This window comes from Pteronotus mesoamericanus, unplaced genomic scaffold (genome assembly GCF_021234165.1).
Source record: "Pteronotus mesoamericanus isolate MK-2021 breed Mesoamerican mustached bat unplaced genomic scaffold, CSHL_Meso_final scaffold_83, whole genome shotgun sequence".
In the NCBI taxonomy this organism is placed as follows: domain Eukaryota; kingdom Metazoa; phylum Chordata; class Mammalia; order Chiroptera; family Mormoopidae; genus Pteronotus; species Pteronotus mesoamericanus.
In genome coordinates this window covers 146,586-214,428 of record NW_026555328.1, presented here as the reverse complement: position 1 = coordinate 214,428, position 67,843 = coordinate 146,586, and the positions used below count along the sequence as shown (strand labels likewise).

At 55.8% G+C, this 67,843-nt stretch overlaps 2 protein-coding genes across 4 annotated transcripts; both read right to left on the bottom strand.

Annotated features, from left to right (window-relative positions):
- Nucleotides 1-10,866: 10,866 nt before the first annotated feature.
- On the bottom strand, nucleotides 10,867-26,451 carry FADS3 (fatty acid desaturase 3). 2 transcript variants are annotated; one of them, XM_054563785.1, is made up of 12 exons: nucleotides 26,154-26,451; nucleotides 16,514-16,624; nucleotides 15,905-16,018; nucleotides 15,276-15,377; nucleotides 15,022-15,144; nucleotides 14,663-14,723; nucleotides 13,916-13,992; nucleotides 13,405-13,502; nucleotides 12,981-13,077; nucleotides 12,762-12,841; nucleotides 12,480-12,605; nucleotides 10,867-11,203 (listed from the first exon to the last, which is right to left on the bottom strand). In XM_054563785.1, the coding sequence occupies exons 1-12, from the start codon at nucleotides 26,376-26,378 to the stop codon at nucleotides 11,152-11,154; spliced, it is 1,266 nt and encodes a 421-aa protein (XP_054419760.1). In that variant the 5' UTR covers nucleotides 26,379-26,451; the 3' UTR covers nucleotides 10,867-11,151. The 2 variants fall into 2 exon arrangements, with proteins under 2 accessions (XP_054419760.1, XP_054419759.1); XM_054563784.1 differs by having other exon boundaries at nucleotides 15,821-16,018; nucleotides 26,154-26,450.
- A 7,252-nt stretch (nucleotides 26,452-33,703) lies between these two features.
- Nucleotides 33,704-51,755, bottom strand: RAB3IL1 (RAB3A interacting protein like 1). 2 transcript variants are annotated; one of them, XM_054563789.1, is made up of 11 exons: nucleotides 51,699-51,755; nucleotides 43,313-43,565; nucleotides 42,865-42,960; nucleotides 42,704-42,781; nucleotides 41,893-42,111; nucleotides 40,839-40,985; nucleotides 40,231-40,359; nucleotides 40,028-40,140; nucleotides 38,354-38,453; nucleotides 35,718-35,784; nucleotides 33,704-34,732 (listed from the first exon to the last, which is right to left on the bottom strand). In XM_054563789.1, exons 1-11 carry the CDS (start codon nucleotides 51,707-51,709, stop codon nucleotides 34,650-34,652), a joined length of 1,296 nt encoding a protein of 431 aa, XP_054419764.1. In that variant the 5' UTR covers nucleotides 51,710-51,755; the 3' UTR covers nucleotides 33,704-34,649. The 2 variants fall into 2 exon arrangements, with proteins under 2 accessions (XP_054419764.1, XP_054419766.1); XM_054563791.1 differs by lacking the exon at nucleotides 40,839-40,985.
- Between the last annotated feature and the right edge of the window lie 16,088 nt (nucleotides 51,756-67,843).

The following is a 67,843-nucleotide window of genomic DNA, read 5'->3' as shown; positions in this document are numbered from 1 at the left end:
TCCTTTCCCCTACACAATCCTTCCTTAATGGCCACAGCAAGTTAAGTGGCTTCCAGTGCCTACATTCTGGCAAACTTTAATAAATTGACTTGATGTTAAATGGTCGTTAGCTTGATAAAATTGAGAACAGCTTTATAAATATTATTTGCGTTCTCGTAGGCTAACTAATAAAAGAGTTTCAATTGCTTTATATATTTAGTCACTTATTTAGATTCACAAAAAAATCAAAACAAAACAAAACAAAAAACACCAAACCTTGAAAAACCAATACTTTTTATTCAGGACTAAAAGCAGTTGATTTCTGGCAAGTCCCCTGCTGCAGATGCTTTAATATGCAAAGGAGCCAAAGTAGTTGTTATCAAGCTCCAAGTAAGAAGATTCTGATGGTCAAAATTTCTGAAGCCAATTTAATTTCTTTTTTTACCTTTTACCATTGCTTCATGACTAGTGAGTCCTTGTCAGGGAACCACGGACAGTATTCCTTTCCTGTCTGCTGACAGCCCGCAGCCGTAAGACGCTGTCGGAGCAGCCGGAGACAGACCTGCTGCACCTGAGAGAACTGCAAGCCCGTTTTCGCAGCTGGGAAGTGTTGTATTCCCATTTTCTAGCTCCGCTTTCTTTCCGCCCCACTGTCCTTTATGAAGTGGTTCACCATCCTTGCCATAACGAGATTCCCATTGGTGGGCCCAGTGTCTGCCTGGACGGCAACGTGGGCAAACTTTATCGGGGGGGTCTCCCTGAAATAACTTGCGGAGGGGCTCTGCAGTCCCTGCGCCCAGGGCCTGGCTCGCCACAGTCAAAGCACTTAATTTCTCCTTTAATGGCAGCAGCCAAGAGCGAGGCACGATGCTGCTCCGAGCCTACCCTTTGGCAGGGCTTAATGAATTGACTGATTTGGTAGCAGTTGATCTTATCGGGGTGAGAGCAGCTTTACAATCATCATTTGCATTCTCATAGGCTAACCACAATAGAAGGGTCTCAGCTGCCACCAGATTCTCAACTTGCTTCTGTTTTGCTTCCTGTAATCTGTCAACGAAGTCTAGATAGGCTTCCCTGACCCCTTGTCGAATGTTAGCAAAGGAGCCAGGTCCCTGGACTTTAGCTTCCGGGACCATTTTTAGGGAGCATTGAATTGAAACCTGGGGATCCATTCTAGCCTGCTCATCAGGAGCTTCATACTGACCCAAGTAGCTTATTAAGCCGCACTGGGCGGCCGTTCCTGGAGTTCTCTGTGGCCTGTCAGCGACAGCGGTCAGTATACTCTGATCGCCATACAGAGAACTGAGCTGGGGTCAGAACAGTCCTAGCCAGAGCAATCCAGTCACAGGGGGTCATTCGAGAGCCATCAGTGATGGCAGAGATAAGCCCCAAAGTGCAGGGTGACTGAAGCCCATTGTCTCTGATGCTCTTCTTTAAAGCTTTATACATTGCAAAAGGCAATGGTTCCTGGATGGGCTGTCCGCGTGCCTTAATGACAATTGGATAATCTGATAAAGCATCCCAGTCTCCTCCTAGTGCAGCCTCTTTAAGGCAAGGCTGCATAGCAGTGGTGGTCTCTTTAAATGCTGGAGGGGGGTCGGCGGGAGGAGGAGGCAGAGGTGGTAAATTTTCCCGCAAGTCCTCCTAAGACACAGCAGTAGGAGAGCTAAAAGGGGAATCTCCTTTCTCTGTGGCAGAGGCTCTCTGTAATTAGATTCATTACTCCTGCCTGCATTTGCTTTATGGTCTCTTTCCATTGAGTCTGAGCTTTCCTGCTCACTAAGATTCCCAGTACGAATAGGGACTAAACTGTTCTAATTAGGCTCCAAGTTAATAAATTCTGACGTCCTATAAGGACCCCATTTCCTTGAAGCCATTTCAATTTCTCTCCGACCTTTTCCCATACTTCCAAATCCAAACAACCTTCTGAAAACCATAGGCAGTATTTCTTTACTGTCTGCAACAAATTAACTATATTTTTCTCTTTAACCTTGCATGCTGCAGCCTTAAGAAGATGCTGAAGCAGTTGAGAGTACATCTTCTGTTCCCTAGAAAGTTTTGAGCCCATTTTCGCAGCTAGGATGCTGTTGTTTTTGTTCTCCAGCTCCGGTTTCTCTCAACTCCACTCCACCTTTTATGAAAAGCCTGTTCTGACTAAAAGCTAGGGACTGAGAAAATGTGCTGCTTGTGTGAAAGGGCTTCCAAGGGTGTCCCTCCTTCGTTACCACCAACTTTACCGTGAGTGGAATTCCCTGTGAGACCCCTGCACATCTTAGGAAATAACCCCAGACACTCCCGTGACAGCCTCCACTCACAGGGAGACACCCGACCACGGAGCCTCGAGCCGGAGGAGGGAGGTGGAGGAGGTGGGCCTCTTATTCGGAGCTGTCAAGCTCTCATTCACTGTCCTGACTGCTTAATTACTTAATGGCTGGAGATTCCCTATTTGAAAAGCGGAGAGGGAGGAGAGAAAGGGCCTGGAAAAACTGCACTTTTCACTCCAAACTAGAGTCTTGCTTTCTCGTCTTGAGAGTTAAAACCTAGATGGGAGTGTGCCTCAGGGTTGGGACTGTGCACGCTTTCACAGTGTGCCTCTTGTTGCATGGACTTTGTCTTCCGGCTGGCAGGAGACCTAGTGTCCTGTCCCGGTCCACGTCCAGCTTATCCTTCCATGGGAGTCTTTATATGGGCGAGCGCCCTATCGGCTTTTAAGTGCTTGACCCGTGCCCAAAATGCAGCCGACTCAAGGGAGAGAAAGCAAGTCTGCAAGGAGGGTTTCTCTCTTTCTTTTTTCTTCTTTTTCTTTTGAGTTCAGATTGAAACTTTCAGATGCTAGCAGGGGGAGGGGAAAACACAGGACAGAAATTCTAAATGAACTAAATCTACTCTACCGAATAGGCACCAGCCCTAAGCTCTCCCTGAAACTTACCTGCACACGCTCGTGACTCCACCCATACAGGGATGGTGCCTCTGATTCCCTTACCCAGGGACGAGGCCTCTTCCAGTCCAGTCGGTGTGTGGTCCATGACAGTCGCTTCAACAGCCGCCGGCCGAGGAATTTTGATGGTTGTTTTTCGACCCTGTCTGTGCTGGGCTCCAAAGGGGCACGACGTAGCAGGGGACGTCCATGTTCTGGGCGCCAAATGTCGCACTGTGCAGCGGCAATAGGGGGCCCACCACCGTGGGGGAGCGCCGCAGAGAGCGCCGTGCTCCCTGAAACCTGGGGGAAACCGGCTGGGGCCAGCGGAGGTGGGAGCAGGGCTCTGAAACCCGCAGACCCTGTCCCGGGGTTTTCAGGGATGAGGGGGAATAAACACAAAACGTCTCAAACACTTCTCTGTTTGCTGGGAGAGCCGACGGGGGCACTTCCCTCTTACCAGAGAAGGCCGCGGCACATCCCTCTAGTGAGGAAGGCCCCGTTGTCCTTTGTTCCAAGGCTTTTGTTGAAAATCTTATCAGTGGGATATGTAACAGGAAGGCATACGTTATGTCATTACATCAGTATGGTAAGTTTCACAGTGAATATATGATGCTTTTAAGAAGACAAGGGACAGGAATACACTGATTTACGTGGGTCCGAGAGGAGACCAGAATCAACAATAGAGGCTATAGATAAGGGGAGAGTAGACTTAAAGGTGCCTTAAAGACATAGGGTAAAATGTGTAAATAAAGCAAATGTCTTAACAAGGTAAGGGGTGTAAATAAAGCAAATGTCTTAACAAGGTAAGGGGTGTAAATAAAGGTCCTTCGCAGCACGAGCTGACCAGAGATCTGAGGGAGGAACAGAGCACGCTCTAAAGACTTTACCTCTAGGCCTGATGACCCCGGGCCCCACCAGATCTGATTTAGGGCTGTTTTTCCTGCACTGTTTCAAGCCTGAGCCAGGCACGGGGAGGGAGCCACCAAGGGTGAAGGAGACTGCTTCTCGGCTGCAATGAGGACTCCGGCCGTGTCCAAGCCAAGCCGGGGGGCGCAGGGGCCTTTTTGCGCCTTCTCCGTGTCCCCCAATTTCTGGTCTGCTGCCAAAATCGGCCAATACCTGTCTTAGGTTGCCCCTCCCCCGAGGGGGTCTTACCCGTCATGGGCTAATTGACCACCCATGGCAAAGCAGAGAGGCAGGGGCTGTGCCCCTGCCAGGGCGGGACAGGCCAAGTCTCAGGAGCCTGCTTTCCCAAGGCCTCCTGAATGTTCCCAGCCTTGGGGCCCTCCAGCCTGTCGGCAGGGTTACAGCTCCTGAAACCAGGCCGGTGTTTCCCAACAGGTGCCCAGAGGGAAGGGAGAGCAGACGGGGATGATGGCCAAAGGGAGGGTGGGTTTTTGTCCTGAGAGGTGTCCATGAGGCTGGGGTACCTGCCAGCTCACTGACCCCGTTTCTGGTCTTTCTCCTGGTTCCCTTCCATTTTCCTTTCACTTCGACTTCCAACACTCCTCGTGGGGCCTGCCTTCTGTCAGTCCCTCCCCCTGGGAGCAGGGAGAGAGGGGGCTCTGCACCACCTCAACCCTCTGCCCCTAAACATCTGCTAGATGAGAGGTCCAGAGATGCGTTTGGACCCCCTGCAGCCTGGCCTTCAGGCCTCACACTCTCCTGTTCTCCCTCAGCCCCCAGTCTAAGGGGCTGGGTTGTAGTCGGCAAGATGGCCCCCTGACCCTGCAGGCCTGGCTCCACCCTCCGACAGCACCTGCCCGTGGGGTCTGCCCTATTGGAGGGAGGTGCTTTGTGATTCCAGGCTGCAGCCGGCTCAGACCTCGAGCTCAGGAAGATGTCCTCCTCGCCCCACTACAGCCTTCTGACCGGGGCTTGGGCACTTCCGTCCCTCCATCTTCCACTCTCTCCCCACCTCCAGAGCCTGTGACCTTGGGTCCAAGGGGGCAGTCCCACAGGTGGAATCTGCAGAGGTCGGGGCCCAGGTCAGGGTCTGTAGGCTCAGCCTCATCCCCCGCCCCCATTCAGATGTTTGTCCTAGTTGGGAGGCCTTAGATTCTGGAGCATTCAAACCTTTCTCCAAAGTGCTCTGTTACCTGCCAGACAGCCACGTCTCCTGCTCGCTCATGTCTTTTACTGGTTTTTTAACCTTTTGCTACAGGATACATTCCCACAGGTGAGCCTTGGGGCTGGGTCTTGTGACAATCTGCCTTTGCCCACCTGCCCCTTGAGGCCTCCGCAGGCCGTGCAGTGAGCTGAGCTGGGTTCACTCACTGAGGCCACGGTGGCCAGCTTGTCACTGCCAGGGCTGCCACTGTTGGGAGGGCACTGGGGGCAGAGAGGGAGTCCCAGAAGTGACTGAGGAGCTGGGGGATTGGGGAGGACCTGGACGAGGGCCACGTGGGAAGTGCAACCAAGAGTTTGGGGCTGGAGGCCAGGAACTGGGGGGATAGGAAAGTGGGGGGTGGGAGGGGAGTCTGCCACCCTGGCAGGGACCCAGAGCTACTGCATTTGGAAACCTAACCCACTAACCAACATTTAGCTTTGAGGCAGCGGGAGGCAGGAACAGGCTCAGGGTGGGGGCCTTTGGGGAGGGTATCTTGTCCCCCAGCTCTGGCCAGCCAGGAGGGACCAGTATCTATGGTGGCAGACCTTCGCATTTCTGTGGCAACATGGGCCCGCTTGAGTTCCTGCTGCTGAAACCGCACAGGCCCAAGGAGCTCTGTCCTTCCCGAGGCCGATGGATCCTTACGGAACTGATCTTAATTTTTATCTTCTGGTTCCCCCGACCCTACTTATTTTGGAAATAAAAGAAGTAGTTTTATTTTCACTTCCTCGATGAGCAGACTGCCTTGTCCTCCTGCCTGCCAAGGCTAGGGGAGTGCTGGGATCAAGGAAGGGCCACAGAAGGAGCCAGGGCTGGGCTCGGGGAAGAGATGAGCTGGCATTGGCAGCCCCCTCCTCCGCCCCTCCTCCCTAGTGGCCACCCTATACCCCTCCTGCCTCTGCTCTTGAACTTCCGCTCCCCCTCCTTGGAGTGTGCTCCAGGCCAGGAACTTGACCCAAATAAACTGGCCCACCTTCCTCCTGGGGACGCAGCGACTCAGGCAAACCCAACTCCAATCCCCGCCTCTGCTCCCCTTCCCTGCCCCCGGCTACGTTAGGCCTCCCGGAAGGTGTTGGGAGGGCAGCAGGGAGGGGCTGGCACAGGCCACGTTTCTGACATCATCCCCATCTCTGTCTTCGTCTTGGGACCAGCTGTGTACCCACAGCCTCACATTAGCTGGCTCCTGCCGCCTCCCTGTTGTCTGCTTCTTGGTCAACAGACAACCCTGGGAGCAAAGAGAATCTCAGAATTCCTGAGATTCCCCCAAGAAGCCCCAGGGACTGGCACTTCCATCTGTGACCCTGGGCCCCTGTGCTGGCTCACTTGGTCCCCACACTGCGAGGAAGCCCGCGCCATCCCAGCCTAACATGACTTGCCGGTTCATAAGTAATGTCACGGTTCATAAAGAGATGGTTCAAGGGGGCAGTCCTGTGGGCGGGCTCTCGATCCCCAAGCCTGGGAAAGGTCCAAGGAAAGGTACCAGGGGCACTTGGCCCCCCACTGGCCCCCGTGTTTCTCCATGACCACCTGCCTCTGGCATGGCTCAGTGGGCAGGTCAAGCTGGGCAAGCTATGGGAGGGCCAAGAGGATCAGCGTAGTCTGTACCTCAAGGGCCCCCCACCTGGCCTTGCATGTTGCCTCAGCTCCAGAGTAGACCCTTGTCGTCTCCCACCCCTTGTTTGGCCTGTGACCTTATATAGCTGGCAGGGACAGCCAGGTGCCTCGGGTAGAATATGTGAGATTTCCCAGTGGGCGCAGGGACTCTAAGTAGGACCAAGGAGCAGAAGCAGCCTGAGCCTGGCCAGAGACCCAACCCTCAGCTCACTGAGTGGTCTTGGGCAAGTCCTTTGCCCTTCCTGGCCCTCTGGGTCACAGTGTCCCCATCTGTACAGTGAAGAGACTGGGCTACCACCCCTAAGGATGCTGCCCTGTCCACACCCGTGAACCCTTGGCCTTGCCCTCCTGTAGGCCTATGAGAGGCCGCCAAGCCCAGGGTCCCGGGGAGAACTGCCAGGCTAGGCGGATGTGGTAGCCATGAGGGCACCGGGTAAATCTTGGCGCAGGTTGATGGGCATTTGGATCGTCTCTGTGGCTTCTTTTCCTCAACCTTGCCCTGAAGTATTACCCTTGCATCTGAAAGCTGGGGACACCTATACCTATTCTCTAACTGTCCCTCCTGCCCCCATACTTGACTGACACTCTTGTTTAACCCACAGAATGGTGGGGTCCTGATCCTCAGCCTTGTCAAAAGTTGTGACACCCTAACACGTAAGACCCTGAGTGATCACAAGACCTGAAGCTTCCATTTACAGGACGCTGAGACTAGAGGGGAAAGGACTGGCCCGAGGTCACTGAGGGACAGCACCTGGATCAGGACAAGCACATGGGATCCTGACTCCTCAGCCGGCACTTCGCTTGACCATCTCCTTCACTTTCAACAAGGGAAGGGCTGTTTCCCAGACCAAAGCTTATCCCCCCACACTCCATCTTGTCAAATGTCAGACCCCCCAGGAGGCCCAGACGCTGGCCAGAGGGGGTGGAGACTGGAGGAGATCAGAACTTGCTCAGTGAGTTGAGGTGGCTACTTGGATAAAAGGGTCTCAGTGCTGGGGGGGGGCGTGGCCATGTGCAGGGTGCCAGGCCCGAGTGGGGCTCGCAGAGCAGCTAGGGCTGAGTGTGGGTCTGGCGCCCCAGAGGCGGCCAGCAGCCTGGCAGTTTCCTCAGGCGTCAGCTGGACACTCAGAACCCATTGGCAGGGCCCACTGGCAGGGAAGGAGGCCTTTGGTGGGAAAGGGCAGGGCAGAGGTGGCAGCCACCCGAGCTCGGCTCCATCTGCCATTGCTCAGGTGACAGAGCCTTGGACCAATCATTCCTCAGCTGTCCCAGGTGCACCTTCCCCAGAGAGGTCTGCCCCTCTAGACAGGACGCAGTTTCTCAAAGAGCCTCTGGTCTGATGCCTGCGGTGAAATGACAAGCTGTGGGTCCCAGGGGCGCCTACAACCATTGTGAAGAACTGGAGGCCCCGAGGGGGAAGGCAGCCCCTCCCCCCATCAGGAACGCTGCGGCTCCTTCGCCCGTGTTTTATGTTCCTAACCCAACTGGCCGCGCGGAAGCAGAACGAGCGGCCACCTAGCATGCGTGATTTAAAGTTCATGTCTCTACTGCCCTCCACCATTATGAATGTTTCTTTTAATTTTGAAGGTGTTTAGATCTTTCTTCCGAATCATCTGGTTCGGGAGCAAGTGTCCTAGGGGATTAGTCACAGGCACCGGGAGCTTGGGAAGGGCCAAGCTGACCAAGGCAGCCAAGTGCTCCAGGACATGTGTGGGGAGGGCTGTGTGGGGAAAACCGGGGAACGAGCCACAACCTGTCCTGCCACAAAGTTTATTTGTCACCCCTACCAGCCCTTCCAGACTGGTTCTTGTGACTCTGCTTTGCTGCCACCAGCTTGGGTCAGCCCACAGGAGACTCTTAGTAGAGTCATGGCTTCGCCCCATAGTTTTGCATTTCTTCAGGTCCCAAGACTGTGCAGACCATAAAGCAGGGACACATTGGGGTTTCTCAGAGGCCCCACCCAGAACCCTTCCCTCTTCCCTTTACAAACCCAGCACATGCTTGCTAAGTTCTTGCTCCCTGACTGCCTAGGAAACCTAGATTTTTAAAAAATGGCGGGGTGGGGGGAGAATGGGGACAACAGTAATTGAACAATATTTTTAAAAAAAGAAACTTACAGATAGATAAGGGAGAGCTCAGCTCAGGAGCAGAGGGGTGACCTATCCCCAGGGGCCCTGGCATGGGGGACTGAGATAACCAGTGGAGAATTTCATGCAATAAGGAGATACCTGGGGGTGGCTACTTGAGCCCAGAGGGCCTCTCCTAAGGTCCCTTAAGCAAGTTAACTGGGCAGCTACCCATTTGCAGAAGGGGCCATGGTCCATGGCCACCACCAGGGGCAGCATGCAGCATGGCCTGCCCCACAGTGGTGCAGATACTCCCAGAGCCCTCCAGGTGGCGCTGCAGGCTCAGCGTTCGCGTTGGGTGGAGACGTGCTGCCCTAGAGTCCAGAGTGTTAGTATGTCCCCGATAAAGGCATCAAAGCCATTGCAGGAAATGTACTGGCAGACTGCCCGGGCAGGGGACGGGGGGAATGCCATCCAAGGGCCCACGTGGCACCAGGAGTCAGCAGGGTTTCCACTGGTGGACACAGGAAGGGGAACCCCTGTAAGAGGGAACAGCCTCTGCAGGGGCCCTGAATGTGGTCCTGCCCTGGACTTAAGGAATTTGCTTTCAAGGCAGAAATACCTTTCAAGGAGAAAACAAGCTCAGAAACAACAAGGACTTGTCCCAAGTCAGGGCAGGTGATGTCCTAGGGCGTGGAACGGTGTGCATAAAATATGTAAATAAATTTCTGAGTTCTGTTGCTGGGCCCTATGCCAAGAGCCTTCCACGGAATCCGTTTTCTCTTCCATCACCATCGGAGGCCACGCTCCCCTCAGAGAGGTCAAATAACTTCCCCAAGGTCACACAGCCTTGAGTCCTGACAGAAGCAAGACTTGCCGCATGGTCTGCCAGACTCTAGAGAAGAGGAAAGCCAGGCGGAAGGGATCATGGTGGGACTGAGCGATCCCAGGAAGGACTGAGCAAGAACTGCAGTAATTGCGCCCCTTCTGCTTCCTGAAGGGAACCCAGTCCAGGGCAATGGGGGCCCTGACAAAGAGTGGGGGGTAATCCTGTGGCTGGTGGGGAGACTCTGGCCTCCACCGCAGAAAAGCCCTCTGGTATGCTAGCTCAGCATTTCAATATTTTCTTTAAATTGCTCACACTTCTTCACATGGGAACTTTGCCTCAGCTCAGCACTGTTGGTGCCTGGGCACTAGGGTCTCAGGGGTCCAGCAGCCCAGCCCTCCCTTCCTCCCTCTTTCAGGAAGCCCCCAGGGGCAACTGAAAGCCCTCCACAGAAGTGTCCGAGGCTAACCGCACCCATTTTCCTGATGAGGAGCCTGAGGCTTAGGGAAGGCAGTGTCTGCCTCAGGATGTGGGCAAGCCGGGGGCAAGGCCCCCTGACGCCACTCTCAGACTCTAGGGACCAAAATGGCCCAGCTCAGTCACTGCAGCGACCGCAGGCAAGCGCCTAGCTCCAGGCAAGCAAGGGGGGCGGGGGGGGGAGACCCTGGGGGCGACAGTTCAGTAAGGCTGCGCTCCCACTGGGGCAGAAAGTGTGATACTGAGACGGGCAGGTGGTCCACTGCCCATGGCCCTTGGAGGCCGCTTATTGCAGGGGCTGTGGGAGGAGCCCCGGGCAGGTCCAGGACAGACTGGCTCCCCATCCTGTGCCCTGGGGGGGCCTGCAGGCGTGGCTCTCAGCCCTGGGCCCTCATCTGCTACACCAGCCCCTGTCCCACTGAGCCCAGGAGTAAAGTGAGGTGAGCCCCTGGAAGCACCCAAGGCTGCTGGTGAGTGGGTACAAAACAGGAAGGGACGAGGCAGGCCCTCGGGCGGATGTGACCCAGAGCAGAGGGGAACTGCGAAAGCCGCCATCCCCCCATCCCCCATCCCCAACACTCTGAGGGCGCAAGGGCCTGAACTCTTGAGGATCTTGGCAGACTCTAGCTCCAAAATTTATGCAAGCTCAGCCCTAACCAGCGTGGCTCAGTTGGTTGGGCGTCATCCCACAAAGTGAAAGGTTACAGGTTCGATTTACGGTCAGGGCACATGCCTAGGTTGCAGGTTCAGTCCCTGATCGCTGCCAACTGATCGATGTTTCTCTCCCTCTCTTTCTCTCTCCTTTACCCTCTCTCTAAAAATAAATAAATAAAACCTTTAAAAAAATTCATGCAAGTTCAATACTTTATTTCATAATATATCTGGGTTTGTTTTTTATATAAAAATAACAGTTTTCCCTAAGTTTTTGCTCCAAGGAAACATGCCATGCTCACCATGTGGCTTTATGTACCATCGCCATAGCCCCTGTCCTGTTGGGCTGAGAACCGTGGCCTTGGGGCTGTCGAACAGACAGACAAGAGGGCCGAGGAGAAGACAACAGGAACAGGAGGGGAGTGGGGCCCCCCAGGCCCTGGTAGGGGTAGGGGCTGTCAAGCCTGCCTGAGCCGGCTTGGTGTTGCTGGGGCCCTGGGTACTGCCTTCACTGTTGGAGGTAGGCTTCCAGCCAGACGTTGCCAGACTTCTTTAGGGACCTGGGTGGGGGGGAGGTTGAGGATGCCACTGTAAGATACCAACCCCCTCTCTGCAAGATGGTGAGTGGCTGGCATCCCCATTCCCCTGCGAGTCCTCTTCCCCTGAGGCAAGCAGCTGGGTGGGGCTGAAGGGATGGACTAGGAAGTGAGGCTACTGTCTTGTGGAACTGGAGTGGAATCTAGACTTGGAATGGAATCTAGAACTGGAGTGGAATCTAGACGGGGGAGGGGCAGAGCCAAGGCCAAGTCCAGGCAGGAGCCAGGCGGGGCCTGTCCCTCCTTCCCTGAGCTCTGTCTGCTGCCTCCTTCTGCTGTGCCCTGCGACCCAGAGATTTGTAACGCCTCTCCCCTGTCCACCAGTAAGTAGTCAGGCAGAGGAGCCAGAAATATCAACGACTTGGTAGAAAACCCCGGGCCAGGCAGAAAAGGGGCAGGGGCTCAGAGGATGGAGCTGGGAAGGGTCATGAAGGTGAAGCAGGAGTTCAAACACCAGGATAGAAGGTAGGGCATCCACGTAAAGGGAACAGCAGAGTCAAGGTGGAAGACCTCTGGCTGGGTAACCTGAGCCCTGTTCCCACCGCAAGGCTGGGCAGCGGCAGGTCCCGCCGCTCTGCTCTCTGCTCCCGCCCCACCACAGCAGGCAGAACACCTTCCCAGAACCCAGCTGCTGCACGTCCCTCCTCCGCACAGCGGCTCTCCCACATACCAGCACCTGCCTCAGGGCTTTTGCACTGCCGTTCCCTTGCCCAGAATATTCTTCTCCTTCCCCACCCCCACGTCTCCCTGGCCATCCTGCTCTCCTGCCCCCCTCCTCCTGGCCCTGCTTATGTCTCCCCTCAATACCAGCCACCGGCTACCCTGTTGAAAACTGCAACCCCTGTCTGGCACTCCACAGCCACTCTCCTGCTTCCAACCCTTAGGTCTGATGGCTTTGTTTCTTGCCAAGGCGCTTCTCCCTTTCTCATGTTTTCTCTAATTCACTTATTTTAACTGCTTGTTTTCTCGTTCCCATGCTAGGCCGTCAGTGCCGAGAAGGCACGGAGGCGTCTCAGCCTGCTCTCCTCACTGGTGTATTTGCAGCACCCGGGCCTGGTCCAGGGGCAGGTGGTGGGTGACTGAAGGGCTGGGAAGGGAGGGAGGTCACAGGCTCAGGGCAGACGGGCTGATGGGAAAGGCTGTGTGTCGGCTCTTCGAGAGGGACCACTGTGGGCTCAGAGAGGGGGCTGAAGGGGACCAGGGCGGACGGGGCCCCCAGGGAGCCACCCTGAGCCCTTACCCGACGATGTCCACTAGGGCGGTGAGGAAGGGCTTCACTTCGTAGATGAGCCCATGCTTGGCACACAGCGCCTTGACCAGCGGTGCGACCCTGTGGTAGTTGTGCCGAGGCATCGTGGGGAAGAGGCTGGGGTGTGGGGGGAGAGCATGTGCTGACACTGGAGCTGGGGGGTGCCGGACGGACCACCACCCATCACCACCCAGGGAGTCCAGGGCTCACGTCTCGACCTCCCCAGGGAAAGACTCACTTCCACCCCTGTTGGACCCCAGGGCCTGCACTCACTGGTGCTCGATCTGGAAGTTGAGGTGCCCGCTGAGCCAGTCGATGAACAGGGAGGACTCCACATTGCAGGTGGCTGCCAGCTGCCAGGAGCAGGTGAGGGAGCACAGGGAGCACAGATAAGGGAGGCTGGCATGAAGCCCTGAGCCTGCCTGCCCCTCAGGGTCCCTTCCCTTTCCACTGGGACCCGCCCCCGCCCCAGGAGGTAACCCTCCAGCCCACCTGCGAGCTGGCCCAGTCCCGGTGCTTCTCATGGCCAATCTCCTTGGGGATGTGGTTCATCTGCGTGATCCACACGAACCAGTGGCTCTCCAGGACCCTGTTGGGGGAGGCTCAGGCACTGCCATGTCCAGCTCACCACTTAAATGAGACCTGGGCCTCAGCCTCCTCATCTGCACAGTGGGACTGCGATAAACCCTGCCCCACTGGCGTCTAAAGCAGCTGAGAGGCAGGCTCCATGCCGGGCTGAGCCCAGGGCAGCCCTGGGGGTCGCCCCCTGCAGACCCACTGTTCCGGGGAGCCTGCCACGCTCATGTCATTCGCTTCTTCTACAACCCGGAGCAGCTCTGGAGGTGGAGGGCTGTGGTCAGGGTCCCCGGCTGCCTGTGTGTGACCTCCCCACCTCTGCCATTCCAAACCACCATACCTGACGGCCACGAAGAGGAGCAGCGCCCCAGAAACGCTGTAGAAGGGGAGGTAGGACAAGAAGAAGCGGGAGTAGAAGCTGGCGGCCCAGAGGAAGTCCTGCAAGGAGTGGAGGACAGAGGTCTTGAAGCAGCCGCGAAGGGTGGCCAGGGTCGCCCACGCCTTCTGCTTGATGTGCCTCGGAGCCCTGGACAGGTCACTGTCTCTCTCTGGGCCTTGGTTTTCTCAGCCAGGGAAAGGGGCATGGAAGTGAAGGTGCCATGGAGGGCTGAGATCAGGACACCCCTGTCTGGGGAACAAGTGCCTGGTGGAGTCAGTCCAGGGGTCCCCACCCCCAGGGAGGACACCACGCTGTGCCCTGGGCACACATTTGCTCTCCCCCTGCACGCATGTACCTCATTGTTGTATGCACACATGCCTGTTGGCATTCGTGGACGGGGGCTGCTCCCTGACGCCCCCGCCTCCTGCCACCACAGCTGTATGCCTGGGGGACTGGAGCAGGGCCCACTCACCCTCCACTGCATGCACACCAACATGTAGGCCAGATTCTCCACCTCAAAGTTCACCAGGGTGAGCAGCGGTGGGCCGACTGCAAGGAGGCACGAGAAGGCTCAGGCACCGGGCCGGGCGAGCAGGCTGGGCAGACGGGGCGGGAGCGGGGCTCTGCCACTCTGGGAGCACCAGGGGACTTGGTCCCGGGCTGGCCAGCTGGGGTGAACCCACATCACCCTCCAGGCCTGGTCCACATTCTTCTCTCAGCATTGGAACCTCCCCAGACTGACCTTTGCCTGACCGCCTCCCGTGTCCCTTCTGCAGGTCAGGGCTAGCCTTGCACGTCCCCGTCCTGGCCCCTTTGGCCACGCCCTTTGAGTCCTCACCCAGTCCACCCCGACAATTGCTAGAGCTCTGGGCTGCTCGGATGTGAGGGCAGGAAGGAACCTTAAAAGCTCCTGGCAGGGCTGTGACTACCTCTGGCTGCAAGGCACCCCAGGCAGAGGGACTGGCTGGGGCAAAGGCCTGGCAACGGGACAGTCAGCACAGGCTGCAGGCTGAGGCGGCAGGACAGGGCCTGGGAGAGGCCTGGAGGTGCCAATGTTGAGGGAATGCTAAGAAGTACCCACCCCCCCGCCCCCTGCCCAGAGATTGCTAGAAGCTGCCTGGTGTTGGCAGACATGGGGCAGACAGTGCAGGCTCCGGCATGGTCCCCACCCCAGCCATGTCCCTACCACGGGGGGCAGGAGGGACAAAGGGACACTCACTCAGGAAGAAGTACAGGTGCTGGTGATTGTAGGGTAAGTATCTTCGTTTCTTCCTGCCGTACTGCAGAGATAGGTGGTGGCTGGGGAGGACAGCTCTCCGGGACCCCTCCTCCCGGGCAGGGGCAGGGGGCTTGCTGGGACCACGGGGCAAAGGCGACTCCAGATTCTAGCAACTGGGCCCATCGTCACCAGCAGGCTGGGCAGTGGGTAGGGGGTCCCACTGGGGTAGGGGCTCAGCCTGGAACTAGAGTGGTGGGCTTGGTTGGGGGCTAGGGCTGAGCCGCAGTGGCAGCCCCAGGAGCTACGAGTCCCCTCAGCCGCAAGCCCAGTCTGTGTGTGTCCACATGCTCCCCACGAACCTCAACAGATGACTCGCCCAAGAGGAAGACGGGTGCCAAGGTCACATCTGGGTCTTTGTAGAAGATGTTGGGCTTGGCATGGTGCTGGAAATGGCGGAAGTTCCACCAGTGGGCAGAGAAGCCCTGTGGGGCAGCGGAGGGCTCTCAGGGGCGGGGCCGGGCCGCATCCACCACTCCCCGCCTGCACGCAGGGGCAGTTCCAGCGTGGCACCCCAACTCAGCCCCCTAGTGCCCGCCGAGCACCCCACCCTCACCTTCAGCTGTCCCATCACAAATTGCTGGGCCAGGTGGTTCCACCGGGACTTCCTGAAAACAGAGGTGTGGCCCAGGTCGTGCTGCAGATACCAGCTCTGAGCCTGGGGAGAGAGGCAGGCTCAGGAACCCTGGCACCTGGCTCTGGCCATGCGGGACGGGGCTGCTGGTTGCCTGGGGGCCCAGGGATCCCCATCCCCCGCAGCTTGAGGGGCACACCCACAGCTAATGTTCCATTTAAGGGCCCTGTACACCAGCTTCCTCTTTTACAGAACACTGAGTTTCTGGAGGCCTAGAACAGTTTCTGTACATCGTGGAGCTGTGGGGCTCTGCGTCCTGTGCTCATTCAGGGTCAAGTAAGGAGCTTCCTCAGCTCATTCAAAATACGGCGTGACCCTCAGGTGCAGGCCTTACGGGGTTTCTGGCTGGTTGTTCGTTCGTTCGTTTGTTCATTCATTCATTCATTCATTCACTCAGCAAATACATCCAGAATGTTCACAGGTGTCTGTTGGACAGTTTAGGGACTGCAAGACAGTGCTGGGGTCACCTGGGAAATGGCCAGGATGAGGGCGGCGAGGGTGCTGGGCACCCAGCCAGAGCCAAGGAGGTAAATGATGAGCCAGGCGAGCACCTCCATGGCCAGGATGTGGCCCAGCAGCAGGGCAAAGAAGGTGGGCTTGGCCTCGAACAGCTTCATGTCCTTGGCTGCCTGGCGCAGGGCTCGGAAGTCCTCGGCCAGCTGGGCCTGCCATGGACAGCGGCCAGTCAGGTGAGGAAGCGAGGTCCCAGCTGCCCCAGAAACGCCCCGCAGCCTCTCCTCCCACACCAGGCCCAAGGGGTGTGGCCAGGGGGGTCAGAGGGACAAAAGCACCTGGCTTGGGAAGTGACCTGGATTGCTGCCTGGTGCCAAAGGCTCCCCTGCAAAAGGTGTGGGGGTACGTGAGAAGCAGAAAAAGGCAGAGCAGGCAAAACCCATAAAGTGCAACTCATCGAAATTCTCACTGTGGATGGGGACGCTGGGCCCAGGGCAGGGAGGGGCCCGCCCGGGGACAGGTGCTGGCCCAGCCCGAACGGCAGGCATCGCTGCAGCCCTTCCTACAGCTGCCTGCGGAGGACGGGATGGCAAGCCAGCCTCGCTCCGCTCTGGGGCCCCTTGGGCTAGTGCAGACGGAGCTGCTACTGGCCACGCCCCCCCAGGGCCCTCCAGGGATGGCTCAGCCTCCACCAGGGCCCCGCTCACATTCCGGGGTCCATCCTGGCTGGGCTCCTCTGGGGCCAGCTCTCCAATCAGCAGGGGCTGCAGGAACTTGCGTACAAAATTGAGGTCCTGATGGAAGGCATGGAAGGCATCCTGAGGGAGAGCAGACAGTCAGGTGGGCAGACAGACAGACAGCCAGCGCAGCACCCAGAGGCAGCAGGCAAGGTGGAAGGACTGCTGATGGAAGGGCAGAGCAGACAAGACAGATGGGCGGAGAGTGAGCCGGTTGGTCAGCGGTCATGGAAATAGTACCACGTGGGTCAGCCTTGTCCATGAGAGCCCACCCTGGTCCCCCCCCAGGCCCTGGGTGCCCTGCCGGCCAGGCCCCAGCTGCTTTGCCCAGCACAGGGGGCCTTTCCCCAAACCTGGCTGGGTGTATAAACATCTGGATTGGCAGAAAGGTCTCCCTGGAAGACTCTTGATTCCTTTCATGACTGGGTTCAACTTTTCCCAAAAATAGCTACCTAGAAAGCTTTCTGGAAATCGCATACTTTTCTACTGCATATAAAATAAGGTCTGGGTCAAATGTCCCATTTTCCCAGCTTCACAAACAAAAGCACAGGGTAGAGTGAGTGTGGATGGGACACTTGTACTCAAGGGCCACGGGGCCACCTGGAGAAAAAGGTCAGTTGAGGGCTACACACACTGGGATCTTGGGGGTCTGTAAGGAAGAGAGTTGAACAGTTCCTTTTAAAAGCAGGAGCAGAAGATATGTGTTTAAAAAGTAAATTACATAAAAAATCTAGCATTCTCTGTAATAGCAGGGGTGGGGGTGGGATGCTATGCCAGTGAAGGGGTTAGAGGAAGAGAGAAACAAGAAAGATAAAGGGCTGGAAAAAGATACTAGTCAGGAAGTGGCCCAGGCCTTTCTGAAGTGCTGGTAAACTTGAACTCCACGTCTGGGGTCTGCTTACTCTTCCTGATCTAGGCTCAGTGTAACTGGCTCATTACCGTTTATCCTTGGGCTTTCGGAGGCTCTGAAGGAGCTGGCCACAGCCACCCAGCAGCCTGTGCTGAATCAGGGGCAGGGGGCAGCTGGCTGCTAAAGGAAATACCTTTGAAGAAGGTTGCCTGAGAACAGGAGTCTCCCATTGTCTTCTCACTAATGAGCGATGGCTCCTGGTCAGTGTTAAAACAGAAGCGACAGCTGGGCCCCTGGACTTACTGCCAGACATCCCACACAGTCCCGGGGGAGAGACGCAGCTTGGGCCCCCCGGCCCCATCCCACGCCTCCCTTGGAGGCCACACCTGCAGGATGCCTGCCCTCTTACTGGCCAGGGCAGCATGGGATGGGGTGGGGGTGAGGGAGGTTGGGAGGGTGAGGTTTCTGGAATAACCTAGGCCCTGGGAAGGCTGACTCGGGGCGCCTCCCTGGAGTTCCTGACAGAAGAGGGAGCTGTGTACGCTGCTCAGTACAGATCTCCTCTCCTGGGAGAACCTGGACGGAGGGCAATATGCGTGGGAGGCAGGGGGCTGGGGGGGCGGCTGGCCCTACCAGGGGCTCCCGGGGCCCTGTCCGGTACTGGCAGGGGGCTAGGAGGGAACCCTGCACTTGGGACTCAGCCAGCCCCACTCGCCGTGACCCTGAGGGAGTCTGTTTTCCCCGAGACTAGGCAAATCCAGGGACAAATCTAGGGGGCGGGGCTCCAGGGCCACTCTGACTCTGGACTGCTAAGTTGGTTTTTTCTTCCTTCATTTTTTTCTTTCTGGGGCTGAAAGGGTGGGACCGGGCCGGAATGGGTTGGCCTCAGGCCAGCCTGTAGTGCATGGGTTCTTGACTTCGTGCAGGAAAGATTTTATAACACAAGTGCAGGTGATCTTGAGAGGACGTTTATTAAAGCAGGGGACAGTGACACAAAGGAAGGATGTAGGATAGAAGCAACACCAGGAGAGCCCAGGTGGAGCTCTGCTGCATTTTTTCAGAAATGTTAGAGGAAAGGAGTGAGTGAGCCACGCTGGCTGCATGAACTCAGTGAGAAGTAAAAGTCACAGGGACAGCAGTGAACCGAGGCGGCTGCTGTCAGCTCACTGGGAGTCGAAGAAGAGGGCGCCTCATCAGGGGGCGAGCCCGGGACGAGCTGCCACTGCCCGCTGCTGCCCTGGTGGCAAGCTTCCTAAACCCCTGGAGTTCAGGAAGGACAGCGCAAACAGACACATGCCTACGGCAGAAAGGCATGGCCATTCTCTAGAGAGAGCCTTTTCCTTAATTTTTTAATTGTAGTAAAACATGCATCACGTTTACCATTTTAGCCGCTTTTTAAGTGTACAGTTCCATGGCATCAAGTGTATACACACTGTTGGGCACTCATCACCGCCATCCAGCTCTAGAACTTCTTCATCTTCCCAAACTAAACTCCACCCCCCTTAAACACTAACTCCCCACCCCCCTCCCCCAGCCCACGGCACCCACAGTTCTGCTTTCTCTATAAACATGACTCCTCTAGGGACCTCACAGAAGTGAAAGCACACAATATTTGTCCTTTGGTGACTGACTTGTCACTTAGCGTGTCTTCTGGGTTCATCTCTGCTGTAGCCTGTGGCAGAATTTCTTTCCTTTTTAAGGCCAAATGAGTGTTGACTCTGATTCCCTCTCATTTCCCCTGAAACTGCCCTGGCAGCATGCAGAGCCCAGGCACGTGCAAAGGCACACGGGCACACTCACTAGGACGCAGAGGGGCACACCCGTCAAAAAAATGCAGTCAGCGTCTGAGGCATGTGCCTCCACACGTGGACACACCCACCACCAAGCACCAAGCACACTTCACCTCAGCACCAAGATTTGAGCACACAGACACGCACTCAGAAACACGCGCTGTCAGAGGTCACGAGAACACTCAGACAGACACAGCCTGGCGCACACGGCATGTGCACAGCCTCATGTACACAGCACACACACAAACTCACAGAGCAGAGCGATGGCTACCACCCCAGGGTTTCCCGCCTCGCAGTCCTTTCCCTCTCCTACCCTGTGTCTGTTCTGGGGCCACCCCGGTGCCCAGACGACTCCCGGGAGCCCCAGGACCATGCCCTGGAGCTGAGGCGCTGCAGGAGCAGGTCAGCTTCCCTGCTCCCTTGGCCCTGATTCACCCGGGCCAGGCCTGGGGATTCACTGAGGCAGAGGACGGAGCCAGCCCCACCCAAGGGACCTCTGGCCAGTTCTATCCCTCGGAGTGACAGGGTGAGATGTGACCGTCCAGGGCCCCAGACCAGGGCTCCGGCTGGGGCGAGGGGCTGGGCCGGTCCGTGGAGAGCAGGGCCGTTCCTGGGGCTGTGCGGGCGCCGCTGAGCCTGTGCTTCTGTGCTCTCAGAAGCCAGCAAGGTGGGTCCCTGGCCTCAGACCAAATCCTGATGCACCAGCAAACAGCTTTTTCTGGAACAGTGGCTGGGGCCATGTGACCTAGCCCTCTCTGGGCCTCCACTTAAGGGCCTAGGGGCCCGGCAGAAGGCTCAAAGTGGTTAAGCGACTCACCCAGCTCCATTTTAATGGAGGCTGGATCAGAACTCAGTCTGCCTATACAACTGTGCTTGTGGCCGCTCGGCAGTAGCCCCAGGGTGGCTGCTCCTAGGCTGGAGCGGGGGCAGTGGGCCTCCTAGGTTGGCGGGGGCGGGTCCTCACCATGAGGCTGGTCACCACGCCAAGCAGCCAAGAACCTGGCTGCTCTGAGACTGGGCTGTGGGGGACAGGACGGTGGTCCTGGCATTTCTTGGCCACACTGACCGAGTTGCCGCGCACTGTGGGAGGCCCCCCATCACCCACTGCTGGTGAACTCAAACGTGTCCTTCCAGGGGCGTGCGTGCAAACCCTGTGACGCTCCCCCACCTGACACGCTGAAGGCGGCGCTCAGGTCTCTTACTTGGTCGTGGAACAAAGTTGGGAGTAAGAGCCGGAGTAAAAGTTGTGCCCCTAAACAGAAGCCGTCACAGTGGTGTCCTCGGAGCAGGGCCTGGAGAGCAGGTGTGAGTATGCGGACAAGAGCCAGCGCCCCGCAGCCCATGAGGCGGGGGTATGAGTCATCTTACTGGGAGGGAACAGGGGCTCAGTGTGGCGGGAACACCCGCCTGGGGAGAGTTCGCAGTGGCAGACCTGGGATTAAAACCCAGGTCCCAATAGAATAAAATAATAACAATAAAAACAGAAACCGGGGCCCATCTCCTGTGACATCCACGCCCTCCCAGGATACAGCTACCACCCCGCCTGGCCTTGGTCCCTGGAAACCTGCCCCCCCCCCCGGCCCCGCGCCCTGCGCTACATGTAGCAGCTGGTTAAGGGGAAGGAGTGGGGGGGTGGGTGCTGGAGCCAGCCTGTCGGGGATGGAACCTGAGCTCCCATTTATGAGCTGGGCCACAGAGCCACAAAGGTCACCCCCCCTCTTCCGTTTTGTGTTTTCTCATCAGTAAACCAGGAACCATAAAGGTCCCTCTCGTGGGCCTGTGGGGAGGACCCAGTCAGTACGGGCGGAGCATGTGGAAGGGGCCCCGGTGTCCAGTGAGCGCTCCATAGCCGAGCTCTGACCTGAGCCCCTCCCCCTGCCGGAGCCTGACGCGCGCCTCCCGAGTCCACGTAGATTCAGGGCCCTAGAAAGGTGGGTCTGCAGGGGCAACAGGCTGTAGGACAGTGTATCTTGCAGGTCAAGTCCTGGCCAATCTATGGCTGAGGAATGAGACACAGTGGGGGTGGGGTAGCATTCCTAGCCACTCTCCAAAGATTCTAGAATGTTCCAGATCAGAAAGAGGATGGAGCAGGGCTGCTGGGGTGGTCTTGGTCTGCTCTGAAAGCCTTTGCTGAGGAGGTGGCAGTAGGCTGTGGAGAGGGAGTGAGGGGACATGCCTCCGAGGGCAGCCCAGGAATTCCTCCCTCCCTCCCCCAGGTGGGAAGGCAGAGCAGGACCTCAGGCCCAGCCTTATGACGCTCCTTCCCATCCTCTCCCCAGCACTCCTCACAGGAGACCAACAGGCAAGCACTGTCAGTATCCCCATTTTACGAATGGGGACACCAAGGCGCAGAGGCCAAAGGGCACAGAGCTCTGGACGTGGCCCATCCAACTCCTGCCCACGCGGCAGAGCCCAGCTCCAGGACAGGTGCCCCTAGGAGGCTGCCGCATCTCCCCAGCACACCCGCCAGGGTCTCCTCCACCCAGCGCCCTGGCTTCGCGAGTGTCACTGACCTGGCCGTGGCCCCAAAGCGGCCAGGCCCTCTGGCTCTTGGTCCTCTCTCCACCACTGGGTTCCAGCCGTTCTCAGCTGTTCCATGAGAAGCCCGTGGCAGCTCGGGGCCCTCAGGAAGACACAGGCGGGCTGCCAGCACTCCCACCTCTGCGCGGTGCCTGGCAGCCCCCGCTCCTCCCCCAGGGAGGGGCAGGCCACTGTAGCAGTGCTGGGAAGGGACTTGGGGGTGGGATATTGTAGGAAACGCCTACAGAGCCCAGACAGGTCACCCATCATTAAGCAGCAGGGCTACCATAGCAGCCAGTGTGGTGGATGGAAGCAGACAGCGTGTGGGCTCTGGAGCCAGGTCTTCCAAGTTCATGGCCAGCACCCTCTGGGCCCTGCCCTCACACCAGAGCCTCAGGATCTGCCCTGCCTCTCCCCAACTCCCACCCAGACACAACCCCACCCTCCAAGCCCAAAAAGGAAGACCCTGTCACTCAAGGGCTCCAAGAAAGTCCCTTTATATCACCCATATTCAGCCTCAGTTTCCTCATCTGCAAAATAGGTTAACGCTACTACCTGCCTCATAGGGTTGCTGTCTGATGGCCACACTGAGCTATATCCCAATGGCTGCCCTGGCACACCTGCGCCCACAGCATCTCTTGCCCTCTGCCCTGGCCATGCCCACCCTTTGGGACCCATCAGCTCATCCCTTAGCACCCCCACGCCCTCCTCCTGGGAGGCTTGGCCTTCCCCTTCCCCGTTAGGGATCATAGTGAAGCTACACCAGATTCCCCTGGCTTCCCTGCTGTGCCCTGCAAGGCCCCCTTAGAATAAAACCCAAGTGCTGCTTCCAGGGGCACCGAAGCCCAGTGGAAGCAGCCCTGGTACCCCATGGCCTAACCGCCTGCCCCCGCCCCACTGCTCGACTCCAACCACGCAGAAACTTGCTGTTCCTTGACTCTGCAGAGCAGGGTCCCACCTCAGAGCCTGTGCTCCAGCTGGTCCACCTGCCAAGGAACACCCTCCTTGTAGAGGTGTGGCTCACAGCTGTATCTCCAGACGTGAAGACAGAGTTTGGCACTTAGGACATGCTCACTGCGTATCTACTGATGGGTTTAATAATTCAATAATTGAAGAATGATTGAATGGGCCCTGGCTGGTGTGGCTCAGTGGATTAACTGCCAGTCTGTGAACCAAAGGGTCACTGGTTCAATTCCCAGTTAGGGCACACACCTGGGTTGCTGGCCAGGTCCCCAGTGGGGGTGCCAGAGAGGCAACCACACATTGATGTTTCTTTCCCTATCTTTCTCTTTCCCTTCCCCCTCTCTAAAAATAAATAAAATCTTAAAAAAAAAAAAAAAAGAATGAATGAATGGAATAAACAGCTAAGACACCCAAGTCACAGTGTGGCATGTGGTGAGGAGCATAGACTGTGGGTTAAAATCCCATATCTAACTTTTAATTTCAACTCACGTTGCTTCTCTCAGCCCCTGTTTCCTCATCTGGTGGGAGTAATGACAGTGGCACCTGCCTATAAGGGTATCCTGAGGACTAAAGAGAGTGTATCTGTAAATCTGGCTTCGGAGCCATCATGGGTGCTTGGCGCCTGGCCCTGGTATACTTCTGACCATGGAGTATTGTGACCCCTTGGGACAGAACACAATCTTTTGCAGCAGCCAGGCCTAACCCCTCCCTGGCTGGCTCAGACTCTCTATGACTCTTGGACAAACCTGGCCCAGGGCCCGGAGCATTCTCCCCAGGGTACCCGCTTTGTATCCCAGGATGGCCATAGGCTGACCTAATGGCACAGGAACTCTGGGAATTTCCTGGCAGGAAGGCTTCTGTTGCCTGGACATGAAAACAGCTGATGGGCGGCCAGGGCTGGTGGAGGTGGCTTTAGGAACACCGCTCTGGCAAGACGGCCGCCCCACCCCCAACCTGTGCTCCAGGACCTGGGACAGGAGCCCCGGGGTCTGGGCTCCACGACACAGGGCCAATGGGCCCATTATGGACAAAGACTGGGGTCCCCCAACCCCAGCCACCTCATAAGTCCTTTGGCCTAAACAGACCAGGTATTTCTAGCAACTTCAGCCTGATGTTTGGGGCCTTGAGGAAGCTAAGAGATGGCTTAATGCAACTCTTTCTTGCTACAGACATAGGTAGAACCAGACAAAGTCACTCAGCAAAGTGCTTGGCTGTCCCAATGCACTATATAGTTTGCAGGGCCCACCCATACTTGTCAGCCAGCAACATATACTGACCAGGAACAATGACATGATAACCCTGGGGCCACTCAGTTGAGAAGGCCCAGTCCTGTGCTCAGCCAGCTCGCTGTCTGGCCCGGCTCTCCCCATTTTACAAAGAAGGAAACTGAGGCTCAGAGGAATGACATGCCTGGTTGAAAGTCACTCAGGGCCTCTGATGGCTGAGCCATGACCCAGACCCAAGTAACAGACAGACTGTTTTTAAGAAACAAGAAACAGAACTTCATTGGTGAGGAATCGGTAAGAAAACTCTCAGATGGAGTTCTCAGGGTCAAGAGCTAACTGTAGGATGGGGTTCCCATCGGGGAGGCTCCCCAGCACAGGTCTGGGGAACAAGGAGGAAAACGCAGTTAATAAATGCTCTCCAGCCCTGGCTGGTGTGGCTCAGTGGGCTGAGCACCCGCCCCACTTGCAAACCAAAAATGTCTCTGCTTCGATTCCCGGTCAGGGCATGTGCTTGGGTTGCGGGCCAGGTCCTCAGCTGGGGGTTTGTGAGAGGCAACTGATCGATGTATCTCTCATACACTGATGTTCATCTCCCCCTCTTTCTCCCTCCCTTCCCCTCTCTCTAAAAGTAAACAAATAAAATATTTAAAAAAATAAATACATAAATGCTCTGTTGCCTGCTTCTCAGCAGCCTCTATCCTGCCTTATGGATCAGAGGTTGAAAAAGGCCAGAGCAGACAGCCATAGGATCCTCGAGGGGCGGCCAGGGCTCAGCCAGGCTGAGGAGGGAGGGGCTGCGGCACCTTATACCCACATGCCCTGACAGAAGTGCACACATGTGCAATGTGCACAGACACATGCGGTGTTCGCACACATACAGGCCTGTGCATGGTCACACACTCACTGGCCCATAGTAAGCTTCAGATCTGTGGCCACCACCCAGGCCTCCGCACTTAAGGACAAGGCTTTCTGTCAGTTTCTAGACTTTTAGGAGTCTTCTGACCCTAACCCCTCAGTGTCCTAGGGTGGAAGTGGGGAAAAAAAACCTCTTTCCTCTAAAACAGGGATTTTCAACCCATGTGCCGCAAGAATCTTTAAAACACACAATACCTGGCTATTGAGTCAGGAGCACTGACCTCTTTTCCCTTAGATTGTCAAATAAAAATATAACAGCAGCCAACACAACAATAGCTGTCTGGTGTGAATGAATCAAAATTATACCTACGTTTTGTCAGATCAGCAAAAAAATCTATTTTTCTGGTGCGCCGCTGAGTATTAGTAGCTCACGTGGGCCAGGAGACGAAAAGGGCTGAAAACCATTGTTCTCAAAGAGTCCTACGGAGAGCACGCAACCCGTGGGAGAAGCCCGTGGGCAGAGGGCAGGTGGCCTGGCAACAGGGACACTGATCCTCTTGGGACAGGACAATCTCTTCTGCTGCCTCAAGTTCTGAATCTTGAAGACCTTCCTGGCACTCAGTGCCCCAACTCCTATACCCCCTCTGGGGCATTTCAGGAAAGGGGTTGATGAGGAGTCCCGGTTGGCCGCACCGCCACTGGACTCATGCCAGACGGTCTCACTTGGACCAGGCCCCACGCCTCCCTGGCCAAGACATGTCTAGACATGGGCCAGGAAGGGGAAGTCAGGGTCTCCAGGGGCCAGCCTGTTCCTGGGGTGATTGTGCTTCCCAAGGAGGCCCACCCAGCCTGGCTGGCAAAGTTCTCCCACAGGCAACTGGCAGCCCAGGAGAGGTGAGTCACTGACCCTCACTGACTGACATTTACAGCAGCTCTTGGGCAAGCCGCATACCTCTGGGCCCGGCTCAACCTTTGCTGCCCAGCCCCCAGCCTCTGACGGCACATCCTTGCCCAGCGCCTAGGGTCCCTGTCACCAGCATGCGGGGCCTTGTCTCGGGGAGCCCAGAACTGAGAGGAGGAACCTCCGAGCACCACGGAGGACCCTCTTCCAGGGCATGCTCTTTCCGCCATGACACACCCACCTCTGAGAGCCCCTTCCTCCAGCACAGCCCGGCTCCAGCCCAGCCCTGGTCCATGGCCCGATGTGCGGGTCTCCATGCAGGGACGTGGCCCCCTTACTCCTCATGTGGCCCCAGCCAGTCCATCCCAACTCCGAGTCACCGGCCAGGAGGTCAAAGGTCAGCTAGGGAGGGTGCTAAGGCCCCGCCGGCGAAGGGGGGCACAATGCCTACCGTCAGGCCCCAGCGAGCCTCAGGCTCCGCCCCGCCGGCGGCGGGTTTCCTTACCGTGGCGTCCTCAGCGCCGTGGTGGCCGATGAGGCGGCTGCCCCCCGGGTGCCGCTGTGCCCAGCGGCTGATGTCGTAGACGCGGCGCTCGATGACCAGCCACATGTCGCCCGGCAGGTTGTGCGGGCGGATCTGCTCCCAGTGAAAGGTGGGCAGCGGCGCCCCAAGCCGCGCGGGCCCCTCGCGCGGCCCCGGCCCCCCGCCGGGCTCCCCGACGCCGCCCATGGCTGCGTGCACAAGTCCTCGGGCACCGGGGACCTTTCCGAGGTCCCCGCGACACACGGAGGGGAGCGCGGTGGTGTTCCCCCGGGCTCCCTCCGCCGCCACCCGCTCCTCCGCGGCCCCGCCTCGCTGCTGCAACCGCCGTACGAGCGTGCGCCGCTCGGCTCTCCCTTCCGCGCAGAACTTTCCTCCCTTATAACCGCGCCGGCGGCTCGCCGGCCGTCCGCCCCCGTCCCGGCCCCGCCGCCCGCCCCGCGCTCCAATCCCGGCGCAGCGCCCGGGCCCCCATTGGCTGCGGGGCGCTCGGGCCGCCCGGGGAGGACAGTGTCGAGGCGGGCCCGCCCCGCCCCCAAGCCCGTGGCCACCGCGCCCGGCCGCTTAACCCGGGACTCCGGCGCTGCCCCGGGCTCTGTCGGCTCGCGGGCTCCCGGCTCAGCGGGACGGGAACGGGAGGGACAGGGACAAACAGCCACACCCAGTGTCCGCTGCTACCTCGGGGGCCCGCGTCTGCGCCTGGCAGGCCTGGAACAACAATGAGGATAACGGGCTTCCTTCCACGCATCCTTGAACATTAAACCTTAAGCGCACTGAGTTGGAGACGCAACCTCGGGGTGACGGGGTGACCCTAACCAGCACTCAAGCAATGGACTGCCAACGTCTGCCCTACGAGGCCGCCTTCAGGGCTGAGGGCCTGGCCCCATCTGTGGCCGGTGGTCTTCCTGTTGTTGAGGCTGTAGGGCTGAGGAATGTTGAGGGGTGGCCACCGGGGCAAAAGGGTGGAGGGGCACTAGAGTTCGGAATCGGGCACTGCCACTCAGTGCTGGACTGGCTTGGCTGGTTGGCTTGCTTATTATCGTTCCTGACTCTTATTTTTTACTCAAATAAACTCCAGTTCTTTTGACGGTGTGAGTTTTCTACAAATGACTTCATATTTCTTTGAGATAAAGACTATTGTTCCTAAAAGTTCACACCCTGAGGCAGATGAAGTCAGGCTGGGGTTATGCTTCAGGGCAGTGGCATCAGATTTGATTGCACGTCAGAATTACCAGGGGGCTTGTTAAGGTAGGACTGCAGGGCTCCCAGACTGGGATTCAGCAAGTCGGAGAAACGCATTTCTAACAAGTTTCCAGCTAAAGCTGATGTGCTGGTTCAGAAATGCACTTTGAGAAACTTAAGTACAGCTGGCCCTTGAACAACAAGGGTTTTGAACTTTGTGGGAGGATTATTCCCCCACCCCCGCAGTGAACGTACGGTCAGCTCTCCACATTTCTGGGTTTCTTCTCTGAGGATTCAACCCACTGCAGATGGAAGGAACAGAGTATTTTCCCTCCCGGGTTGGGAATTCTAGGATACAGAGGGCCAACTGTATCCATAGTTCTACACTGTTTTACATAAAGGAATTGAGCATCCGTGGATTTTGGTATCCATGGGAGTCTTGGAACCAATCCCCTGAGGATACCGCAGATGACTGAAATTTTGGGGGACTCAAAAGTTGTACGCAGATTTTTGACTGCGAGGGCATAGGTGCACCCTAGTCCCTGTGTTGTGCAAGGGTCTGATATGCTACCGTTTTATCTCGGTCTAACTATTGGTAGGTAGGATATCATTGTAGCTAATATTTGTGGGGTAGACACACAGGGCCCAGAAGAAGGGCTGAGGAGTCCTCTGGGTTCTCACGGGTACCAGAAATACATGCTTTGGTTGCCAGGACAACTGATGCCGTGAGGTCATCACCAGCGGGGCTGCCTGAGCCCTTTCCACTGTGGTGTCCCCAAACCTGCTCCAGAGCCTGTGTGTGTGCGTGCGTGTGTGTGTAGCGGGGGCAGAGCAGAGGAGTGTGACTGGCAGCTGAGGCTGGAGGCCACTGAAGGTCCCCCTGCTCCCGCCGTGTTCACACAGGGGCACGAGGGCAGAGGAGGCAGCCTCTTGGAGGAAATAAACCTCCTGTACCAAAATATAGCGATATAAGCTGATGATTGCCAAAGGGGGAGGGATGGGTGAAAAAAAATAAACCAAAACACCCTGGGGTGGAGGAGTCCATGTTGGCACCCCCTCCTTCCGGCAGATGTGGGTCAGCAAGCGGCAGGGGGAGGAGTCACCCCCTTTCCACTGCAAATGCCTCTAAATGATGCAACTGCCTAGTGTTTGTTGCAGAGTTCATTCACAAGTATAACTTTGCCCTGGAAAAATATATACACTTATGCCAAAAAAATGGATTAAAGTACTAAACATAAGACCTGAAACCATAAAGCTCCTTAAAGGAAACATGGGGGAGCCCTGGCTGGTGTGGCTCAGTGGAGTGAGCACCGGCCTGTGAACTGAAAAGTCGTTGGTTTGATTTCCAGTCAGAGCCCAGGCCTGAGCTGTGGGCTGGGTCCCAGGTTTGGGCCTAGAGAGAGGCAACTGGTGCATTCTCTCACACATCAATGTGTCTCTCCCTCTCTTTCTTACTCCCCCCCTCTCTCTAAAAACAAATAAAATATTAAAAAAAAAACACAGTAGAGAAGTTCCTTGACACTGGTGTTGGAGACAATTTTGTGGGTATGACACCAAAAGCACAGGCAACAAAAGCAAAAATTAACGAGTGGGACAACAGCAAACTAAAAAGCTTCTGATCAGCGAAAGAATCAACAAAATGAAAAGGTAACCTACAGAATGGCAGAAAATATTTGCAAATAAAATATCTGATAAGAGGTGAATATCCAGAAACCACAAAGAACTCATGCAGCTCAAGAGCAAAAAAAAAAAAAAAAGAAAGAAAAAAAAGCGAACAATCTGATTTAAAAATGGGCAAAGGAACTGAATAGATTTTTCCAAAGAAGACATAAAAATGGCCAACAGGTACATGAAAATGTGCTCAACAGCAGAGAAATGCAAATCAAAACCACAGTGAGCTATCGCCTCATGCTTGTTAGAATGGCTCTCCCCAAAAAGACAAGCGGTAACAAGTGCTGGCGAGGATGTGGGGAAGGGAACCCTTGCACGCTGTTGATGGGAATGTAAATTGGCGCAGCCACTGTAGAAAACAGTATAGAGACTCCTCAGAAATTAAAAATGGAACTACCATATTGTCTGGTAGTTCCACTTCTGGGTCTATACTCAAAGGAAATGGAAACATGATCTTGAAGAGATATCTGCACCCCCCATGTTCACTGCAGCATTATGCGCTGTAGCCAAGACATGGAAACAACTCTAGTGTCCATCAGCAGATGAAAGGACACAGAGGATGTGCGCTAATACGGGATATTACTCAGCCATGAAAAAGAAAGAAATCCTGCAATTGTGACAACATGGTGAACCTGGAGGGCATTATGCTAAGTAAGTCAGAGAAAGACAAATACTGTAGGATCTCACTTGTATGTGGAATTTAAAGAAGCCCAACTTACAGAAACAGGGTAAAATGGTGGTTAACAGGCAGAGGAACATAGGAAATGGGGAGATGTTGGTAAAAGGGTAAAATCTTTCAGTTATGAGATGGGTAAGTCACGAGGATCTAATATACAGTGTGGCGATTATAGGTAATGCTATATTATATACTTAAAAGCTGCTAAGAGAGTAAATCTCAAATGTTCTCATCCAGCCGCTCCATGGCAGCATGGCTCCCACGCCGTCTTCAGCAGCCCGCAGGCGTCAGATGCCGACCCCTGACGCCTGACCTGGGCCCTGGCCTGCTCTCAGCTCATGTGTGAGGCGGCTGGGGGCAGTCCGATCCTCTCCCTACCCCAGCTGCACCTGGAGAGATGAGGCAGACAGAGGCCTGGCAGGGTCCCTTGGAGGTTAAGCAAGGACAGGGCTCCATGCTGCGCCTCCCTCCAGGCTGCTCATCCTAGCAAAGAGAGAGAAGTGGCCAGGCCCTCCTGCCACCAGAGTGTGTTCCCATAAAGGCTGAATTGTGTCTCCTCCCTGCAGCGTCCCCCATGATTTCTCTGCAGCCGTCGATAGGTCGCTTTACCTCTCTGGGCTGCAACCCGGTGGGTCTTGCAAGTCTCCTGGAGTTGGTGTGGGGGGGGCGCGGAACTTGGGCCTTCATTGTCCCCAAACCCCTGTCAGGGCAACCAAGCCCTTTCTGACCACTTGGAAAGGGAGAGGCATCACTTGACATTCCTGAGCTGCCACTGAGCCACTGCCAGAATGTTTGGCTTAGGTGGGGAGGGGACTAGCTAGCCAAAGCTAGGCAAGGGCGGGGGGTCCTGCCCAGCTGGAGCATTTTGGTGGGGGTCTCAAATACAGCCGTTGTGTCAGCCCCTGCCTGGCTTCTCCCTACCACGAGCTACCACACAGGGGTCTTGTTGGACACACTGGAATCTTCGCCCCTGTGGAGCTGCGAGCCACTGTCCTGGAGCCAAGTGATGCTTGAGCAGGCTGGGGGGGGGGGGGGGGGGGGGACACGGGGCATGGCTGGAGCAAGCCCTATGGGCGCAGCAGTGGCCCAGGCAGGCAAACATATGATGAGAAAGCACTGGGCCTCCCAAAAGGAGCAGTCACAAAGCCCAGACATCTGCTCTGTAGCCGATACAAAAAATGGACAAGTCAGAGCTCTAGGATTTACCTTTGAGTTCAAGCTCACCACACTGCAAGCTTGATTATTAGTCCCTGGACACAGCTCTTCCCTGACACGGGGATGTCCAGGGTGGCAGGGCCCACAGAATCCTTCAAGAGCTGTGGCCCTACCAGCCACCAAAGTCTTTCCCTGGAGGTATTGCTATGATGGCGCAGCACAGCTCCTTAGCATGGATGCTCCTTAGTAAAAAGAGGCCGTGTACAGATGGCCAAGAAGCACGTGAAAAGATGCTTAACATCATTAATCATCACAGAAATGCAAATCAAAGCCACAATGAGATATTACCTCATAGTATGACCATTATCAAAAGACACCAACGTAGTAAGTGTTGGGGAGGAAGTGGAGAGATTGGAACCCTTTGCACGCTGTTGGTGGGAATGTACATTGGCGCAGCCCCTATGGAAGAAGTATGAGGTTCCTCAAAAACTTAAAAATAGAACTACCATATGATCCAGCAGCTTTACCTCTAGGTAAATACCCAAAGGAATTGAGAGCAGGGTCTCAAAGAGATATCTTACACTCCATGTTCATAGCAGCATTATTTACAACAGCCAAGAGATGGAAACAACCCAAGTGTCCATCGATGAGCCCACTGCACTCACTAGCATCCTAGCTTCTTACTAAACCCCTGCTGCACACCTGCTGCTGAATCAGGCCCTTCCCTGTTTTTCAGAGATGTATACACACAATGGAATATTATACAGCCTTAGAAAGAAATATTGTCCCGTGCTGCCACATGAATGACACTTGCCAGTCACAAAAAGACAAATGCTGCATGATTCCACTTAAAGCATCTAAAGTAATCAACTTCATAGGAACAAAAAGCAGAATGGTGGTTGCCCGCGGTGAGCAGAGGGGAGCCGCTTAGTGAGTGCAGTTTCAGTTGGGCCAGGTGAGAAAGCTCCGTATCATAACAGTGTGAATATAATTAACACAACTGATCTGCCCACTTAAAAATGGTTAGGGTGGTAAACTTTACGGGGTTTTTTTTTTTAAACACAATAAAAGAAAGAAAGAAGGGGGGGGGCAAAGAAGAGAGACAAAGGTCACTTAGTTTGATCTTCCCAACTCACAGAGGAGAAAACTGAGGCCCAGAGAGGAGTGACTTGCCCGGGTACACGGCCCTGGCAGGATCAAATCATGACAAGCTTGGCAGGTTGGGAAATGTGGCAGCACAGTGATGCGTAGGCCACTGTGTGGCTGGGCTCAGGCTCACCGGTTGTGGTCGGTACTAACTTTCAAGAGGTGGCTACAGCCCTGGCTGGCGTGGCTTAGTGGATTGAGCTCTGGCCGATGAGCCAAAAGGTTGCTGGTTCAATTCCCAGTCAGGGCACAGGGCTGGGTTGGGGGCGTGCCGGAGGCAACCAATTGTTTCTCTCGCACATTGATATTTCTCTCCCTCTTTCTCCCTCCCTTCCTCTCTTTCTAAAAATAGGTAAATAAAATCTAAAGAAAAAAAAAAGAAGGTGGCTCTATGTGCCAGGGTCAAATGGATTATCTAGAAAATCCACTTAGGGGGAACAACTTTCATGTGGCTGATGTCAGCTCACTGTCCTCTCCTAACTCCAAGAGTCAGATCCCCTGAGCTTCTTCGGAAGCCGCTCACCCTACCCCAAGCCAGGATAACAAGGGTAGGGGGAGCTGTCATGGGGTAAAAATATGGGGTACAAACCGATTCAACCCTGCCACTGCCTGCGCCTCAGTGTTTCCATCTCCGAAAAACAGGGAAGGGCCTGATTCAGCAGCAGGTGCGCGGCAGGTGTTTAGTAAGTGTCTAGGATGCTGGTGAGGACTGTGGGCTCCAGAGCTGGGCTCATTCATTCCTATCGTGGGGCGACCGTTTTCTCTGTGGGACCTCTCAGTGCCTCAGTCAATTCACCTGCAAAGAGGGAGAAGCAGTACCTCCGCAGGTTGCTGTGAGGATTCAATGAGCTCGTTCATTTAAAGGGCTTAGAGCCAGGTGTGGGACAGGACGGATGCCCAGACACAATTATTGACGGGAGAACATGGGGCCAGAGTGTGTGAGTCCCCGTTCCCCGCACACACCCCTGGGTATCCCAGCCATTGTTTGCTGCTGACGCTCCCACGTGGGCCTGACAACAGAAGTGTCCTCTCTCAGCCGCGTCATGTGTCTCAGGAGTAGACAGAGCACGTGTGGATTGTGGGACCTTCTGCCAGGCCTTGGATATGTTGCCTGGTGTTTCCTTGGCCCTGATGTTCCTGGGCCAGAGGCACGGGCGCTGGGGGCAGGGAGGGGCTGTAGAGGGCCCAGACCTTCATCCTCCTTTGTCCTTTTTTGCTACCACAGTCCCTGCCTGTGCTGCTCTCAGGCATCACCAGTCCACCCTGCCACTGGCCCACGAGCGCAGGGCAGCCTCTATGCTTTGGGCTCCGGGCTTCCATTAGACTGAGGCAGCAGGGAGACTGGCGGGCGATCTGCCTCAGGCCCTCGGGAGGCAGCTAGCGGCCAGAACCAGCCGTTTTCCCTGACAGCAGCCGCTCCCCAGGGGAGAGGGAGCCGGGCTCATCCCCCAATGACCCACAGCCTCATGGAATCCCGGGGAGGACTCACGTAGTCCTCCCTACAGCAATCCCTTCAGGATTTGGGTTTAATCTCAAGCACGAGGGCAGGTGGGCAAGGAAAGGATTTGGTTTCATTCCTTTAGATGCCCAAGCCTTGGCCTGAGCCCCAGGGCGCAGGAGTAAAGGCGCGTGGCCGGCCGGCCTCTATCAACAAAGGCTTCCTTTATTAAATAGAGATGGCGCTACATTCCATTCAGAGGAGGAAATCGGATGTGCTGAGGGATGTGCCCAGGTTGTACCCCGGCCCCGAGTGGGCTGTGAGGGGTGAGGAGGGGCCGGGGGCCTGCCCGTCCCACCCCAGTCCTGCGTGCAGTCCTGCTTGGCAACCTCAGCCCCTGCTGTCTGAATGGCCACCCACAGATGAAAACATGCCTGGTGTCCTGAGGTCCTGTCTGTGTTTCACTTTGGGAGAAAAGTGCCCCAGCCCTTCCAGCAGGGGTGGGGGCATGGAGTGCTGGAGCACAGGGCTCAGATAGGGAAGGTGGAAGGTCAAGTGCGCGTGTGGGCGGGCCTTGATCCATCTTAGGAACTTTGGGGCAGTTCTCAGGCAGATGCCAGTTGGCATGGAAGCCCCTGCCAGCCTCTCCTAGCACCGCTGCCCCGTGGGCACTTAGGATAGCAGGCTCACTGGGCAGTCCAAAGGGGAGGCCACCTGGGAATAAGGTGAGGGATGGCCACAAGGGGGTGCTGGTGGCTCAGGGCTTGGGAACTCAGGAAATCAGGCCACCACCCAGCAAAAGTTTCTTTCTGAGGAAATGGCAGCAATAACATCCCTGCAGGCAGCCGCTCCCGGGGCTGGGGGTGAGGGGTGCTGGCTGCCCTGGGTGTCCCCTCCAAAAAGCTGAGCCCCTGAGTATGGGTCCAGGCTCCTTGGTCTTTGGTGCTTTCTAGAGCCTCCTGGTAGCTGTAGTACCACTGAGGAAGAGAGAAGGGTCAGCTCATGAGGTCCTTTCTGTCCTGGGATGGACGTTTGGTTCCAGCGCAGTGCTGCCTCCATGGCCTGGCCATTTGTCCCTCTGTTCAGCTTCTGGCTCAGGGCTGGCTGCAGGACCCTGTATTCCTGTCCATCTGTCAGTCTTGGGGCAAGTACTGGCTCCAGCTCTGAGCCCCGCTCCGGCCTGAGCCAGGCCCTAGGCCTCCTGGGGGAAGAAACCCAGCTTGGCCAGCGACATTTCCTTCCGCAGCCTTGTGATTTCCCAGAACATCGGCTCTGCTGTGGGCAGACAGAGAGTGAACAGCTTGGTGACAGCTCAGGGTCCTCTTAGGCAGGTGGCTTGGCCCCCTCCCCTCGCTATGGGCAGGGCAGCTGGCAGGCACTCTAGGGCTCCCCTGTTGCCCAGAACAGAGGACCTTGGCACGCGGCTGAGCCTCTCTCTGAGGCGCCCACCTGAGGTCTTGCACACTGCTGGACACACTCAAAGGATCTCTACTGTACTGGAGGAGGAGGTAACGGTCACTCCCACAGCCTGACACGGATACGCATGTGCACACTGCCACACATGCACACATGCTTTCCAACCTCACCTCTCTGGGGTCTCACAGCGACCTTGAGCAGGGAGCAGGGCCACCGTGTCAGTCCAGGTACCTGGAAGGAGGTGGCCCCTCAGGGCTTTTCACCTTCCAGAGAGACCTGACGCCCATGCTGGGGAGGAGAGGCTCAGACTCCACGGTGGCTCGGGACAAGACTTCATCATGGAACAAAGTTTGGAGGAGTGGGAAGGTAGGCTTTGCAGAACGGGGGGAGGGGGACAACGGGTGGATGGGGGACCTGCCGGGCAAGGGCACAGTGGGAGGCTCTCGTCCAGGGGACTGTAAGGAGGCTGCACTTGGAGGGGAGAGGATTCCCAGGGGAGGCCCTTCATGCGCATCCTGAAATGCCAGGCCAGTAACAGGGAGCTGTCTCTGAAGACCCCAGGGCGAGGAGAGGTTTCTGGGCAGAGGCAGCAGTCAGACCCAGGAACAGGGGTGGCAGTGGCCTAGCTTTCCTGGTAAGGCAGGGCCCAGGAGGCTCCTTCTGCAGCTCATCTCAGCACCAGGAGGCCTACCAGCGCTTTACTAACCCACAGTCTCCCGCCTCACAGAGTCTTGGCCTGAGATAGAGGCCGCAAAACCCTCTCTGGGTGATCGGGCAGCGTCCTGCGGGCCAACCCCATCCCCCTGGGGCGCCATTCCCCCATCAGCCACCAGGGGGTGCTCACCGTCCTGCCGCACCAGGCCTTGCTGGATGTAGCGGATGTAGGTGAAGAAGTTGCACACGGCAGTGATCTGTGGGAAGAAGGTGGAAGCGTGTGACCTGTCAGTCTTCAGAGATGGGGTCCCTCAAAAGCCAAGGCAGACTGGAGACCAGAGTGGGAAGCCCTATGTCCTGTCCCATCAGAGCCCGATAATGCTCCCTGAAATGAACAGGCCTGGGCTGTTCAATTCACAATAGCAGTGCTATTACCACTTCTAATAAAAGCAATAGCAGCAACTAACATTTAATCAAGTACACACGTCCACTGAGGCAGGCATGCTTATCATTCCCATTTTACATGTGGGGAAAATGGAGGCTCCGAAAATGAAGCCACCCAGCAAGGGCGGTGCAGAGAGCCAATAGCAGCAGGGAGGAAACATGAAACCAGGCAGCCTGTCTGGAACCCACGCTCACCCCTGGGGCCTGCTTGCTCTGGATGCTGCAGTGCCGGGGGCTCTTTGTAACGCCAGGAAAGACAGGGGATCAGAAGCTGCTCACCTGGCTGCCCCGGGTCCCCAGGCCCAAAGTCCCCACACCGGCCTGAGGCCTGTTCTGTGCCAGGCCCTGTGTTCAGACCTGAGCCCTGCTGTGCTGACTCGCACACCATGGAGAGGGCACAGCTAACGCCCTCTGGGGCCCCATTTCCTCGCTGCTAAGAGCATTGGCCACTAACGGCCCATAGGTGCCCCTATGCCAATGACTGACTGACTGGCAGTCGGGGTTGAGGGGCAATGATAAAAGGCTGGCTCCCCTGCCTCAGGGTGGAACCACCCTGGCCGCAGCCAGACTCCAGCTGAGGCTATACCCTGCTTTGCTCCACCACTTCCCCCCGCCCTCCAGCCCATCTGCCCTCACTAGCTCCTGAGACTTGCACAGAATTTTTCCTAGGCTCTGCTTCTAGGGAAACGCACCCTGAGAGAGGGTGGAAGGCAGCTGGCAGTTGCGCACACACCAGCCCCTACAGAATGTCCAGCGCTCTGGGGAAGGGATGTCCAGTGTGTGGGAGCCTCAGTCTGGGGAGGGGAGGAAGTTGCAGGGAGGGGGCAATGCTCTTGCTGGGCCCTCAACCCACACAAGAGCCCTTGCCAGGGGGACAAAGTGGGTGCAGGAGGGTTGGTGGCCTGGGCAAAGGCAGGGAAGTATGAAGAAGGTCCAGAGTAGCTGGGGGAGTTGGAGGGAGCGGGGCGGGGTGCTGCCCGGTGGCCAGAGGGCCCCAACGGGAGGCTTGTGAGCAGGGACTGGCAGGGAGCCGCGGGGTTCTTTCCCCAGGGCTGTGCTTTGGGGACAGAATTCTTCTCCCTGAGGACTCCACACTCCTTGGTCTCTTCAGGGTAGGGAGCACATCCTAAAACTTCACATCCCTCTCATCTCCCCTAACCAGGTCTGCCCAGCACAGCAGACGAGGGAGCAGGCCTGGAAGGAGCAAAGTTCCAAACATAAGTTTGCTAGGCACGGAATGTCTGGTGTGGATCCTTCTGCAGAGCCCTAGCTGGGATCGGAAAGGGGTGGAACAAGGCTCGGGGCACAGATGCACGAGGTGGGGGCTGCAGCGAAAAAGAGACCGGATTCAGAATGGGGAGGCCCCAGGTGGGCTGAGGGGCCCCCTCCGAGCACGCCCCTTTCCTTTCTAAGGCTCAGCCTCCCTTTGGGTAAATGGGAGCCCAGCTCACTCCCGGGGGGATGCACCAGGGTGACATGCTCAGCTGCCCTGCAGAAACTGTCACGGCCAGGCAAGCTGCCCTCACTGACCAGTCTGCTGCCCAATGACAGGGCCATCTGCCCATTTAGTCCCCTAGTAAGTCAAGGGAAGGGGGCTTTTCCTCAGAGAGGGCCCATCCACACTGTTGCCTTTGCTCCAAGCTTGGAGTTTTCCAAACACGACCTCTTTTGTTCCTCAGGAATCCTCTTCACTGTCTACTAAGGGACAGAGGAATGGGGACCACTCCATCCTTATCCACCAGCTTGGCGAGGCCTCCTGATCCCGAAGGGCAAGAGAGGGCAGAAGCTGGGAGTCCTAGAGGGCCCTTGACACCCAGGCTGCCTGGCAGGCTTTGCGACAGACATGCCTCGGAACCCTCACCAAAGCCTGGGGCCGGAGCCCAAGCTGAGGTCAGGGGCCTGGAGCTGTAACCTGAACTCTGGTGGAAGCCCCTTGATTAAGTTGAAGAACAGAGGTGAGGGGTGTCGCTCCCGTATTACGTTCTGGCTTGCAAGAAAACGGGTACCTCAGTCCTTCAGCCACAAAGGAACAGAATTCTGCCAACAGCCACGTGCATTTGGAAGAGGACCCCAATCTCCAGAAAAGAAGCAGCAACTGACACCCTGACTGCAGTCCAGGAGACCCTGAGTGGGGGACCCTGCTAAGCTGAGCCCAGACTCCTGAACCAGGGGGATGAGAATAAACGAGTGTTGTTTTAAGCCATGAGGTTTATGGTAATTTGTTACACAGCCATAGCAAACAGATACACCTGGCTTGGCTGTGTGGCCTGAGTCTGTCTCTGCACATCTCTGAACCTGCTCTGTAGATCAAGGCCTGAGGCCCAGAGTCCCAGCCCAGGGGGCTCCCAAGGAGCCAAGTGACACTCCAGATGGATGACTCACCCTGGCCCGGGAGGATGGCGAGATGTAGTAGTGGCTCTCAGAGTCCCCGAGCCGGATTCGGTGGCGACAGACACGGGCCAATCCGCTGAGGGCACATGTGCTGGGGGAAAGCAGAGGGGACCATGGGAACCAGCTGGGGCTCACCAGCCCGGCTCATGCAGGGAGGGCGCAGCAGCCAGGGGGAGGCGCAGGGGGAGGGGCAGGAGAGCTTGGTCAACCTGGTGCCAGGTATGGATACCAAAGCCCCGCCCCCTAAAGTGCCTCCCCTACTTTACGGGTCCTCAGACCCAGCCACCGCTCCCCCGCAGCTGGGCAGGAGTCCACTCTCTCCTCCACTTCGTCCCCAGGTCTCCAGGCTAGGTTACGCCAGCAGGGCCTTTTGCGTGGCTCCCCTCAGTGTCTTCCAACCAGCCCTGTGCCTTCGCCTCCATGTTACCGTGGGTGTCGCGGGTCCGGGGTTCCTCCAAACACCCGCATCAAGCCCACCATCTTTCCCTGCAGCTTACCCACTGCCCAGGAAATAGTTATGGAGAATCCTGAGGCAAGGAAGGTTCAACAGGCTCCTTGGCTACAGGGCGTATGAGAGCCTTTGCCGCCCCTCGGTCCACTACGACTCTGTGCCTGGACCAGGGAACCCTCTTTTCAGGGACATCTTTTGATCATTTGTGAAATGCTGGCCTAGCAGCTTAAAGCCCAAGCCTCATTTGAGGACCTTTGTACTCCGGCCCCCAACACGCTCACAGGGGTGTCCAACCTTTTGGCATCTCTGGGCCACACTGGAAGAAGAAGAGTTGTCTTGGGCCATACGTTAAATACACAAACACTAAAGAAAACTGATGAGCAAAAACAAGTTTTAAGTAAATTTATGATTTTGTGTTGGACCACATTCATAGCCATCCTGGGCCGCGTGTGGGCTGCGGGCTGGACGCCGCTGTGAGTCTACAGCCTCAGCCCCATCTCCCTGCCCATCCCACGGCTCCCCCACGGACCCGGCGGTGTTGCCATTAATGCCTCAGCTTCTCATACTCATTCTGTTCCCGCATCCTGAAAGGCCCTTCCCTACTTGGCAAACTGCTCTTCACCCTTCAGTCCAGGCTCAAATGCTTCCCTCTATAACAAAGCTCCCACCAGGAGGCCTCCCTGCAGGCTGCCCCCTGCAAGGGAAGTGCTCCCCAATCCCCCCCCCCACCTTTCTCCACCCTGGCAATTGTGTTCTGCTCCAGCCCTGCCCAGTGCGGGCGCAGTGGCAGGACGGGTCTGACACCAGGGCCGTTTGGTTTATTTGCAGAAGGCAGAGCTGGCACCTGACATCACTTACGAGTCAATCAGACCCAGAGCCCACTGCGGGAGGGAGGGGGAGTGAAAGAAGGCCGTGCAGCAGGCCAGCCAGGAAGAGGGAGACCCCCACTCCAGGACACCCTGGAGAGCCTTGGGGTCCATGGCCAGAAGCAAAGATGCCTCCTCGCCCTATGTGACAGCAGCCACTGTCCCTCTTCTGTCAGGGGCCCCATACCCTCCCTGGTATATACCACACCCTGCCCACCCCCGAGAACCACACCAGAACCCCCGCAGGCAGGCCCGAGCCTCAACCCTCCTTGGCCACCCCCTCGCAGAGTCAAGGGTGTCGGGGGCTTTCCCAAGTGGGTGGAAAGGAGCGACCAGAGCGAAGCTTACTTGGTGCTGCCATAATCGACTGCAGCCACCTTCACCGAGGGTGGTGTCTGCGAAGCCACGGGCTCAATGGTGAGCGTGTTGTCCTCCACGGCAGCCCGCACCAGCGCGGAGAGCTGCGGCAGACCAGGCGGTGGGTGAGGGCGAGGAACGCGCCTCGGCTGAGGGGCTGGCCCGCCAGGGGGCTGCCCTCTGACCTGACTCACCTCCTGCACGGTGAAGTCCAGGCAGGGCCCCACGTCCTCCCGGTACACCCTCTCTAGGAAGGGGCTGCTCTTGTCCAAGGTGGGCGACTCTCTCCAGGCCTGAAACTCTGCAAACAGGGTGGTGTCCACCTGTGGCGGAGGGCAAGCGGGGAGGGGTCGTCAGGGCGCTGGGGACCAGCCCGGCAGAGACAGGCAGCGCTGAGGGAGGTGGGAGCCGGGGAGGACACAGGGCGGCGGCAGCATGCTGGCGGGCCTGTCCCCAGTGGTGGGGTGGGAGGGCTAAGTCTCGAGGAAGAACTCCCTTCTTCCCTCTGCACCAGAGACTTCAAAATGCAAGTTCCCCTTCCAGGCATGTTTTCACTTTACTGGCACTGCAGGATTACAGACCGAGGTCCAGGGCCCCATCCTGAAGACCCGCACTGCCCCCTTGAGGAGGAAAAGGTGAAGAGTGACCCCGCAGGTGCTCGCAGGCACCCCCAGGCACATGCACATGGGGGAAGCATACAGCGTCTCTGAGAGGCCCCTCCCTGGCCTCCGGGGACGAGGCAGGCATGCAGAGTGAGTGAGGCAGAGGGGACAGAGGGGCAGCCCCTCTGCGGAGCCATTACCTGTCGGGAAAAGGAGAGAGAGGTAGCGGAGGTGGGGGCTGCGGGCTGGTCCCCAGGCGGGAGCTGCCAGGCTGGCTCGTAGGTGAGGTGAACCGCCTTGCTGGGGACCACACAGAGGAGCAGGGAGAGGAGCGGGGGCAGCCCGGGCTGGGCGGGTGGGGCCGGAGAGGCAGACAGACAGACAGACAGACAGGTGGACAGAGGACAGGAGGAAGCAGATGTCAATGTCCAGTCAGAAGCTCAGAACTCAGAAGGGGGACCAGACACCTGGCCCATGCCTCCTCCCCAGATGGTCCAGAGAAGCAGGACAGGAAGGAGTTGGGGGCCCCTGGCGTGTCAGAGACCCCGGGAAGCTGAGTCCCATGAGGGGTACAGCCCGGAGCTGAGCTCCAGACATCCTCGTCTCTTCAGCTGCTCTAGGCACCCAGTAGTCCCCAATTACCACGCGAGGACATGGAGGCACTGACAGGTGTCCTCACTTGCTCAAGGACCCACGGCCAAGGATAGCATAGCCCATTGTCCCACCTGAACCAAGGATCCCGCGTACCCAGCCGAGGACAGGGAGACAGCCCCTCAAAGGCCATGCTTGTCTGGGCACCACAGCCAGAGGGTGTCAAGAACCCTCAAGTCCAGGGACGTCAACAAGGCAGTTCTGGGCCTCATGGCCGTGGCCACACAGGGCCTAGGTAGCCTCTCCCAGAACAGCCTCCTGAGGCCCAGGGAGTGTGTCTCTCCGCAGACCCCTGGAGGGCAGGCCCTCAGGCCCTAGGCCAGCATCGCATGCGGGGACACCACCTACAGCTTGGATGGGCAAAGAGGGGGTATCAGGCCCTCAGAGTGTACACCTGGAGGCTGAGGGCCAAATGTCTCATATGCCAAGGAGCCCGTCCAGCTCTCATGGCCAGAGATTACAGAAGCCCAGAGAGCACAGGACAGGCTCCAGGTCACACAGTGGGGGCGGGGGGCAGGCCTGGTCCCCACTGGGCCGCCATGGCTGGCTGACAGCGGGACTCTCTCCCTTTCCTGTGCCCACTGCCCGCCCGCCGCCCCTCACCTCTTTGCCCTCCTTGTCCGGGGTGAGAATGTGGCCGGCCACAGGGCACACGGCAGGGCAGAGGGTGCTGCTGGTGCTCTTATGACGTAAGTGGCCCTTGCGGGGCCCGGCCTTCGTGGGGCTCAGCAGCTGTGGGTGGAGCTCGCGGTTGGGAGAGGCCGGTGTGGAGGTGATGACCAGCGTCTTCAAGGCTGTCACCTCCGCCTGCAGCATGTCGATCTGGCCAGAATGAGACGGCTGCCAACCTCGGCCCAGGGTGGATGCCGCCCTGGCTGCCACTGCCTGCCACCCCAGCTCAGGCCAGCAGCAACTAGCCCCTGGAGCAGCCTCCAAGCTGGGGACTGACACACCCATTTTAGACAGGGGAGCCGAGGCTCAGGGAGGAGACCTGGCCTGCCTGAGGTCACACTGGAAGCCAGGACTCTGTTAGACGCCCGTGTCGGGGAGCTGGCTGGGCCTCCCCCTGAGGGACACCCAGCCTCCATTTTACAGACGGACAGATGGGCACCCCTAAAGTAGCTGGAAGTTACCTGCCAGGCAGAGGTTTCTGCTTTGCAGGGGGGGTGTGGGGTAGGGGGCAGAAATGACAGTGACCACGCACGAGATCCTCCCAGCCCCTGGAAAGCCCCAGAAAGGCCTCTGGGGCACAGTGGAATTTCAGTGGTGTGATCTCTGCCCCACCCTCCTGGGCCTCCGTTAGTGGTTAGCCCGTCATCCCTGGCGGCCATACTGGGCCATGCATGGGTCTAACTGAACAGGAAGCGGGGCAGGAGCTCTGGACGGGCCTGGGCAGGTGGGGGCGGGGCCTCACCTTGCCCCGAGCCTCTTTTAGCTGCTTTTCTGACGCTGCCTGCTTCATGTTGGCTTCTCGAACCATCTTGTGGGCTTCCTGGGAAGAGGCTGCGGTAAGAAGCCAACGCACACCCAGCAGACCCAGTCCCCAGCTGACCCCCGGCTGGCCGGCCGTTGTACCTCAAAGAGGCTGGCTGTCAGCTCCTCCAGCTCCTGTTCCAGCTGCTCCCGGACCTTGGACAGCCGCTCACACTCCTCATCCTTCAGTTTTAGCTCCTGGGGGTTACGTGGTGGGGAGGGGTGTCAGCCCCTCAGGGGCCCCCAGGCCTGACGCTGGGAAGACCAGTCCCCCCAGGCTCCATGCCCTGAGTCATCTTATAGGGACCTGAGCTCGCCTCCTCTGTTGCTCCACTTTATGAGGCAGGAGGTGAAACCCTACTGTCTGTCCATCAGAACTTGGAACAAGGTTTCAGAGAAGTCCAGACTGCTACAGGTCATTTTGGGAGAGCTGGTCTGTCCTTTGTTTGGATTCCCCTCACGCCCCACACAAGCCACGATAGGTGCATGAGATCTCTGGATAGTCGTAGAGCCCACAGCTCTCCCCAGGGACCCCTCCCAGGAACCCCACCTTCTGCGCTTTGTGCAGCTCTTCCTTCAGGAACTCCGAGCCCTTCTCACGGATCTCCATGGACGAGCTGCGCAGGCGTGAGACGTCCAGCGGGGCAGCTGCAGGGCCCTCCTCACTGGGGGCCTCCTTCCCCGCAGAGGTCTCTGCCAGCCCCCCCGGGGACTCCCTAAGGCCTCTGCAGGAGCCCACGCTCTTCCAGGAGACAGGGACAGCTTCAAGGGGCAGAGGGTGGCCCTCGTCCGGGTGGGGCTGCCTGTGAGGCAAACAGCAAACACAGGATGGTGTCTGGAGACCTAGAGAGCCGAGCCCAGGGACCAACCCTGGGCAACGCACCTGCTGCTCTGGGCCTCAGTTTTCACACCTGTAAAGTAGGAAAGCTACCAGTGAGCAAGGCCATGGCCAGGGGTGTCACAAGGGCAGAACGACCAAAAATGAAATGTCTTGGGGGCAAGAGACTTCACTCATTCATCTTTGTTCACCACCCCCTTGCCACAGCAGGTCCTCAGTTCAGGTTGTCCAGCAGGTGACCATCAAACACACCAGTGTTAAGAATCTTCAAGAAGTTTCCACTTCCATAAAGTATGGGCAATCCCAATGGTCCTACCTCAAGTGTCGCTGGCTGCACAGAGAGGTACCTAACACCCTGGCACATAGCGGGCACTTAAGTGGGAATTGCCTTTGTTGTTACTGTTGATGCAAATGTTATGCAAATTAGGGGCAGGCCAGAGAGGAAGGACCAGCCAGGACAGACAGGAAGATTCTGCAAAAAGCAAGGCAAGGCAGACCCATTTCCTGTCCCCCTGGACCTGTGGGGGCCCATCCCAGCTCTCCCTGATCTGCCTTGTGACCTCAGATAAACACCCCTGCCCTGGGCCCCAGGACCCCCTGCCCTGGAGGCAGTGTGGGGTGGGGGCCACCAGCCTCTGCCCTCCCCCCACTTCAGCCAATCCACACTCCCGCCTTGAAAGCAGGCCCTGGCGTTGGGGGAAGGAGGAAGGGAGGGGGCGGGCTTGGCCAGCGGTGGTTTGTGCCAAGACAGCACCTCTGGACTCGCTCACTCAGCAAAAGTTGGCGGCTCCTGAGCCAGCAGCTTCTGAGCGGCAGTGGCTGGGCTGAGCGGGGTTGGGGGGGGGGGCGGCCAGGCCAGCCCATTGATAACAATGCGGAAGTGGCTGGGAGGGGGCTCAGAGAGGCCCCACAGGAGGGAGGAAAGACACCACCAAGAAGTCCTGGATTCAGGATTGCTGAGGGGAAAGTGTGAAAGGCAAGGCTGGGGGCTGGTGCTGCGGACTTGTCCTTTGGACTCTGGGACTGTCACCAAGCAGCACTTCAGTCTCAGTTTCTCCCTGGGGGAACACAGAGGGACTGGATACTAAGGGACCCCCAACAATAAGCTCATTCCGGACCCTTCACATGGGCCCGTTCAGCCGGCAGCGCAGCCTGCCCTCCGTTTTGCAACTGGCCCAGAGTGTGGCCTCGAGGTTTCCCGGGCTGGGTCCCGCCTGGCAGGGATGCAGGGCTTTGACGAATACAGTGGGAACGCACATCCATCATTTCATCAGTGGTATGTGTGCCGGACAGGGACCTTCCCAATACCCTTGTTTGTCCCGGTGGGTCAGCCCCACCCTTGACCTGTGGTTATTGCTCATTCTATCAAAATGGGCAACGCCGAGGACAGGGGGTCCCTGAGGCTTGAGGGACAGAGGAAGGGGTCCCTGAGGCTTGAGAGGCTGTGGCAGTGCGGTGGTGGCCCTGGGCCGGGGTCTGCATCCAGGGCTCACACTGTGCCAGGATCCACATGGGGTGCTCTGCCCATGTTACCTTGTTTAAAACTCTCAACAGCAACCATGGTATTGTCCCCGTTCTACGGATGAGGGAGAGGTCACAAAGCTAGCTGGTCGGCTGCAGTGCTGGGACAGGCGCCCAGGCCTCCAGCCACGGCTGCCAGCGGGTGGAGGTGTGAGTGGTGGAATCCACGCTTCTGCTGGGGACCCAGGGCTGCTGGGCCCAGGGGGACTCCGGAGGCTCCTCCTGGGCTATGGCAGGGAAACCTGACCTAGTTCCTGCCCCACCTGGCTTCCCAGCCTCTGCTCAGTTCCAGAAACTGTCTCCTAGGAGGGACGGCCAGGGCTGGGGAGCTGTAGCTGAGAGCAGAGGCAGCGTCGGGCAAGCCCAAGGCCACGCGGGCGCTGACCTCGGGTACCTGTGAGCCCATAGGAATGTCATCGGAATCCTCTGCAGCTGCTTCCTGCCTGCGGATGGGGGTTAAAGCCTGCTGCGGGCGCACTAGGGATCAAATGAGAAGGCCCTGGACACAGTACTGGGTAAAAGGTGTGCAGCCCACAGCCACGTTTGGCTGACACCCCTCACCCCCACCCCATGCCTGCCCAGGCTCTGGGTCCCGCAGCTGAAGCTGAAGGCCCTGGAGATTGTTCCCACTGGCAGACTGGAGGTCAGGGGCTCGGCCCTCAGTCGGGCGGGGGCAGCAGACCCTGCCTCGGCGTTGCCCATTTTGATGGAATGAGCGATAACCACAGGTCAAGGGTGGGGCTGACCCACCGGGACAGCACAGGACACGTACAGGACCCCAGGTCTCAGACACCCAGACTCTGAGCCTCTCCCTCTGCAAGGACCACCCCGCCACGTTGCATGCTGCCTGTCCCGGAGAAGAAGACCGCCAGCCCCTCCCGTGACGGCCGAACTTTGTCCACCAGTGTGGTCTGGGCCTCCGGCCACACAGTGAAAAATTTTAACTCTCCTGCTGGTCCCAAGGGCACAGGCTGGGGGTGTGGCCAGACAGTGTCCTGTCATTTTCCCAACAGGCGCCCACCTCAGCTCACTGCCAGGGGGAATGGGACCCCATTCTGCAGCCAGAGGAAACAGATCCTGGGAGGCCTGAGACAGCCTCTGTGATACCCTTCCTACCCCTGGTGGGAAATTCCAATGTGCAAATCCTAATGGCAGAATGTGTGGGAACAGCAGGACCACCCTGTAGTCACCAAGCTTCCGCTGCCTGGGTCAAGGGTACAGGAGCAGGAGGGGAAGAATGGTCCACCCTGTCCTGGCCGGGAAGCTCTCACCTAAGGACCCTCTGCCTCCCACTCCCGAGCTGTGAGGCCGGCTCGGTGACTCAGAAACTTCAGGCTAAGGAGGGACCCCAGACCCCTCGCTTCTGGGGCCCAGCCCAAGCCAGAACACTCTTCCCCCATGCACTTCAGCCTCCCAGACCACAGGCCCGAAAACCTGGGCGTGAGCCGTGTGGCGGGGAGGGCACCCTTCTCGCTCCGGTGAGCCCAGGCTACCACCTAAGGTCTCCGCTATTTCCCACTGCCTCAAGTCCAGGCCCACGCCCTCTGCTCAGACCTGCTCAGTCCCCATTCCCTGTAGACACAGAGTCCAGCATCCAGGATACGATGCTACCGGGGCCACTGGAAAGGGGTCTGCTCAGGGGCAGGCTTAGATAGTGAGAGTCAAGGTCACAGGTAGGTGGGGGCCATTTCCTAGGGCCCATGGCGGTTCATACAGGAAAGGCCCTGCTGGGTCACTTCCCCTGGAAATACGCAAGGGCGGGGGGAAGGCAGCCACTGGAACCCTCACACCCCATCCAGGCCTGCCCTGGGAGGGAGGGCCAGCGGGGCTTTTGTCTCCATCCACAAAAAAGGGCCAACTGAGGATGAAGACCCTGGATTCTGTGGTCCCCAGTCACCCAGCAAACCCCACAGGCCATTCCTGGGGCCAGAAGGGCCCAACTGGAGCCCTGTGTACCCCTTTCCAGCCCTGGCCAGACCATCCTGCCACGAGGTCTTTCTGACCCCCAACCTCTCCCTCCCTACCCACTGGTGCCCAGAGCACCTCTTTGAGCCAAAGACTCCTAAGCTATGGGCACAATGGATTCATTAAACAAGCAGGGTGTTGTTAGCAAGGGAAGCTCTGAAATGGGGGGAAGAAGAGGGCAGGGAGGGCACACAGGGGCCACTCTCCCTCTGCCTGGGGCCACCACATCCACGGTCCAGCATGCCTGCCGCTGATCTGGTCAGCAGGAACCCCAACCCAGGGCCCAGCGCCGGGACAGTGCTGTGGCACAGGGGCCGGCTTCAGACTCACACTCATGCACTCAGTAAGCCCTGGGGGCACTGAGGCTGGCAGTCAAGTGACCCTTGTCCAGGGGACACGGAGATCCCAGGAAAGGCTTCATGCGCTGGCTCCCTGACCAGCCGCCAAGCCCAGCCAGGCTCAGCTTACTAAGAGGGGCCAAGTGTTCAGCTCCAAATGAACCAGCGCATTGGAATCTGAGCCCCTGCCACATGCCCCCGCCAGCCCACCCCTCCACTGGATGGCGTGTGAGGACTGCGGTGGCTGCATGGGCCCCCCTCCTTGTCCTCTGAATCCACAGGTGTCACCGCATGTGAACCTCACTATGCCATGGTCATGAGATGCTCTCCTCCTCCCGGTTTGAAACGTGAGGCGCCGAGGCTTGGAAAGGGATGGCAACTTGGCTGGAGCACACAGCAAGGAAGTGGCAGGGTGGGAAGTGAACCCAGAGTCCTGGCAGCAGTGAGTCATGTGACCTGTCACCCAGAGAAGCCCGGAGGGGAGGAAGGGGGGCAAATGGTGCTCTCGGAGAAGTGAGGCAGGGTGCCGACAGGCTGTGAGGAAGTCTGCGACAGTGCCCAAGTGGTGGTGGCGGCGGCAGTTCCCCCCAGGGCAGCTGGGCAAGCAAAGCAGGCTCTGAGCTCGGAGGGGCACATGGACAGAGACGCCTCCGGGAGGGGGTTCGTGGGACAACCAGGGTCTTGATAGGGGGGCAGAAAAACTAAGTTGAAGTAATTAACTAATGGAGTTGGAAACCAAGGAAAAGGTGAAGAGGGAGAACAGCGGTAATGACAGGAATGAGGAACTGAGAGGGGGTCTTTCGGGGAAGGGAAAGCGGGTGGCCTAGGGAGGCACCAGGCCAGAGGGGGCAGCCGCAGCCTGAGTCAGATGAGGGGAGGGTTCCAGAAGAACAGGACGATGGTGTCACATGTGGGAGCAGAAGACCAGGACTCTGGGGGGTGGGAGCAGGTGGACCTGGACAACTCTAGGAAGCAGGTGCGTGCAGAGGAGGCAGGAGCAGCGGCAACGCCTTGTAGGAGAATGTGGGCCAGGAGCGGGGAGCAGGTTGGGAACAGCCTTGAGCTGCTAAGGAGGGGGGTCAGAACTCCTGAGGCCAGTGGGCCAGGCCAAGACTCTCCCAGCCGCAGCCCCGCGCCTGCCAGCCTAGCTGAGCCCTGATGAGAAAATCCAGCCCCGGGTCCCCACTGAGAGCCCGAACAAGGCCCGAGAGGGCGGGGGCTCCACCTCCGCTGGTATAGGGCAGGGCACACAGTGCATGGCGCATGGCTCGTATCCACCAGTTCAGTACTAGATGAACCCGACGCCCCAACACTTGGAGCCTCCAACACTCACACAGTGGGCACTCACCATGTGCCAGGTGCTCCACCAGTGCTGATCCCCCTGATCCGCACAACCTTACAGATTCTAGCAGCAGCATCACCAAGCTCCCTTCACACCACATTCTAATTCATTTTGTTCCCTTTCCCCAAGCCCGTTTGTTGGGTGCAAATCCGTTGCAGATGTGGGGGAGTCTAGAAGTGGGACTCTGATGAGGGTGAGCCTCGTAGACAGGTGTGCTGATTGTGGAACAGCAGAAAAGATCTCTACCTGTTGAGAAGGGGGAGGTGGTAATTGATGGAGGGCCTCCAGGAGGAGGCAACAGTAAAGGTGGCACAACCGCTTTTCCCCTGCTCCTGACCCCAGAGCCCCAGGCCATGCTGTCTCAGGGAAGCATTTAAGATCTTGCTTCCGGGCAGTGTGATCAGTTTGGCTCAAATAAACTCTTACAAAAATTTCAAAAAACAAAAGAGAACTGCCTCAGGGCTATACTCCCCTGTGACTTAGGCCTTACAGGCACGAGCCACAGACTCAAACTCCTTAGGGTGGTCAAGGCCCAGAGAGTTGAGCGACTTGCTCAAAGTCACACAGCCTTCTGCAGCTCTGGAGCTCTTGGGCACCCTGCCTGCTGCAGACACACAATCCTCCATCTCTGGGAGTTTGGGGTGATCTCCTTCCGTCTCTGGGCAGCCCCTCAGAGCAATGTCATGTGGCCACTTCACAGCAAAACAAACAAACAGACAAACAGCCTAGAACCCAGCCTTGGATCTCTGCTGACCAAGTTCCAAGAGCCCAGCACAGTGTTAACTGCAGAAGTACCCAAGAGGCCATCCTCACCTCCATCCCCTCAGAGCAGACTTGGTGCTCAAAGCTATGGATACGGGGCACTGTGGGGGATGGGGAGGGTGCAGCCCCATTTTCGGGGAGCTGCCTCTGGGTCCAGAGTTATGGCCCACATTCAAGAAAGACGGTCCACCTGAGCTCCTGCCGCGTTCCACCACTACCATGTACCCCACAGGAGCAGCTCTGGGTCCAGGGCCCTATCCTGGCCATTAACAGCAGTCACCCACGGGAGAGATCTCAGTTCATCTTACAGGTAAGGGCTCTGGGGTCACCGACTCCTCATCCCAGGTTCCTCCTAGTCTGGGACAAAGGGCCCCAAGTGCACAGCTGCCCGACATCCTCATGAGCTACTAGGGGCCACAAGCACAAGCTCCTCAATCTGCCCCCTTTTGCCTTCCGTCTGCATGTAGGAAGGCACCCACTTTGTGCTCTGCACCAGGCTCGGCCCCGGGGACTCAAATATTCGTGAAAGAAGTGAGACAGACTATGGAGGATCACGTGGGGGTTGGCTTGGCAGCCTGGTTCATCGAGAAGGTTCCTGGGAATATGGCAGGGAGGCTGGACTGGGGACCTTCTCCAGAACCTTGAGTAGTCTCTTTGATTCTGTCCTTAAAGAGTGTCCAGCCCTAACTGTTGTGGCTCAGTGAGTTGGGAGTCATTCCACAATGCGAGAAGTTCCGGGTTTGATTTTGAGTCTGGGCACATGCCTGGGTGGTGGGTTCCGTCCCAAGTCAGGGTGTGTAGGAGAGGCAGCTGATCGATGTCTCTCTCTTGCATTGATGTATCTCTCCCTCTCTTTCTCCCTCCCTTGCCCTCTCTCTAAAAATAAAGAAAACCTTAAAAAAAGAGAGACAGAGAGGGAGAGTCCATCTGGTAGCGTCTGGCCTTGTCTCTCTGGCCCGGCTTGGACGCCTCTAGGGAAAGACATTCTCTGGGCCTGGATCACTCCCGGCCCCCCAACCTGCTCACCTCGCCTAGAGGCCCAGAGAAGGGAGGCCACGCTCTGGAGATCACACAGCAACTCAGTGGCTCTGTTTTGGCACAAGTACTGCCCTCCCTCCCCAGGTACCACCAACCCACTTCAGCCACATTCTCCCTAAACTCAATCTCCTTCCCTGGAGGCACAATTCCAAAGGATACCTGCTCTGCCTCTGTGCTCTCCCTTTAAGAGTCTCTGGCCTCTCTTTGCCACCCCTCTACCAAGAGCCCATTCTCTCAACACCGCCCCCCCCCCCTGCTGGGGATCAAGCCTCTTCCCCGCCCCTCTCCCCCGCAGCATCTCAGCTCAGGCTTTGCTGGGTGCTGGAGAGCACAGTGGATCTGGCCTACATCAGAAAACTCTCCAGCCCCCCCAGCCTCCCCAGGGGGGCTGCCCTCACTCTCCGGCTCTGTCTGGGAGCCCTGTCCTGGGACCACCCATCTGGCCCAGTTCTTCGCAGGAATACAACCCACCTCCACTCTGGCCATCCAGGTCCTAGTCTTTCCCTGCCACGGGAAAGAGGGAGTGTTTACCGAGCTCCGTGAAAATACCACAGCCTTTCGGCACATACAGGGCAGGGGTCAGCCAGGGACAGGGACCACCGGAGAGCCAATGAACAGATACGGGTCCTGGGTCCCACCCCACCCCTCCGAGCCCTGCCGGCTCCGGGATGGAGGCTCAGCAACTTTCAAGCGACTTTGGCGGAGACCCAGCCCCCTTTCCCCAACTGCACTGCTTTCCAAGGGTTCTTCTAGCTCGGGGCCCTCCTCTGGGCGTGTACCCCAGACTTCCTTTGACTTGCACCCCTCCCCCCATCCCACTTGCTCTCCAAATGAGCTGGGAGGAGTTGGCGCTGTCACACGGGGACGGTCTGCCGCCGGCCTTTGACACTCTCAACCCCCGAGAACCCCCCCACCCCCCTCCGCTGACCTCGCCCCGCGGAGCGTCCTTCCATCGCTGTTTCAGAGTCAGCTCTCCGGTCCCCGTTGGACAAGGGGCTCCTCCGCCGCCGACAGGACTGGGGAGCCGAGCACCCAGCCCTGTGGGCAGACTCGGCGGGGCTCCCTCACCCGCCCAGCCCGGAGGCAGCCGCGGCCCGACCTGGGTTGGAGCCGCAAGCGCGCCCGGACCTACCCGCTCCACATCCCGGAGCCTCGGGGCGCCCGGGCGTTCGTCCCCGCCGCCTCCGAGATCTCCCTGCACCACGTCCCCGCCGCGTCCCCGCCGCCGCCGACTCCACCCCGGGCCGGCCGGCCTGCCCCACCGCCTGTCAGTCCCGGCCGCAGTCTGTCCGTCTGGCCGGCTGCGGCTCGCACCCGGGACCCCAGCTCAGCCCCGATCCTGCCCTCGGGGGTCACGTGGCCGAGGGGGTGGCCAGAGGACACAAGCCCGGCCCCTCCCCTCCGCCCGCAGGGCGCAGAGCTCGCGCGCGCTCCCGGCCCAACCCGGCTCGGCCGCCCGCCCCGGACGGTCCCGAGCGCCGGGAGGAGCCCGACCCCCACCGTCCTGGGCCCGCAGGGCTCAGACACTCCCCGCTGCCCCTTCTCGCAGCCCGGCGCAGCACCCGCTCCGGGCCACTCCTCTCAAGAACCTGCATTAGTTACCGGGCTTTTTGCTCCCTGATTGTTATCGGATTGTCACTCTAGGTCAGCAGACACCTTCCCGTCCCGCACTCGGCCTCCTGGCCATCGCTCCCTCCGGAGCTCCCTGCTCTGTCTGTGTCTGTTCCCTGTGCAACATTTTGCCTGGTGGGAAGGGGAGCAGATCCCAAAACAAGTATTCTTCCTCTTATTCTCTGGGTGCTTATCCCAGGCAGGATTCTCATTTGGCCCAAGTCTTCAACCCCAACCTCTCCTACCTGTGAGCACACTCTGCCCATCCTTGCCTTTGCCCACTGTCTTCTCTCTGGAGGAACACGCTACACACACACTACACACACACACACACACACACACACACACACACACACACACACACACACACACACACACCGTGCCTTGTCAGGTTCCACATCTGCAAAACGTTTCTCTTAATCTCAAACCATTGGCCTTCGGGTACCTCACTCTCTCTGTGCCTCTCACCTGTCCTAAGCTCTGACCATTGCATTGACCCCAACTTCAACCTGAGACTGGTGAGAACATAGCCCCCCTTCTCTCCTGTCAGGAACCATGCCTCTCATCCTCCCTATCCAGAGGAGGACTGGGAGGGTTGGAAGAAGATTCTTCCCTCCTGGATGCTACCAGAACTCTGGGCACTAGTCTTCCAGGCCCATAGAGCCAGGGTCCTAGGCTTGAGTTTGTTAGATCTTCATCTGGGGACACACACGTCTTTCTTTCTCTTTATTTCTTTCTCTTCCTTTCTTTTTCTTCTTTCCTTCCTTCCTTCCTTCCTTCCTTCCTTCCTTCCTTCCTTTCTCTTCCTTTCTTTTTCCCCTTCCTTCCTTCCTTCCTTCCTTCCTTCCTTCCATCCAACCACCTCTTCTGAGTACAAACTATGGAGCATGCAAGGACTGGGGACCCACAGGAAACTGCTGGACACAGTCTCCATCCTTCCGGACCCTAGTATAGTGGGGAGATGGGGGTACGGTGACATACTCTCAAGAACCTCCACTTCCAGGGCCACCACGTGCCCGGGACACACCTACCTTGCTCACTGAATGATATCTTTGCTCAAAATAGAAAAAAGTATCCCTTCTTTAGGTGGGCACAGCCCATGCCAAGGCTCAGGACTTGGTGGGTGGAGAGCAGGCTGGATGTCATGCCTTGCACGCATGTTCCCTTGGCCAGCACCTGTCTAGTGGACCACCTGGAGCATCCCTTCCAACTTTCCAGAATCATTCTGCCCAGGCCTCCCACGCCCTTCACTTTGGAGGGAAGTTCTTTCCACGACTGTGGTTTTCCAAGGACAGGGACCAGCTTCCTCCTGGCGCTGTGTTTCGCCAGCCAGCCCAGCCCAGCCCAGCCCAGCCCAGGATCTGGCAGAACGCAGATGTCATCGTGATCCTTGACTTGAACCCTTCACCAAATAAGTCTTGAGCATCTTCTGCCTTCCTGGCCCTTGCTTTGCTCACTGTTTAAGGGAAGGGGGAGAGATGACTCAAAAGGAGCTCAGGACAGGACCTTTACCCTCCATCGTCACAAGTCCAGGCAGGAGATAGGACCTGGTCCATGTCTGGCAGCCCAGACTGGTGGGAGACAAGGGGTGGAGGGCATGTCAGTGCAGGGCCACAGCTCCAGAGGAAGAACTCTCCGTATGGGAGGAGGGGTAGGCCGTGGGGGCCCTTGGGTGAGGCCTCCATGGACAATGTGGGGTCACTATTCTGGGAGCATTGACACCTCAAGTACTTGCCAAAAATATTCCATCATCTATGCAACCAGTTGCCTTGGACTCCCTGGTTTCACTAGCTTCTCCCACGCCCCCAAAGGCTCTTCTCCTCAGCTGAAAAGGATGAGCTCAGAGACGGTAAGAACCTGCCTGATGTCACACAGCCGGGGGTGGGGTGGGCTGAGGCCCCTTCTACCAGTTTTCTGGAAAGACAGCCCAGAAACCAGAGGACTCACTGGGAGCTGCAGCTGCATGCAGTAAAGCAACCACTAGGTACCTGGCCTGCAGGTGGAAAGGGAGAAATAGAAAGAGGTGTGTCCTCTGCCCACAAGCCACTGACCTCTCCCAACCCCTGTGCCCCAGCCATTTTCCTGGCCAACCCCATGCCCAGCTTTGGCCTCAGGCCCTTGGTGGAAGGGAGATGCGGAGCAGAACTGCCAGTCTGGATGACCCAGGCCCTGACTCTGTCCTCAGTTCACTGTGTAACCCAGGAGGAGCGTCTTCTCCTCTCTGAGCCCCAGTCTCTATGTCTGTATAACCACCAAGTGGGACAAGACAATCAGGGCCACCTCCCCGGTGCGGATCTTGTAGGAGGTCCATGAAATTCCTCATAGTCCCAGGCCGGTCCCCTGCCCGTAACTTGGCTTCTCAGCCCCTCCCCCAAGCCCCTTGTAGAGTGGCAAGATTCCCCCGTCCCTTTCGTGTCCCAGGTTGCCAGCTCACCTGTCTGTGTCCCAGGACTCCTCTCCCGGGTTCCCCTCAAGTGCAGGGCACAGACCCGATGGGGCATAGCGAACAGTCCCCGAGCTCATTGCCAGGTACACGGGGCACTTTCCTCGGGCCGGGCACCTGGTGCCTTCCTCAGGGGAGTTCATGCTTGCAGGGCCGGGCCAAGTGTCCCTCTGAAGACTGCCAGAAGGGCAGGTGGCAGAAGCCTTCTCCCCACCCCCAGGCCCACACTAACCTTTGCTATCTCTGAGAAGCAGCTGCCTGCGAGGGAGGAGCCTCCCAGACAGGGGACTATCTCCTTAAACCCGTAATTATTAACTCCCGTGGCTCAGCAGGCAGCAGCAAGTCCTGGGGCCCTCCTTCCTAGGCCTCGGAGGGAGGTGGGAGCTTCCTACACATGCCCAAGACCCCAGGCTTCAACAGGACCCACAAATGAGCCTGCCTGTTCCCTCCTTGCCCAGGTTAGCACGTTGGAAGGAGCCTGTCCAGCCCTGGCTCTAGCACTAGCTGGCTGTGTGGCCTTGGGGAGGGCCATCTGCCCTCCCTCACCCTAATCCCTGGCCTCGACATCCCCTTCAACCCTTTAACCACCAACAGGAAGGGACAACTCAGTAAAGTAGTTAAGAACACAGGCCCGGAGTCAGACAGGCTGGGTTCAACCCCTCTTCTAGACTGTCAACCTCTGGACCTGTTAGTGCCTCTGTGCCTGTGTCCCCAACTATAAAATGGAGTCTCTCCCTCTAAGGCTCACCAGGCCTGCTGCTGTGGCCCAGATATGCCCTACAACCGCACCTTCCTCACATTAATGCTTCTTTCTGCAGCTCCCGCCCCATCCAATCCTGCTGATAGATTTCTCTTTAGCGCATACCCCCTCCTCCAGGAAGCCTTCTTCTGTGAAGTGCTTTCTTCCTGTGCAGGCAGCAGGCTCTGGGCCTCAGACACATGATCCGCCTCGTGTCATGATGAATGCCCCATGGTACTGTGGGACAGCCCCTGCAAGCACTGAGCCGCCCCTGCCAGAGGCTGGCTCCCCACTCCTCACCAAACTGTGAGTGTCCCCTTGCCCGGCGCACGGCCAGCCTCAATCCGCCCAGGAGCGGTGGAATGTTTCACCCTGTCTCATTTGGCCTGAATTCTAATCCTAGTCCTGCCATTCTCTGGCTGTGTGACCTTGGGCAAGTCACTTAACCTCTCTGGGGCCCAGTTCCCTCCTCTATAAGAGGGGACCAATTCTCCCCTGCGACGCTGTGAACAGCGAAGAAGGCAACATGTGTGAAGAGTCTACCGCAGTGGAGGCTGGAACGAGCCTTTCCTGTCTGCTTCTCCCCTGCCTTCCCTCTTCTTTCCTGTCAGCCTCTGAGTCCCCGCTGGGGAGAAGCTGCCAGTTCCTGACTCGCAGTCACGCCCTGCCCGCCCACCGGCCTGTGGATAACAATATCTCCCACTCAGGCTTTGGGCTTCGGAGCTCTCTCTGCCTAATACAAACCAGATGCTGGCCTCCCTTTCCTGGCAATGAATTTTCCATGGCCTGCTCCCACCCCCTTCCTGTTTTTGCGCCTCACTGATCCCCCTGTTAAATTCTTCCGTGCCCCCACCTTCCTCTGCAGGGCAACCTCTGGGCCCACCTGGAAACAATTAATGGAAAACAGGATGTGTGAAAGGGGGTTCCGCTCATCACCCCGACATGGCAGGAGGGGAAGGGGCTCAGTCTAGCTGGTGATAAATTATATGACCTAGAGTCCTTCCCTGCTGAGCCCCAGCCATCTGGAGGGGAAACTGAGTCAGTGTTGCTTTGAGAACTGTACAGAAAACTGCTCCTTTCTGGACACTTAGGCACAGCTGGGGCTGAATGGGGAGCTGTGAGGGTCTTGTCCTTGGCTGTGACTTCTTAGAAAAATCAGAACCAGAAGAGGCCGGACCCCTTCCTGCTGCAGGCGAAGGAAAGGAGGCTCAGAGACTCGGCCCAGGTCGCGGGCGAGTTGGAGGTGCGCTGCAGCCAAGTCTGAGACTGGCTGCCAGTAAGAGTCACCTCGGGGGATGCTATCTCAGCATCGTTCCCTCCCTCCCTTCCCTGGCCTGGCCTGCAGCGCCAGCCAGTGAGCCCCGTCACGAGGGGAGGCTCACAAGGCAGTGCCTGCCCCGGGCTTCTCAGGCACTCCTGGCCGGCAGGCAGGAGTTTGTGCTGCACACCTGACCTGGCAAGCCCAGCACTCCCCCTCCAGGGCCTGAGGCAAGCCCACAAGTACCTCTGGACCCTGTGAAGCCCCTCTGGGCAGCCAGGGCTTGCCCTCTCAGCGAGGACTTCACCAAGCCAATAGTCCAAGGGCTCCCCAAAGCCTGGCTCTGGCCGCCCCTCCCTCCGCCAGCTGTGCAGAGTGTTTGGACAACTGGATGGAATGTTTTGCAAGGAGAGAGTCCCCCTTGGATGTCTGAGCTCAGATTTCAAGGGGGGGGGGTGGGCGGGAGAGGATGCTGGCTTCAGGGAATGGGGAAGAGGCTCAAGAAGTCACATGTGGGCCTGGACGATCTCCTCCCAGGACCAGCTAAGACACTGCCCACCCAGGCCCAGGGAGGTGGGCAGCTGGCGTGAGACCCAGACCCCTGGAAGAAGGACAGGATGGACTGAGGGTGGAGGCAGCCGAATGGTGTCAGAGAGTTGATAGGTCCAACCTGGGGAAGTCAGGCTCCAGGGGCAGTCTGGGGTCCAGGCAGGGCCTGGCCCGGGGCAGCATTTGAGAACGTTAAGCTCCATGACAAAGATGGTTGCCTCTACCACCACCCCCATCTCACAAAGCGGGCAGTCGGGGCCCAGAGGGGGCAGGCATTCTCCCCAGGTGGGTGTGCGGCTGGGCTGGAATCCAGGTTCCTGAGCGCCTCGCGGTCCAGGCTGTCCCCACTCTCGCTCCCAGTCCTGGACACATAGACGCCCAGGCAGGGAACGCCCATCATCCTTGCTCTTCCCCAATGACCACTCCTCAAGCGTGGGGCTCTGGGTTCACAAAGAGAGTATCCAGGCGCTGAGCTCCCCGTCAGCCTTGACCCCCTTGTGGACACCGGTGGAGGCCCAGAGAGCTGGATCCACGCGCCATCCCCTGCTCTGGGACCAGAGCTCCCCCAGATTCTCCACCGCAGCTGCCCAGGCCTCCAGAGCCCCTCACATAAGGCTGAGAAATTCAAATCCTAGATCCAACTGCATGGAAGATAGTTTGAGCTTCAGGGTACTCACCTTGAAACTGGGAAGGTGATCCCTGCTATGCTCGACTCATCATATCTGTGGATGCTGATGGTAAGAGACAGAGGCTGCCAATGGGTCCCTTTGGAGACTTAAACATTTCCCAGTGGCAAAACCATTAGAGCTCACAGGAAGAAAGGAGGGAAGAGGTTCCTTTGGGCCCAAATGGGTGTGGGAGTCCCACCAAGGTGCCTGAGGGCCTGGGCTGGATTCCTGGGGTGGAACCTGTTTGCTCACTCCCAGCTCCCAAGCGGCAAAGCACACCTCATGCAATTAGAGAACTGGCCAAACCTTCAGGGGCAGATATGACTGGAGGGGGAGGGTAAGACATGCCCTCCGCGGAGCTACTCCCCCGCCCTGGACACCTGGGGACTCCCTTCCAAAGGGCAGAATGTGGAGTGGGGCTGGGACCATGCCAGGATATTTACATTGGATGTCAGACCTTGTCCACCTTGCGTCCACCTGATGTGGTCCCCCATCACCTTGCGTTCTCGTGTGGAACATGAGGGAGCCGAAACTTGGAAAGCTTAAGTAATTTGGCAACAGTGAACACCTGATGGAATTAGGACTTCAATCCAGGCTTGTCTACTCCAAAACTCATGTTTTTATCCCTCCAACATTTACTTTCTTGGGAGGAAGGGTACGGTGAGGCTCTTTCGACAAAGGAGGGCTTGAAGAAACAGCACCATTTAAATATACAGAAATGGGGACAATAGAGATGGGAGGTGGGCACTCTCTGCAGAGGGACCATCAGGAGCAGAGGCCTGGTGGTGGGGCAGAGCCGGGCGCAGAGAGCGCCGAGCGTCTCTTCACTTGGTGGAGCTCAAGCTGATTTGGCGACAGTACAGAAGAGACCAGATGGGCAGGCTCAAGATGAATCGTGAAAAGCCTTGGAGGTCAAATTAAGGAGTTTGGACTTTATTCCAAAGACTTCAAGGAGGCTTGGAGCAGAAGAGTGATGCGGTCAGAGCCCTGCTTTTAGGAGATAAAATTGACGGCAGTGTGCATAGAAAATACAAGTGAACCCTTACTAATTTCCAGAGAGGGACAGACTTTCTAAACTTAGAAGCATTTGAAGAGTCCTCAAAAGAAAAATCAATAGACCTGTTTACATTGGAATTTAAAACTCCTCTATGTTCCTCCCTTCTCCAAAAATTAATGAAAATGAAAAGGCAAGTAGCCTGGGGAAGATATTCCCAGGAAATAGCAAGGTATTAAGATATTTCATATATAAAGAATTCACAAAAACCAAGAAGAAAAACACGGGGTGCTCAATAAACATGTCCACTCATTCAATTATTCCTTCATTCAACAAATATTTAATGAACACCTGTGCCAGGTGCTGAGGAGATAACGGTGGACAAGACAGTTTCTGTGCTCAGGAAGGGTACGGTCTGGGAGATGGGTAAGCAGGAGGCATTCAGACACCTAATTACAACACTTGCAACAGGTACAAGGAATGGGAAGTACCTCAAAGAACTCCAAGGAACTCGAAACCTAGGAAATGTTCCCAAGACAAGAGTGTGGGAGCAGGAAAGGGGGACTATTGATAGAGGCGAGCCTAGCAAGGGCATCAGGGGCTGGATCACACGCGGCCTTGGCTGCTAGGTCAGGAGTTCAGACTTCATACTGGAGGACAAAGAGGAGTCATGGAAGGGTTTAAGCAGGAGTCTAATATGATCATTCACACATCAAAAAATGACATACAAATGGCTCCTATGGATGTGTGTGGAAAGGAGTGAAGAATTTCTGCCTCCAGTGACGTGGTGGACTTAGAGCCGTGGGGAACTTTCCTAGTACAAACAAAGAATATCCTGGAAAGAAGGGTCGTGATTCTCTGAGGCTCTGCTGTCTACCAAGATCTCCAAAAACCACTTTCTAACCCACAAAGGAAAGTGAGATTGGAGCTGGGAGGTTGGCCAGAAGGAGGAGGGCAAGTTGAATCTTGGGCAACTACACCGAGCCAGGACCATCAAGGAGGGCTGACGTGTTCTGTGTTGGTGGCACCCCCTGGCTCTTGGCGGAAGTGGATCCAAATGCCCTTTGGAGGAAAGTATCCAACTCTAAGTACGAAGGGTTCCTATTGGTTAATACGCATCAATGGGCTCACAAAAGAATATCACTGGCTCAGGAGGAGGCTAGCCACTAGGAGTAAGAGTCAGTAGAAACAATACACAGCAGATTAACATGCTACAGGACTTCAGATATTCAGTTCCTTATATAATATAAAAAGGTTATGAATGTATTTAAGATAAATAAGCAAGAGGAGATTATCAAGGAGAACCAAGAAGATTTTTAAACAACCAAATGATTGATATAGATACACACACACACACACACACACACACAAATGGTTAAATAGACACAGCTAAAGAGAGAATTAGAGTCCTGGAAGATATGCCTAAGGAATTCATCAGAAAGCAAAGAGTTACACACAGAGATGCAAACTATGAAAAAGAAGTTTAAAAAGAGACATAGATCATAGACTTATAAGGGCTGTAAAATCCAAGGATAGAAAATAAAGCATGGGGGGGAGGCCATACTTGTCTAGTAGATACAGAGTTTCAGTTTGGGAAGATGAAAAAAGCTCTGGAGATGGATGATGATTATAGTGCAAAACAATGTAATGCACTTAATTCCACCAAGCTGTTCACTTAAAAATGGTTCAAGTGGCCCTGGATGGTGTGGTTCAGTGAGTTGAGTGCTGGCCTATGAACCGGAAGATCACTGGTTCGATTCCCAGTCAGGGCACGTGTCTGGGTTGTGGGCCAGGTCCCCAGTATGGGGCATGCGAGAGGCAACTACACATTGATGTTTTTCTCCCTCCCTGCCCCTCTCTCTAAAACTAAATAAATAAAATATGTTTCCAAAGTGGTTAAAACGGTTTTAAAAAACATTCACCTGACATACCTCAGCATAAGGATATGGAAAAGTTAAGATTGAAAAAGTTATACCAAAAAATACAGAACAGAAACCCTGGTTGGTGTGGCTCAGTGGACGGAGTAGACCTGCAAACCAAAAGGTCACCAGTTTGATTCCCAGTCAGGGTACACGCCTGAGTTATGGGCCAGGTCCTCAGGTGGAGTGTGCGAGAGGCAACCCATCAATGTATCTCTCACACGTGGATGTTTCTCTCCCTCTTTTTCTCCCCCCCACCTCCCCTCTAAAATAAATAAATAAAATCTTAAAAAGAATACAGAACAGAAGAAAGGTAGTATACTTACATTAATAACTGAACTTTGATACAAAAGTCATTATTAGGGGCAGAGGTGGTCACTCTGCAGTAATAATAAAATAATGACAACGGTTAGTAAAATAAAAGTTAAACTCACCAGAAAGATGCAACGATTTGAAATTAATATGTGCCTAATAAAACAGCCTAAAAACATTTCAAGCAAAAATCACTAGAGCTACAGAAGAAAACTAGAGAATGCTATAATTATGGTGTGAGGTAGCAACAAATCTCTCTCAGGTATGAATAGATCAAGGAAACAAAATATCAGGAACTGACTGCAACAGAGACCTCACACTATTGCATTGCATTAGCAGGAAAGGCTAAAATATTGGGTTCTAGATCAAAGTTGATTGAGAAGCAATTAGATGAGCATATTTCCTTCCCTCCTTCATGCCACTGAGCAGCTTCTTTCCAAGTCTAGTATAAGATTGGAAATTTATTCTCTGAAGATGGTAAAACAGAGAGGCTATGAGCCAGTATCTGACTGCAAGAACTAAGTGATTGCATGCAAGTTGAAAACGGAGACCCGCAACTCTCTTCCCTCACCTGGCAGCCAGTCAGTCCTTTACCCTTCAGGCAGCAGCTTGCAGAAGCCTTCCCCAGGGTCAATGGGCCCCCAAGAAGAGAGAGATAAAGACCTTAAGACTAAATTTGCCCAAGAAGTGCCCAGTAAGAGCACCATAGTGTGAAGCTCAAAGTCAACATGCTTAAAGTTTCCCATCAGTTTTAAGTTTCCATTCTTAGCAATGGGCAGACAACTAAGGAGAACGAACCTCTGACATGGCAGAAATCAAACCTAGTAAGCAGAAAAAGAGCAACTTGCAAGAAATAGAGGCTCAGGAAAAAAAACTGTATCATCAATATCCTCAGAGAGAGAATAGAAAGTATTACATTCGTGAAATAAGAACATGCTTTATAAACAAGTGAATATTCAAGGAACAAAAAGAACTCTTGGGGATTAATATCTTTTAGAAAACACGATGGCAGAAATACTGGGAAGAAGGGTTGGAAGACAAAATTGAGGGAATAGTCCTCAACATAAACAAAAATAAAGACATGAAAACTAAAGGATGAGAAAATTAGAGGACTAATTTAGGAGGTTTAATATCTGAAAAAACAAGGATTCCAGAAAGAGAGAACAGAAGAGAGTGGAGGGAATAAGGCATCAAATACATTACTGAGACCACTTCCTCAAACTGAAGGATACGGTTTGTCAAATTGAAAAGGCCCACTTGTGCCTGGCAGAGCCAATGAAAATGCTAAGGTACACCAGTGCACAACTTTAGGGAACTAGGGGCAAAGATCTTACAAGCTTTACAAGCTTAACGTCCTTAACGTTAAAAAGCTTAACATCAAAGGATCTGGAATCAAAATAGATATGGATGTCTCGGCAGGGACACCAGAAATGAGACCACAATGCCTTCAGAATCCTTAAGGAATATTATTTTTAGCCTGGAACTCTATGCCAGCCAAACTATCACTCAAGTATACATGCAGGTCTCAAAAAACGTAACCCGCGTCATACTCTTTCTCGGGAACTACTGAAGGATGCACTCCAACAAAATGAGGAGTCAACCAGAAGGAAAACCCACAGGTCAGGAGACAGGAAAGCCACCACAGAACAAAAAGAAAGGGAATCTTCAGGATGATCATGAAGGCAGATCTTGGGATCCTCTGTATGCAAAGATGAATTAGTCCCAACTGGAAGAGAGACGATCAAGAAAATGGTATGTTGAGAGTAGCCATGACCATACCTTCTGCCCCTGTACCATCACTTTGAACTCATGAAATACCAGAGGGTGTGTTCAACCAAAACAGAAGAGTAAGCCATAGGAAATAAAGACAGAGGATACAGGGAAACTAGGAACCCAATCCAGGACAATGAGAAAGATCGTCCCAAGGGCAAGAGCAAAATTCTTGGACAAAGATTGTGCAGCAGCAGCACAAAGAGCAACCAGCCCAGGTAGAGAAGAATGATGATAGTCATTAGAAATGATGTCAGCGTGGAAAGTCATTAGAACTGATTGATTAAAGGCATTGAAGATATTGAAAGGTATGGGAAGAATTAGCAATAGGTAGGAACAAAAAAAAGAAAAGACAATTAGAAATTTTAGAGAAAACCAAAAGTAGAAAATATAATCATGGTTTCTAAAGTACTCAGCAATGAATAACATTTGAGTAGACATAAACAATTTAAAGGTCAAATAGTTCCTTAGCCCTTTATTGCCTTAACCCACAATGGTATCAGATAACTAAACCCTCATCCACCAAATGAGAAGTCAATAGATTAAATGATTAGTAAAAAGTTGTCTGAGTCATCACGTTACTCAGAAGATAATGAGGATGCATAAATCCCAGAAGGCACAGCTAGAGAGGGGCTGGAGAGGAGGGAGCGGTGGAGCTGTAAATTGTTGTGTTTCATTATGAGCCTTTTTGTGACCATTGACTTTTAAAATTATATACATGTGTTACTACTTTGATGAAATTAAAATTAATTTAAAAAAAGAGAGAGCCCAACAAGGGTGTATGAGAATAAAAAAATATATAAGCCAATATCACTAATGCTAGGTGCCAAAATTCTAAATGCAATTATTGGCAAACTGAATTTAGCAGTGGGTATGTAAGAATAGGCATATAGGTCAATTAAACAGAATCGATAGTCCAGAAATAAGTGCACACATCTATTGTCAAGTGATTTTCAACAAGAGTGCTAATACCGTTCAATGAGGGACGAACAGTCTTTTCAACACATTGTGCTGGGACAACTGGGTATCTGCATACAAAATAATGATGTTAGGCCTTACCTCACAGCATATACAAAAATTAATTCAAAATAGGTCAGAGACCTCAATGTAAGAGATAAAGCCATAAAATTTTTAGAAGAAAACGAAAGGGCAGAGCCTCATGACCTTGGATTTGGAAATAGTTTCTTAGATATGACAACAACACAAGCAACAGAAGAAAAAAATCAATAAACTGGACTTTGTCAAGATGAAAAAAGTTTTGTGCATCAAATGGCATTCTTGGGAATATGAAAAGATGACTCATAGGAAGGAAGAAAATATTTGAGTCATATCACATAGCTTACAAGGGTCTAGGATCCAGGATATATAAAGAACTCTTACAATTCAACAATCAACCATCCAACTGCAAAGTGGGCAAAGGACCTGGATAGACTTTTCTTCAATGAAGATACACAAATGGCCAATAGACACATGAGAAGATATTTAATGTCATTTGTTATGAGGAAAATGCAAATCAAAGCCCCAGTGAGATCCCACCACATACTCACTAGGATGGCTGATATTTAAAATAAAAACAAGAAGATAACAAGTGCTTCTGAGGATGTGGGGAAGTTGAACCCTTATACAATGCTGGTGGGAGTTTAAAATGGTGGTACAGATGCTCTGCAAAACCGTTTGGTTGTCCTTCGAAAATTTAACCGTAGAATTACCATCCGACCCAGCAATTCCACTCCTGGATATGTTCCCCAAAGAACTGAGGACAGATGTTTAAACAAAACCTTTACATAAATGTGCAATAACAGCCTCCCAAATGGAAACACTTCCTACACCCCAGGTGTTTGCTCTGATGAGGAGGTGAGATCATTTCTAAACAGTGTGTTTAGTGCACTGCCTGGCACCCAGTAAAGGCTCAAGAGAGGGGAGAAACTGTTATTTCTTCTCTTCCCCCCCCCCCGCCCCCGCAAGGCCCAGCAGAGTGCTAAGCACAGCTGCATTTAGCATGTGGAACTAAAACCACAGGAACGTTCTGGGACAGTCAAGAGGCACCCTGCTCTGACTCAGTCAGCGACCTCCTTGCACCTCCCAGCTGCGATTCTAATTTTGGTGACTTGGGGCAAATCCACTTCTTTCTCTAAGCCTGGGTTTCTTTGTCTGCAAAATGAGCAGCTGGGTGAGAGGTCGTTCCTATTCTCTCATTGCAAGTCAACCATTAGCACCCCCATTCGACAGGTGAGGAAACCTGAGGCCACACTGACTTGTATCGAATGAGTGACAGCGGCCAGGTCTTCTCACACCCAGTGCGGTTCTCTAGGAGAAGGCTGAGCTGTGATGCTCTTCTTCCTCACTTGCCCACTGGCCACAGCAGGCAGGGTGGATGAGGGTAGGGGACGGGATCTGTGCCTCACCTGGCCGGCCCCAGTGGAGCAGAGTCCATGGGGACAGGGCAGCTTGGGGATCAGCATTCTCCCCGGGTTGTGGTTAATCCTCTTGCCTCGTGTCTCTGGTAGGTCTGGCTCTGGCCTAGTCCATGCTATTCCATTGTCATTGGTAGGACTGGGCTTGGTGAAGCTGGACCCAGCCGTGTCCCAGCCCCTCGCTGCCTCTTCTGTTCCCCGTGTCTTTCGGCAGGAGTCCAAGCTTATGTGTTCATCTCTGTGAATGTTGAGTCTACCTAGCCCTTCAGGGGTGAGGGCTGCCTGGACAGAGGGCAGAGCTGCCGCCTGTCTTGCTTCCAAGCTGTAGGCTGGCAGCGTCCTTTCCCTCCGCTGTCCAGCGGTGCCAAGTCTCCCCTTTTCTTTCTTGTCCTGTTTGTCTTGTGTTTGCCCCGAGAGAAGGGGTCTGGGCTGGCAGGTGCCCTAGGCAGAGCCTGAAGGCAGCATCCACTGCCCCCAACCAAGCTGGGTCCCCTTCCTCCTGCCCAGCTGAGGCAGGCCCTGGAAGGGCACAGTGACAGACCCTCTGTGATGATCCTGTTGCCATGGTGATCCTAGATGAGAAGGCCATAGCATTGTGCCTGTGGAACTTCCACCTGTTTGCCCGGCTCTGCTCTCCCTGCCCCGGACACGGCTCTCTGCTGGGGGACTCAAGAGCTCGGGCTGTGCTGCAAAGTCCTCTTCCATGTCTCATCTATCCCTTGAACCTCCCTTCAACCCCAACAGAACCACTACCAGGCAAGCTCCACCCCTCAGAAACTGACCTCCACTGGTGGGTAATGGAAAGGGCACAGGACTCAAAACAGAAGACCAATATTCCAGTCGCACCCTGGCCCTTTACAGCTGTGTGGCCTAGGACAAGGCAGGCCTTGCGTTTCAGCATCCTTCCCCATAAAATGTGGATAATAATGCCCTAGTGAACCGTTCCTCAGTAATTCCTCTGTGGCTTTTCATGGTCTATTCCCTAGATATGTAATGCCCTTCCATCCTCCTCAGCTTAGACAAACTCCTATTCATGCTTCAAGACCCAGTTCAAATGCTCCCCTTTTTGTAAAAGTTTCTCTGACCTCAGTGCACTTGGCACAGATATTCGGCCTTGATGTTCTGTGTTAGTTATTTGTTGCCCTGGTTTTTATTTGACTATGAATTCTTTAAAAATTTATTTTTCAGTTATAGTTGCATCCAATATATTAGTTTCAGGTGTACAACATAGTGATTAGACATTCCTATAACTAACAAAGTGATCACCCCTATAAGTGCCCACCAGCACCATACCATAGTTATTACAATGTTATTCACCATATTCCACATGCTGTACTTTACATCCCTGTGTCTATACTGTAACTGCCAATTTGTACATCTTAATCCTTTTGCCTTTTTCACTCCCCTCCAACCCCCTGCCTTCTGGCACCCATCAATTTGTCCTCTGTATCTATGACTTTGTTTCTGTTTTGTTTGTTGATTTATTTTGTTTTTTTATTCCACATATAAATGAAATCATATAGTATTTGTCTCTCTCCTTCTGACATTTCATTTAGCATAATACCCTCTAGGTCCATCCATGTTGTCACAAAGATTTCATTCTTTTCTGTGGCCACGTAATATTCCCTTGTACATGTGTATCACATCTTCTTTATCGATTCATCTATCAATGGACACTTACGTTACTTCCATATCTTGGCTGTCGTAAATAATGCTGCAATGAACATAGGAAGGCACACACCTTTTTGGATTTCTTTAGATAAATTGACTGACTTCTCGGAGGTGGACATTAGTACAGTCCCAGTTTGGGCATAGAAATGGTTGGCTGAACGACCACTTTGCGAATGGAAGGCAGAAGAGGCCGACTCTGGCTGTGTCGGACCCCATCCTGGCAGGAGTCCATCCTGGGGCCCTTTGTCCAAGCGTGACTTGGGTCAGTCAGTGTTTGTCATGGCTTTTCTGTGTGCCCATGCTGTCCCGGGCTGGCCAGGTACATTTTCGTGGCTGAGACCCAGTGGGAGCCGCCATGGCTTGTGCCTCTCTCAGTGCTGGTGTGGTGCCAGGAGCACCGAGCTGCTCAGGGTATTTCCGGGGATACCTTGGGGTCTCTGGGAGGGGAGGGAGCCTGGGGTAGCTCTGTCAGCTGGTCCTAGTGAGACTGCGAGGATATTGTGAAGAAACCCACAATTCAGGAGACAGAGCGGGAAGACTCCATTGTCTCCCAACTCCCTTTCATGGCTCTAAAGCTTGTGTTCAGGGTCAAAGAGAGGAAGAAGCCGTCCAGAGCCAGCTCCAGGGTCCACACAGATTCAAACCAGCAGGCCGAGCTCCTGGTGCCAGCCAGAGCCAGCTAGTCAAGGGCTCCCTCCAGTGGACACCACCGGGGAGGCAAAACCCCGAGACCCTGCAGAAGCTGGTGTTTCATTTATTCCTTCAACCAAAGAGAGTGAACATTTCGGTGCCGGGCGCATGTTTCAGTTTTAATTAGAATATATATTTATTAATCATCTGCTAAATGGGAAGCTCTCCCGTGAGTGGTATGTGTTGGTGGGGGAAGAGGGAATACAAGGTAGGGAAATATTCCTTTACAGCCGTGGTTC

What these genes read in the sequence shown, in the direction of transcription:
- FADS3 (XM_054563784.1), bottom strand. Translation starts at nt 26,378, where the DNA reads ATGGGCGGCGTCGGGGAGCCCGGCGGGGGGCCGGGGCCGCGCGAGGGG. An exon ending in TGGTGTGCATGCAGTGGAGG is followed by an intron (nt 13,503 to 13,915) that starts GTGAGTGGGCCC and finishes CACTCCTTGCAG; the next exon opens with GACTTCCTCTGGGCCGCCAG. An exon ending in CTCCTCTTCGTGGCCGTCAG is followed by an intron (nt 13,078 to 13,404) that starts GTATGGTGGTTT and finishes CTCCCCCAACAG; the next exon opens with GGTCCTGGAGAGCCACTGGT.
- RAB3IL1 (XM_054563789.1), bottom strand. An exon ending in CGGACAAGGAGGGCAAAGAG is followed by an intron (nt 40,986 to 41,892) that starts GTGAGGGGCGGC and finishes CCACCCGCCCAG; the next exon opens with CCCGGGCTGCCCCCGCTCCT. An exon ending in TGGACTTCACCGTGCAGGAG is followed by an intron (nt 40,141 to 40,230) that starts GTGAGTCAGGTC and finishes GGTCTGCCGCAG; the next exon opens with CTCTCCGCGCTGGTGCGGGC.